This window comes from Galendromus occidentalis, unplaced genomic scaffold, assembly GCF_000255335.2.
Source record: "Galendromus occidentalis unplaced genomic scaffold, Mocc_1.1 scf7180000077440, whole genome shotgun sequence".
Lineage (NCBI taxonomy): Eukaryota > Metazoa > Arthropoda > Arachnida > Mesostigmata > Phytoseiidae > Galendromus > Galendromus occidentalis.
The window spans coordinates 757170-825802 of record NW_003805428.1 but is presented as its reverse complement, the minus strand read 5'-3'; the positions used below and the strand labels follow the sequence as shown (position 1 = coordinate 825802).

The following is a 68633-nucleotide window of genomic DNA, read 5'->3' as shown; positions in this document are numbered from 1 at the left end:
GCGCTTCAATATTCTTTCCTCGAAGTTGTATTGGCGAATGAAACATCGCCGAAAGCTCTCCGAGATCTTCGCAGTAGATGCTTGCAGCCTGGCCTATACGCTGTGCATCTGCAGCGCTGGCTGAGCTTCTTCCCGAACAATCAGGTACGTTCAATTATAGTCTCGTCGAACCGAGGCTCCCCGATTTTCAACTCGAACGAAGATTTTTCCCATATCCGCGCGGAAACTCGAGAATCACTCCTCATGGAACTGGAGATCGAATGCTGAGCGGAATGTTATATTCCAGCTTTTCATCATCGACGGCGACGAACTTCGACACAAACCAGTGGAAGTTATGAACAAGTTGGAGCACTTTCTGCAGGTAAGTTCCCGTTCCGATATTTCTCTAAAGAGTAAGCGGCGGCGCACTCAATCCATCGACCTCGTTCTCTCCCTTCTTTCCCCTATTCCTATGGTGGATAGACACACGATGGTGAAGGTTTCGGATCACATATTGGAGTTTCAACATGGAATGGCCGGCGCCGGCATTGTCTGCCATGTTCAGCGCGATTACTTCATTCACACACCCTTATACCGATACATTCGTTTCGCTAAAAACGCGATCCTTGTCTCAGGTCACACCATACATGGACTACCAATACCACCTGGAATTCGATCCCCGGAAAGGATTTTTCTGCTCGAAAATCGATGGCAAACGCAAGTGTCTCGGATCCAGTAAAGGTCGCAAGTATCCTGAAATGTGTCCGCAGTGTGCGACCGCACTAAAAGAATTCTATCTTCATTACAATGTGCAACTGTCAAAACTCTTAGGCCAGTTGAAGATAGTAGCTCCGAATTGGCTGAGAGAGGAGCTTACCAAAGGCTGAGGAGGTTCCCGGCTCTGACCTCAATGTTGTTGTCTGTTGATTAGACTGAAAATGAGCGTTGTATGTGCAAAACTTAATGCGAAACGACTTAATTTGTGTAAATATAATATACATTGTACGAGACTCTGTGAGAAAATCATGAGTGATTTAGCCTTTGTGTAAATACGCGATGCGTGATACCGCAGTCTTTCCTCGGAGACGATCATTGTAGAAGAGAACTGGGGCGAGCGAGCAAGGATGAGATTCTGAACGACTGTAGTTTCACGGTCCGACAGTAAGCGTGAGGCATTCCTTGCGAGCTGACACTAAATGAGTTTGTGTCGAAGATCTACTCCCCCCACATGGTGGAATAACTTTACCGCGGTCTTTCAACTTTTCAACGCCGAAGTTCTCTCCCACCGGTGAGCTCCCTGCCGACGTCGGCAGCCAGAACGATTCTGAAGCATCGGAGCTCCATCCGGAGCGCAGATTCTTCGGGTCCTCGACTAGCTGTCGCTCATGCTCCACGACTCTCGGGTGCCGTTGAGATTGATTCAGGGTCGAGCTCGCCACTAGGTGCGCTCGGGAGCGAGACGTCTAAATCTGGACAATTATTATTGATGAATACCGACTGCGACTCAACTGTCCAAGTCATATCCGGTGATATCTGGCTATTTCTCCCGAGTTTGCCGAGGCTGTTTACATTGTAGTTTTTCATCGATCAATCAATCAATCTATGAATCAATCAATCAGTCGATTGACGAACTTGTTTACCGGACGATGCTGTCATTTTCCTCGTTTGGTCAAAGATCATCCGAATGAATTTCTCGAGAGAGATCTAATAAAAGCGTGAAAGCCTCTCAGCATAAATTGTGTGATTCCTCTTCGGCATGCTGAAAAGTGTCGTCTCGCTGTGGAATTTTCTCATCTCCGAACAGGAATCTGTGACCCGTTCATTACAGGCTTGGAATATTCTTGACGTGAGGACGTCCAGCGAACAAGAAATCCCGCTTTCACTTATAAATGGCGGGGAATAAGGGATGGCGTGTTGCCGTGGGCAATGTGTGACCCAAAGCTTCAGACCAGAACCTGTAGCCGGCGACGGAACGGAGGGAGAAGCGACCGAAGATCGAACACGTGGATGGAGCGATCCACCGACCGGGGGACGAGTGCCATCTACAGATTTATTCGACCAACTGCAGCGGGTCCAGAGGTGGCTCCAGCGCCGATGACTCTAGTGGCAATCCAGTGGTATGCGCCGCGGCTCGTGTCCCCAATTGGAAGTATGTCGTGCCAAGCAGCGCGCAACAAGCAGTGTATCGTCGCAGACCGTTATCTTCCCAGAAACGCTTCGCAGAAGACGACAACGGCGCAGACGGCGAAGAAGAAGCTGTAAGAAAGCGCCACGAATTATGCCATACAAACAGCTGCGAGCGGAATTACGTCACTAAAGTTCATTCAAACGACGAATGCTGCCGCGATATTTTTCTGGCGACTTCCATCGAGAGGAACTGTCACACTCTGCTCCGATATTTGTCTCGAGCGTGTGATTTCTCGGGAGAGTACAGGAGAAGGCTGAAGAGCAACTTTTCAGCATCGCTGTTCGATCGCCTCTGGGTGATCGATTCCGCGATGTGAAAGATCGCTTGTTCCCTCATGTCACACAGAGTTTGTCCCTAGGGCCGGTCCCATCCCTTCGACGAGGTGACTTTTCAATGATCTGTAATGCTACTAGAATGCCCCATATATCGTGAGTCCGCGAGCAAACTGATGCGAACCCGCACTCCTCCCAGGAAATCAATCCTTCTGCCCGATGGACGACGGAATCGATCCTAGCCGGGAAAATGCTTGACTGGGTCCATGGGATTGGGAAAGTTCCCCGCAGGGAATGGGTCGATCCAAGGACACAATTAGCTCGCGAAGAATCCGTGTTTCCGGCTCCATCGGAGCAACTTCCAATTCTGGCGATAAATCCCGTGTCGTCTCATCGGTATACAGAGTGTGTTCCTATTGCATGGATGATTCCCTCCCTTCATATTCATCGCGTAGCTTTCGGGAGGAATGCAGCGGGGCAGCTGAAGATGAGAATCTTCGGAAGTCGACAACTTGGTGGCTCGGCGGTGGGCGTGATTGACTTCCGACCACTACGCTTCGGGACTAGCTTGGATCTAGGGCCTTATTCGGACTATGTTCTTGTATGCACTAGCCCGGGCCGAGAAAGCTCATGGGTTGGATGTTTGAGAGATTCCCTGGAAGCGTCAGTTCACCAAAAAGTAAGGCGCGATAGCGAGACGGAACGATCTGCTGTAAAATTGAACGAATTGATCCCGGCAGGAAATTGGAGACGGGTTCTATCTGTGTGATTCCTCTTTTTCTCCCAGAAATCTGTCGGGCAGTCGTCGATATGGGGTCTCTCGAGAGATTGGCAAGGAAAAATCCAACGTGATTCGTGAAAAAGTTCCCTTCACTGGTTTCGGCTATCGTCCTCAATGGATTCGGACTTAGGAGGTAAGATCCAGTGAAGCGCAACACAGTGAGAGGGAACTTGGCTATTCATCTTCATTTATCTCACATCAGAAATTCCGTGAGGCGCAGGAATCTCCGCAGAGTTTATGGATTTAATCAAGATTCAGATTCTCATTCCATCCAATTATGGGTAGCAGAAGATCCAACCTGATCCAACCCCATTCACTCCCGATGAGTGGCGTACACTCCAATCCACCTGATTTTGAGCATAGAGCAACCCAGATATTTTGCCGTTGACGTCTGGCGACAGCTCCGCTTCCCCTCCGGTAGATGCTATAGATGTGTACCACTGGGTCACCCAGACCGCTTTTGGTGCCTGTTGACTGTGTTGCATTTCTACAAGCGAACACGAGTGGACGTGTATGTCTCTGAAGACGTTTGTTTCGAGAAAGAGAAGATTCGCCTTCTAATTTGAAGCATTCTCCGCTCCGCGCTCGTGGAACAAATACCACTGGGTGTCACCTTCTGTAGCGATCCCACGGCTTCTTCAGTCCCATCTGCGTCGCGTTTCAAAGATGCTCTAAAGTGCTGTTCGGATCGAAGGACGTAATCGAGTATCGCTTAATAATTTTCTTGACAGAGCCGTCCGCCACCTTCGAACAATACATGGTCTCCGAGTTGGAGCGGAACAATTGCCGGGGGCGCCCCCTTCTCCGCAAATTCTCAGAGCTGTTCTCTTGTCGTTCGGTGTTTGCTCCGACTCGCTCTTCATCCGAATCCAGAGACGGTTGATTAATCGAAACCAGAGGCGGACCGTAACATTAAATTTTGTAAGCATTACGTTGAAAGTCGGTCAATTCCCGCAGGCGATTCGCCTTCCTAGAAGCGCCGTCTCGGATTTCGCTCTCGGAATATCCATTATGTGCGGGAGCGCAGGACGTCACATCGCCAAACGGGATAGGACCGAATCGCGGCAGGTCTCGACATGGTGAGGGGACTCGATCGAAAATGCTTTGCCTCGAAACTCGAGCTTCCATCTGGCTGTGGATTCCAATCAGTGGCCGAACCCACCATGGTCTCTGTCGGGGAACTCGTTGAATTAATTGCTATGCTCGCTTCTCTGTGCGTTTTCTCAGCCGGACTTCGCTCAACCGAAGCTCGTAGATATTCTTTACATAAGGATCTTTACATAAGAATGAAATGTCTATGGAATGACTGTTTGAAGAGCAGGAATACCTTAGAGCCAATAAAATTCCGTCTAGAGCTCTTGGCGCGGAGTGCTGGATCGGGCTGTGTGGAGCGAACAATGGATTACGCAATTCTTCTGTGAAGCTCTTCTGAATTTTAACTCGCGCCCTTTCTACTTGTGGAATTTTTGTAGGAAAAGGGAGCCGTCTGGACTCCGGACCGGTCAGCCGGTCATCGAATCAGAGGGTGAAGGGTCCGAATCAACGCTGCCATCAACTCGATCTCATGCTTGAATGCGGCACCGTCTTCGGGTGGACTTTGGCGCACACGAATATTTCTGACCGCGGTGTGAACCGGGCCTCGTAGACTCCCACAAATACTCGCCTAGTCTGAACGCCGATATTTGCGAACGAAAGAAGGGACTGAGCTATCTCCCTCATTCCCGGAGTGAGATCAGACTTTAACTCGTCAGCTGGTCCCAGTTTCGGTCCGTTATCGTCGAATTAACTATACGAAAGATGACCGTTCCCATGCACGATATCGCCGCTCGATGCGACCTATGAAGACGCGCGAATTCCTTGGAAAATTCCGTCATCGATTATCCTGGAAGATTCTACCGTAGATATGGAATCGGGTGCCTCGCCCCGCCCCGAGTGGTGAGCCAGAGCCGCTGCTCGATCAGAGATCAGCCTTTCAGACCGCACATTTCTTGCCATTACTCTCCCTTCTGCGAAATTTCTCCTTCCTTTCTTTTTTCGTCCTTTCCAAACATGCATCTATACATTCGTCCATCAGTCAGTCAGTCAGCCAGCCAGCCAGTCATTCGCTTCGACTGTCTGTCGGTCCGTCCTCTTGTTCGTTTGTCGGTCGTCATCGTTTTCCCCTTATAGGCTTCTCGAAACGACGGCGCGGCGTCGCATCCCCCTCTCCGAAAAAAGTATCTGGGCCGATCCTCTCGCGGCTCTGGGGCGTTCGCGCGTATTTAGCTGGGCTCCGATTACCTTGACACTCAGTCAGTCGCTGGCAAGCCGTGTCTGTGCGTGAAACTTGGAGTTTTGAACCTTTGGACTACTTCGCCATGAGATCGTTTGTACTTCTCGGTGTCCTCCTGGTCGCCTCTGTGGCCGTTGCCCAGAACCACCAGGTCGTTTACGATCCTAACCTCTACCAAGCGGCTACCGTTAATCGTCAGGGTTTAGGTGTGTACGATGTAGTTTTCCTTGGGTCTCTTTCATTCGACTATAGTAGCGTTTATGCAGAGGATGTCATATATCCAGAGCCATTAGTCCCAGGGGAGATACTTGGGTGGGCTCCACGTCTTCCCGGCACCCGCAGAGACGATTTTTCCTGTATCTTGTCCCATCGGATAATCGCGTCTCATGGAATCGCTGAGGACAGCGGCAAATCTTGAGCATCTTTCCGCGAAATCACTCCTCGTAAGCTCCTGAAACCATCAGGAAAATCTCAACCCGCGTAAGGATGGCATTGTCCGAACGGAAGGCGGGAAAGTTTTCTGTGGACGACAAAGCGCGAGGAAAGCGAGAGCTTCGATGATTTCTCCGATTCCCCTGACCCATATCTTCAGATTAGATCCGTGCGCGGTCTCGCATTCTCGGTCATCTGCGGCACTTTTGGAACAAGGAGCTAATCCGTCGAATGCGTGAATCCGAACCCGAAAGTCCGTCACTCGGTGGTCTGTCTGTCTGTCCTCCATAGCACCATCTGCGGTCGCCGGATGCCCCACAGTCGGGCCCACTCGAGAATATCTGGGTTGAGCGGGATCGCCTCCTCGAGGAACTGGGTCAAGTTGGGTTCAATGACCCGCGTTTTGACGTTTAGTTTTCTGCGACTTGGCGGGGTGGCCACGAGCATCGCGTCTAAAACGCCTTTCGCTCACCGTCGTCGTCGCATTGATTCGTAGATCAACGACTCGTCTGTACCGCTAGACATTCCTTATGGGTCAAATACCTCTTTTTTCGCCGTGCTCCTCCGTCGGCCGCATCCCGAGCTATTTTTTCATGTCCATGGAGATAATGATCATCATCATCTAGTTTCGACGGCTCTGATCGAGGAGGACGCTGGTCACCCAAGATTACCAAAACATTACTTCTGTCGGTTCAGAATTTCATTCCACCGTTTGCGGATATTCGAAATATATTATCGGAAACCGGTCGGAGGAAAAAAGGAAACATCCCCAATTTTGTACAAACACCACCTATTGGGACGAGACGCGAGGCAATACGAGAACAGAGAGTATGCGCTCGCCGAACCAACTTCCAGAAGAAATTTCGGTGAATCATAATTCTCAAAATTCCTTTGTTTTCTCTTCCGCAGCTTCCGGTGGATTCCTGTCGATGTTCAGCAATGGCGCTTCGGGACTCATGAGCACGATAGCCGCTGGTCTACCCAACATGCTCACTAACGCTCTGCCCGCGCTCGCGGTTCTCGGCCTCGGAGGATTGTTGCTTCCTCTTCTCGGGGTGTCTCTGTTCCTCAGGGAAGGACAGAAGAGAACTTTCTCGCTCCCCACAGTCAACCCAGCTCTCTTGGAGGGGATCGCTGATGTTTTGGAACGTGTCTCGAAGGCCATTGAGCAGGGCGAGAAGAAATACGGAGCGAAGAACTGAACCACAAGCCCTAGCTTGAGCAGCTGATCGAGAGCCATTGCCATAGTAGATGCCATCAAGTACATTCAGCAAGTTCATCTTCACGAACTTCCACCATCATAAACGCTCCACCCATCAATTCACAATCAGCGTCCTTCTCCTCTGTGATACATCTTCCTGCCCTGAAAGTTTCTTATTGAACTCTCGCCCGCCACCTCTTCCCACCGAATTCCATCGCCCCTTCATGCCATCGCCTATTTCCTGAGCTTCGAGTTTCCGCCAGGTTCGGAGCTAAAATCTGTCTCTCGGCTGAGCGAGTCCTTCCCGCGTTCCTTTCCGCAACCTCGAAGTGATTCTCCACCACTATCACCTACACTCCATTCATTCCGATCGATCGAGAATCATCATCTATTTATTGACGACTTCTGCGCTCAATTCGTCATGTTTATTTAATAAATGTAGTTACCGAATGTAAAATAAAGAGATTGGAATGATTCTTTCAATGAGACCTTCCGTAGATTCGGGCGGTTTCCATCGTACAAAAATGCGCTCCGGCTCGAGGGAGAGGAGCCGATGTGACTGTCGGCGATCCATTATCCTTGTGTACCTATGGGGTAGCTCGGCTCGACTTTTTTCCCAGGACTCCGCGCCCGAATGAGGTATTTCTCAAATTATCGACGTCTTAAGATCATGCAGAACTTTTCGTTACTTACGCTAGATTTTGGGAATGATGTGACTTTTACACATTGCGTTCAACGTCGTTTCGACGTCCGAATAATAACAAGTTGACATCCATCCCTGTCAAAACTCAACAACCAACAACATTTGGGACGACAAGTCGCTTTAGAATCGACGAATCTCTTCCCTTCACGGAGAATATCGATGCCCCGTCCTTAGAGGTTCGGTCCTCCGAACGTCGTCGAATGCGATGGTGAAAACGCTTTTCTTCTTGAAGTGAGGATTCCTCAGAGTCATGATGGGTCCTCCTCCGATCCCGGAGTCGGAATCGTCTTCGGAGATTTCGGTTCGCTGACGACCGACATCGAAGTTCCTGCTGAAACGGAAGCCTCGAGTGGACTCGGAGGCCGCATCTGAGGTGACGGTCATCTTATCCAGGTCTTCAATGTGATTTTGACGGTCATCGTTGTTCCTCTCGATGTTTCCGGTCGCTCTTGTCGAATTCACCTTCCGCTGCCCCGCGGGTTTCAGCGGGGTCGAAGTCATCGGAGCGCTATTAGCTACCCGGAGCTTGGCATTCACACCTGGAGGGTTCGACGGAATCAAACGCCATTGCAGATGCGATATGTCGCGAAGTCTCGAACCAGCTCTGATTCGCGATTCCACGAGCAGGTATCTTCTCGGAATTCACACAGACCATCGTCGTATACTCACTGTTCAATTGTGTGGTCTGCTGCTCTTGGCTGTCTTCGAAACTAACGGATTTGGGGTCGTTTTCACTGGTACCACTTTGTGCTGATTTTTGATTCCTCACGACGGTCGTGGCTCTCGAACTCTCTTTCCTCCGATCCGCTTCAGTCGCAGCATTTTTTTGATTGATGCGCTGATTCAGCTCCTCGTCGAAATCATCGTTGGCTGAGCAAGGAGATTCGATCCGAGTTAGCCTCTCGCAGTAACACCCGTTCGAAGGGGATGGGTGGTCGAGAGAAGACGCTCACGATAGTAATTCACCGACTTCCCGAAGGTTCGAGTTCGAGCTTATGCACATTAAAATAATTTGCTCTCTCGAGATAGCGGGGCTTCCGTCACACGATACATACCTGGAATGGAGGCATCGAACGAGTCAAGAGACCCAGTCTCTCGCTTGGGAATCGGAGGAGGCGTTTTGATATACAGAATTTCGGTTTTCTTCGGTGCCATGCGGCGCTCCTGGTAGGAGTCGTCGTCCGCGCTATTCCGTCTCTCGTCGGCAGGTTTCACCCTGCGCTGCCTGGCAGGATCCCGTCGAACATTTAGGAATCGAACGTAGAAATGATCGTTGTGCAGAACTTGAGGCTCTAGAATTCGATATCGCATCCTTGGCGACACCTACCTCCTTCTAGGGACGAAATTGCTGCTGAAAGTGGAGGCCAGATCACTGAGAGAGTCCTCACGATCCCTGTATCGTCCGTCGGGCAAAAGTTTCTTGATGAGCACATACGATCCGAGTTTACGAACGTCCTGTTCGGCCCGGGATTTCTTCTGACCTCGTTGTCGTCTCAGCTCTCTGCTCGATGGGAACATGATTTATTTTATGATACATCGATCTCTGGATCAAATCGTGCAAATTGTTTTCCCATATCTCGGGATCGAAGCGACGAGTTTTCCTAATAGCGACTCAGCGTCATATCATGGTCTCTCCGCGGAAAAGCAGGGTGGACAGCGCCGGAATCTTGGCCGTGTCATCAAACGACGTTACGCCTCCTTATTGGGTCTCAGAGCCCAACTTCAGCCCGAATGGCATCATGAGGAATGGCATCTCTCCGGGTTACTGCTCAAGAATGAACTTATTACGAAGTCTTGCTGTGTATATTGGATTCGACCGAGACACGAAAAACGAGTTGAATTCCCGTCGGAGGACTTTGCAAAAAAATTCCTGCCGGGACGACGCAGAGCCGTAAACCTTAGAGCTCCATATTCTGCGTTCTACATGATATGCAGATTCAGAGGCTGAGGGAGGTAGGTGGTTCGAACTTGACAGGAGGCTATTCCTCACAAAATTGAGAGCGGTCTCCATGGTTCCCGCTCTCTTCGATCGCTCGTCGAAGTAGGTAGGTACTCGTCTGAAGGTCATGACCGACCTCGTATTCAATGGCGACCCCGGCCTCATCAACATATGTCCTTCATTAGCCTTTGCACATATTGGGGCAGATGATGGCTCACTTGAGAATGTAGCGATGCCTATTCATGGCATCAGCATCTTCGTCTCCTTCGTCGTCTCCCGATTCTTCGTACAGCGGTATCTCACGGACCTCATTCCGTGTTTGACGGTTCAAGGTGGACCTTCGGAACGTTTAAACCATGAATATTTTGAAGCGAAGCGAGAGACATTTATGCGCCCGACGAATAACGGCCGATCTATTATTATACGGATTCAGCGTTCTGCATCATTTCGGCGACGCGCTTTCTCTTTCGATAAAGATTGAAGAGACCCACCGATACGATCTGTCCATTGTATTGTTGAGATTACTTCTCCTATCGGGATCCGGATCTATGAGGATCGAAGTGTCTTTCGCCTGATCCCTGACATGGGGAAAACGGGATGCGTAATAGTTTTTCTCCTCGGGAGACGGACGAGTAAAACTTCCATGTACGTTCGTCGGTTGGTTGGAAAAGTGGTTTACCTTTGGAGAGAGTTCGTGTTGTAAGCTAGTACGTCCCCGTACGGGTGCTGGGGCGGTCCGACGAGCTCCTGGCGCTCCTTCACCACGGAACTTCTGAAAAAGTTTCTCCAACAACAACACAGGAGACACGCCAGTAGAACAAGGAACGTCATCAGAAAACACACAAGGAGGATCCAAACAATCCGCTCGTCGACGCCGACTCTCATGATGACAGGCTGCAAGGGACGACGTTACCTTCGAACGCTACACTATCTGTTCCTCTCGATGATCTTCCCTCGAGCCGAGAATGAAAGCTCGATTTGATGATTCCAAATTGTTCGGAGCTCGAAGAAAAATTAGAGAATACATTATGGACCCGAGTTTGGCTCATACCTCCTCTTTTTTCTCTCTCCCGTCGAAACTGTCCTGTTGGCTAATGGCCCCGTTGTTTTCTCGAGCTGGATCCTTCGGGGGTTTTGTGGACGTGCTCTCGGGAATCGCTTCCGTCTCTCTCTTAGTGGTTGTCGTGGTGGTGGTGGTCGTCGTCGACGTCGATGATGTCACCTGTCTCTCCGGCTCTTTGGAAGATTCTCTGTCTTCTGCTTGTGTAGCTGGGTCGGGTCTTCTAGGCGGCAGGGTCCCAGTCGGATCTCGTCCGGCAGCCCCGTGGCCACCGCTCCCGGTCGAGCCTTCGGTTTTCCCGCTGAGGGTGTCCTCGCTGAGAATTTTGAAAAACCACAGAGCCTCATTCAAATCAATCCGGCGATGATCGTAGGTTGCTTGCGCGTCGACAACAGATCTGTAATAATTAAGACACCCGTCGATCGAATTGAACTTGGAGAGCGGCCGAGCCTGTGGGGATGGAATCGCTTTTCCTTCAACTCACGAGTTCGGAGTGCTGTCGTTGTATATTCCGACGTTCTGTATAGTCACTTGAGCACCGAACAGATCCGAAAGACCTCTCTCATACTTGCTCTTCTGAGATTGGACTTCAAACGAAGACCGAGGCACTACCACCGAGACCCCTCTGCTCAAATAGTCCTGGGGAAAACAGATTTCTAAGAAAAATGCTACACGAACTATTGGAAAGCACTCCTCCAAGCGCTCTTGTCGCAAACATGTCCGACGCAACTCTGCCGCGCGGCGCACCGGCAACGGTGGCCACGACGGTTGATTTCATCCTGAGGGATGGCCTTTTGCAGAACGGCCAGGTCTACTTATGAAGCAGTAGACTGCACTGTGATCACAGGGATTTATGACCATTAATAATTATGCACATAGACACTAGCGAATTAAGGACGCTGCCGAGCATGCCGAGACGACACAGGCGTTCCTTCGGCTGTGGGCGCGCGGGCGGACAGGCGACCCGTCGGGTTGGTTAGCGGACCCGCAAGGTTGCCCTAGATTGAACGATGCCCCGCAGCACACCTAGACGTACGATGCCAACTAAACGTCTATAACGCAGACTTTGTAGCCTCGATTTCCGGGAGCGTCGCGTGACCCAGGCCACTCGGTCGACTCAGAAGATGGCATCGGCTGTCTCCCCCTTGAATTTCGGGGCTATCTCTATATGAGTTCTTTTATTCCGCCGGCCGGATTTCCACAGCGCTGGAGTACCGGAGTTTCGCGACTCGGTCCCTCCGAGATGGCGCGCGTGTAGAATCGCGATGGTCCGGAGAACAAATTTTTGAAAGAAATCGTGGAAAAAGATTCCGCGAGAGCCCCTGGTTCAACGAGACGCAGGGGGACTGAGCTGGGAAGCGGGGCCACGTCGGCTATAAACTCGGGATGGGAGTGAAACTAAAAATTCGCAGGTTTGCTCTTAGGATTAGCATTCCTGGCCTGGAGCGCGGCAGCTGAACGGCAGCTATCTTTGCTCCTAAGTCTTCGTAGCAAAAATTAAGGCCTGCCTTTGCCGTTTCTCTCGTTTGAACACCGGACTTGGGCGCCGCAGCCGCCGCGGCAGCTGTGAGCGCGTCTTATCACTGAATATATCCAGGCGGCGCGGCGTACCGGAGAGCACCGCACATGCTCATTTTTCCTTCTTTCATTCCGTCCTTTCTCCTGTACCGAGACTTGCTGCTCCGCGTGCCCCTCTATTTGACTTTTTTTGTCTGACTGAGCGAGGTAGCGCTGGCTCTGAGCAACACTGTCGCGGACGGCTACGTAGGACCAACGGCTGCCTTCGTTCCGAATATGATACCAAAACAGCGAGTCTTCTCAAGAAGAGCTCGTGGTATACCTATGTATATCTCGGAGCGCACTACTGCCCAACTACCTCTCGAGGGAACAGAACACTTTCCCGCCAGACACCGATTGGATTTGCGTACCTGGCTATGGATGTAGACAGGAACCGTCGAACTCTGTATGGGTATTCCGGAATCATGAGCGCGGATCGTCATCTTCAGAGTTTTGGAAATCGGCGAGAGAGCGTCCTGCGAAAGAATAATCGATAGTCGAAGTAGCAACAAGAAAGCTCATGGTGCTCGGAGAATATCCTCGATGAATTGAGGAGCTCAAAAATCCAATGATCCAATGATGGTAATTCAAGCATCAATCTCCCCCCTCCCCTCCTCTCCACCCAACTCCTCGGCGGGAGACTTCGTGTCTGCGTCGGAGAATGATGTGTAGACATTGATGATCTTCCACCGTCCTCACCTTCAAGATCAGGAATCCTTGATGACTATCGAGCGAAAACTTGTCTTCGAAATTCCCCGCGATGATTTCGTAGGTGACGTTGCTATTAGGCCCCGGTGCGTCCGCGTCAATCGCCTACGGAACGAGTAAACGTCGACCCGGACGGCATCTTAGCATTTTCCCAGCGTAGGTTTGTATCGAAGCCTTGGGTTTCGAATTCAGGAGGTCGAGGCGATTATTCGCGACTCACCTTGACTATCAAGGGCTGTGTGAAATTCGATCGATCGGAATTGAGCACTGCGTCGTAGCGAGGTTGGAGAAATACTGGCGCATTGTCGTTGGCATCTTCTATGATAATTCTCAGTTGTGCGAGGGCCTGGGAAGCGACAGCTTGTAAGCATCCTAGGATTTTGTAGATTTGTCGTCTCTTCACGAAGAGACCGACTCCTCTCATGCGAAAGAAATTTCTGCGTCGAAGTGAGCGTAGCGAACCTTATGACCGTTGCCGTCTTCGTCACGCGCGTCCACTGCCAACAGATACTCAGGAACTTTTTCCCTATCGATTCCTCGAGTGCTCACAAGAGTAATTCTGCCTGAGTAGGGATCCAAGGAGAAGCTGGAGAACGCCGAGACTCCTTAATATGTTACAAACTTCAATTAGGCTGTCCGCCGCGTTCTCAATGTGTCATTCCAACTTACCTGCTGGCCATCGGTCCCAGCAGCGCCATGTAGCGGACTTTCCCGTATAGGCCGCTGTCCTCGTCAGTCGCCTGGAAAAATCAGCGGAATTTCATCCTCCTTCTTCTAGTTCTTTCATTTTCTACGGGCCTGGGCTCATCGTCGACTGCTCGCCGCGACAAAGGAGTCGAAACGCCGAATTAAATCGCCCCTATCTGTGGTGTCAGGAACTTCTCGACCGCACCACGAGAGTTCGGATCTGACGTACAAACTCCTCGTTGTGTGAGCGCCGATCCGCTAAGCAACCCGCCGATACTCTGCTTTGGAGGGACTCAGACACGTTGAGTTTGCCATTCGCTTGAGCGCGGACTTCGGCGCAGAAACTTCGACTGTGCCTGCGAATGACAGTCGCGCGGTGCGTCGTCGGTTCAAATTGATGAACTATTACTATCTATGCTAATCGGAGCCGCCAGCAGCCTCGCGAGCTCCGGACGCATTTCGTCGACGACGCCGTCCGATTCGCATTCAATGGGAGGAATATAATATACAAAAAAACAAGGCGCGAATTCCAGTCTGAACGCAATACCGTTATGAGGGGAGGGGAACAACATCTCCTCTGTCTCGGAGCGAGTCGCGTACTCGGATCGAGATCAAGTGTCCGATGACGACACTATTGCGCGAAAAGGTCGGAAAAATCATTGGTCGCGAGCTGCCGAAAGAAGCAGCAGCACTTGAATGCTTGCCGACTTGGATCCGCTGTCCGTCAAACTCCGAGGAGAACCTTGAGTGGCCTCGGCGTATCGAACGCATTTTATCGCTCCGGCAGCCGCGGCCGCGAGTGATCGACCCTCTGACTTGGTGGTTCATGAGTCACGATAGAATCTCGGGACTTTTGAATTGAGGCTTCAGCGCTCGAGATTTCGGATAAGTTCTCGGAACGTTCCCAGATCGCCAGTCGCTATAACGTTAAAATTTCATTCATATCCACTTATTATTGTGGCTTACATTGACAGTGATGACGTGCGAGCCTGGCAGGGCGTCCTCTCTCACATAGGCGATGTACGTCTCTTGGGTGAATTGAGGAAAGTGATCGTTAACGTCGAGCAGCTCGACGATCACCTCGATCCACGCGCTCAGTGGTGTAGCCGCCTCGGTTTCTGTGGCGAGTATCTGTAACGCAATCGAATGAATAACACGGAACTCCGCCGCGATATTCCCAACCGGCTGGCGAGCGAAGGTGTTCCTTCGAGCATTGCATTGTTCGTACTGGGGGAGCCGGGGAGCGCTGTGATGGAATAGTCGGCGCCTCAACGGGTGAATTATGGACGAGAAAGGAACAAAACGAACAAATAACTTCGCGCTTCGGCCAGATCCCTATAACTCGGTCCCTATTCGATTCCGCTTGCACGAGCGGTCTCGCTTTCTCGTAGGTTGTGGAGGGCATGCTCGTCTCGCGTCCGAATCGATTCCATGCAACTTGCTTACGTTTTCACGAGCAAGAAAGAATCATTCGACGTTTATTGTCGCCGAGCCATTCTCTCCTTCCGTCTGTTTGCCCGAACTGTTTTTCTCTGAGGGCTCGAGTCTGTTCCCAAAGCTCCGCCATCATGGCGGATCGACATTCGACGCCGCCCCTTTACGGAAACGCTCAATGAGTGGCCCGGAGGGGTCGTCGGTGCATCTGGACTGTGGAATTGATTGAGCAGAGTAGGTACCTTCATCGTGAGATGGGGATCCTTATGCGGATCGAAACGCAGTTTTGAGGCATCCTTGACGACTAGAGCAAACTCCGTCTCCCGAATGACATGCCGAGGAACCACTTCAAAGGCCTCCAGCGCATCGTCCTCCAAATCTAATTTGAATGTTGAATTGATTCCCTAGACGGGACGGTTGTTGTTTTTAGACGGCAAACGACGATCGGGTCGATGTCGGCGACGACGGAAAAAACTCGACAGAGTTCTGAATACAGTGACGAATGATGCTCGTTGAATACTCACGCTGTCTCGGTCGGAGACTTTGTTCGAGTAGCCTGGATTCCATTTTACGGCACTGTTCGTAGGACTCAGTTCCGCGATCTAGACGAAGCCGGACAACAATGGGGGAAGTTATCGACTCTGCGACTTATTGACGAAGTCCGCGATGGACAGATATCGATTTTCTCGTAGAAGCACTCACTTGGCCTAAAATTCTTGGACCCGCCATGAATTCGGGTGGTCGGTCCTCTTCGGACACGATGGCTATGCCGAATTCCGCGCTCGATTCCAGCGCCGGGTACTCGGATGTGCTTTCGATTTCCCTGACCTGCACGAATGGTTCGCATCGGTATCGGGTTCCCCTCGACTAGGGGAGACTAATTTTCTCCTGTGCCAGGGGATTCTCGGGAATATTTCTCCGCCAATATCTAGCTGCGGGATCCCGGTGGCTAGAACAGCCGAATCGAATCGAGACAACGAGAATATTCATATTCCGTGCCGTCGGCGATGGACTCACGGTGACATTGAGGATCGCCACAGGGGTTCCGCAGGATCTCTCGACAAGTTCCCTGGCGTCGCGTAGCGTAACGACTTCGCCGGTATGAGGATCGATGCGGAAAAAGGTCATCCAGTCGTTGTGCGGGTCCGCGATGAACGAAAGATTCCGAGGAGCACCGAAATCTCCATCGACAGCGAGCAGACGATGAATGACGGTGTTCTGCAGCCAGCGATGCCCTCGATCGATCAATTCATTCGTTTGCAAACAGATACATCGCATGCTAATGAAATCGAGCGTCAGACTGACCGCGAGCGTGTTAGCGTTCACCGGGATGAGAGGGGGGATCCCAATGAAATACGGGCTGGTATCAGGCACGTCTTCGACGACAATACACAGCGCGAGGATCACAATATTCCTAGTGTCGACTTCTTGATCCGTGAACGTGTTCTGAAATGATCGAAATTTCGATGAGCGCTTTCTGATGCGAAACATTCCGTCCGAGTGGCGGCTTGACTTTCGTGGCTCTTGTCGAAAAATTATTCGCTTGAATTTTCCCACTCTAGACCGTTCGAAGGAGTCATCGAGTGCGTGCGCTCGAAACACTCGACTGAAACAATTGTCGGACGACCGCGTACGGAGGAGAGTGAGAAAGCGAGTGAGAACTGAAGTTTGATGCCTCTGCGCCGACCTTGCCGGAGCGAAGAGGCGGATGCACAGGCGCTTAGCTCGGGCCGCGCAAGCACAGATGCAAAGTAATTCCCATACACTCACTAGAGCTGCCACATGAATGTAGTACACGTTCTTCCGCTCGTAGTCCAGTGCTTCCTTGAGCTGAAGAGCACCGGCACTCACTCCCCGCGGGCCGAATATGTATTTCATCCAGAACTTTGAAGAGCCCTGGAAGAGTCCACCACCGTCAGCTGGAGATATCTCGCACCAACTCTCTCTCCGTTCTCTCATCTTGGAATCTGAATCTTCAGGGAGTAGTGGCCTGTCTTATGTGGTTGAGAATTGAGAACTCTAAGTGAAAATATAATCGACGAATGGCGGAATACCGGAAAACGGTACTCACTCGAACTTCGAAAACGACCGGCAAATAACTGCTTGGATTATCGCGTGCTCGGATGTATCCGACCGTTGTGTTTAAAGAAGTATTCTGTAAAAAGAATCAGGACGATTATTCCTCTCCCGGCCGCGAACCCTGACCCCGACCTCGGAGCTTCCCCTAATCATCCTCCCTCAGTCGGCTTTGGTCCCATGCAACACGACCTGGTTGGTTCGCAGCGCAACTTGCCGCGTAACGAACGTACTCCTTTCGCGAGCCGGAGTCGCGTGGAGCCCTCGGGAGTGGGAAACTTTTAGTCCATTGGGAAAGCCGACGGTGAGCGTTTGTTTGCTGCTATTTTTGGGGCCTCGAGGTACTCTAGAAAAATTTCCAGCCATAGGAGAATTTTTATCTTCCATACGCACTCGTTCGCCTCTTCCCCACCGTCCAGGCGAGCGAGCGAACGTCTCTCGGTCGTTCCGTCAGTCCTGCCGCTCGTTCGAAGTGTTGCTCGATATCCAAGATTAATGTCCTAGAGGAACATCTTCAGTCATGGCCCATTTGCCGCTCGGAGAGTGCGGAGCCCTCTTGAAGCCAGCCAGTCCGGCAACCCTCTGCCACGCAGCCAGTCAGTCAAGCTCGCGAGGGAGAGCGCGAATCTGGCGGTCGGGCCGGCGGGCAGGCAGGCTGTAGCACAAGGCACCCAACTTTTGATGTACATACGCCTCCTCTAGACCCATTAGCTCCGTCCTTCTCTCCTCCAGTCTTAACTCTTTACTTCTTTTCTCTTTTGACACAACAAGCGACCCAAGGATGAAGCCTAAAGACGAAGTCAGCTACGAAAATCAAGCGCCCATCAACAAGCAGAGTATTAAAACGATGCCTGAACCCCGAGCTGTCTGGCGTCTCGCACCAGGCCGCGGAGCTTCTCTGTTTTATGTCCTCTTGCGACTGAGGACGTCGTGGAGGGACATCTACAGAAACAGAGTTAATACTCGAGTGTCGGTGAGCCGGTGGATTGGAAGTGAGCGAGAACACTGGAAATTGAAGATATGCAGTGCATTCCTTCTCCGTTTTCGCTCACGATCAACGAAACCTGTCGAGCGAGCTCATCCGCCTTGGCAGGAAAGTCGCCTGTCCGCCTCCACGACAGCTTCACAGACGAAGCGGCAGGGCAGGCTGTAAGAGGAGCGCCCGAACCCAAAATCAAATCAAAGTTCCGTCGCCGTGGAAGATAAGGCGGACCTGGAGTTTGTCTGCGTACTTCCCCCCTCTTCTGACTCTCACGGACTCACGCCTCGCGAGGGAAAAGACAGTCCGAGCAGTCCGAGGCTCGGAAGTGACTGAGGGTGGCGTTTTTCCGGCATGAGTTACTCTTCGGTCTGATTTCACCCGGCACGTGTGTCTGCATTTCGCATCGAGTCCACGGCACCTCGCTGCCCCCTGTGCCGCTCCTTTTTTTTTGCAGTTTGCGAATTTTCCCCGCGCACTGTCCGCAGCGGCAGTTGGCGACGGCGCGATGTTTGGAGAATTTTTGTCCCGATCAAAAACAATTTCTCGACAATCGCTCGAAACGATCAGCGCTCGTTCTTCAGGGCCGGGAGCGGGAGTTCAGGGGCGCTAATGTTTCGAGAAGGTCGTCTTCAAACAAATGACGTCGCGATGCGTCCCGTTTCTTTGTCCAAGATTTTTCCCTTGTTACCTTGTTCTCGTCAACAGGATTCTATGTGCTTGAAACAGAAGACACTTTTCTCGAGCCGATCTTCCCATTCTTTTCTCGTGGTCTCGAGTTCGACAAGGCTCGTCGTTCGTCGTGCCGAGGTGACGCTCTTCACCAGGAGGGATATTCGCATGTCTCGAACCCGAAAGGCAACCCGCAAGCACAAGAGCACGCGCATACAATCATTCCGAGTAAGGAGTTACATCACGGGACGCAAATCCTTTCGGTGCATCTGGATTCACCCACGACCGACGCGATTGCGGAAAGACTGATCAATATTCCGCGGCGAAAGCCATCCCCGCCTCGACGATCCAGGCAGCAACCCGTCCGCAGAAAAAGTTCGCTCCTTCCGAATGACAGATCGGCAAGCTTCGGAAAAACAGAATGTTCGCTTTATCAGACCTGACCCGGAGGGCGATGCCGTCGAGTACGATTGGAGCTCAACCCTGTAGCGATCCGAGCGAGATTACGCCCCTGAGCGGGCCAGAGGTCGAGGTCGTTCCCTCAGAGAGGCGCATTTGAGCTGAATCGAATATTATACGCATCTCCTGCGCGACAGATTGTCGGAGAAGGCACAGTCGATTGCACCCGAGGAGCGACTTTGGAGCGTTCCTCAACTCCGCGGTGCAAATCTCCCCCCGAAAGATCGCGACTCCAGAGCGTGCTCTATAGATTCGGGAATCGAGTGGTCTCGAAGGTCGAATCAGCTCGTTATCGGTATACTGATCAAAGGTTGTTCGAATGCACGAATGTTTCCAATTACGAGTTTGTCAGACTTCATGACGGCGCTCCAGACGACCGGCCCTGACCCAATTGATGCCCAGCCCTCAATGTCAGTCGTGTGGACGAGCTCGCGATTTATTGATGCAGCGGAGGATGACATAGTGAGATCTGCTCCACTGAAATCTATTTATAAGAGAATACGGCGATGGGGGAATATGTTATTCATTACAGAGAGTCAAGTGTATTTCCGGGTATACCGCGGACCTACTTCCACGGTGTCACACGCAAACCACATCGAAAACCAACGCTCGCGGTGGAGGTCGGATGGACGCGAGGTCGAATACTGTCCGGCCCGATTGATGAGTTTGCATTCGATTGACGCAGAAGCTTGTAAAGTCACCCGAGCGCGAAAAACGAATCATTTACGAAACTCTATGCCTCGGTCGCGACCTCGGTTTCTGTCGAACGAACAGATATGAAACACGGAATACACATCATGTTTAGCGATGGGGTCACGCCAGAGATCTGGCGATGCATCGGAGAGCTGTCTCCGAAACGAATTCAATATGAACAGACAAGGCAACAGAAGGGTCCCAGATATCGGAAAGCTCAATCGTGCCAGAGGTCGGTGAGAACCAGTCGCTTTCCTAGAATACTTCCGGTGTGTACGACGCCAGAGACCGGCAGACGGAGCACGGGATGCCCCTTCCCCATCTCCGGCCTCGAAGCCTTCATCTCCAGAGGGAGACGACAATTAAACGAGCCTCCATATTAGCCTCAGGAATACCGTCGATCCCGACCCAGACCCTCGCCTCGAATTATTGACGAAGAGGGCCTTCACTAGTCAGATTGCTGAAGAACGCTGAGCGTCTCCATGAGGCCTTATCTTCCGACTTGAAGCGCTATCGGCGAGCCTATTAGGCGAGAAGACATGCTCTCTCTCGGACGATCGGACTCGTGTATAGAGCCCGCGCTCACCATTCGCGTCAGTCCGATTCCCGACAGAGCACGCGGACAAAGAGCTTCTACGAAGAACGTCCATCAATGCTATTGAACCTTTTGACACGAGCCGCGCAAGAGGTTGCTTCTATTCGCAATTAGATTCATTGTCAGAAAGAAACATCGTTGGGAAATTCAGCCCCGAGACTCACTTTCCTTTCTGACTGCTCCAACTCCGATAAATCGATCGATTGTTGACATCCTGAACTCGCCATGGACGAGCGTTATCGACAAGTCAACGACATTAGCGCTGAACGTCGACGACGGCGATGAACGAGAGCGAATGATGGTCGGATGAATGGCCGAGCTCGCGATGTGTGGCAAGTTTTGCACCCCGTCTGGCGATCGATTCCGCTGTCAGTTTCATTGCTCTGACTGTGAATTTTATTTTTTTCATTTCTACTGCACAAATTCGGTGCCTCAATGAATCGCCAGAACTGTCCACTGACACCGTGGATCGAATATTCCGCATTCTGGCCGGAGAGATTCCGAGGGGCGGCCGAGGACGAAAAATCAGGACAGACGTCTCTCGGCGATTTCGTTAACAGGAAGGCGACCAGAGGGACCGTGACCCACAAAGATGCACAACGATGGTTGTCGCATCTCGTGAATCTTCTGAGTGAGAATTCCCCCACTCACCACGACTGCTTCACCGAAAGCTGACTGCGCTCGTCGAATGAGAACCATTCCCTTCCGAATCAGACGTCTTTCATTGTGGCCTCCAAGGTCGCCGGCGTCTCGTCGCCTGTGTGTGATTAGCATGACTGTGTTCGAATGTACATACTCCGCCATTCATGGACTCTTGCACTCGTATCCCGGTCTCCCCCGGGTGCAGGCTCAGGTTAGCCAATCTTAGATGGGCTTTTCGCTCGGAATCATCATGCCACAGTCAGTGCGACAGGGCCCTGGTTCCCGCGATGGAGCCGAGATGTCCATCGTGTTCAAAATGCGGTATATAGTCACGCTGGACTCGGTGCGTCAGATCCCGGCAGAGGCTCTTATGGAACGAGTCGCTGGCTAGATTTCGGAACAAATGCGGCCAATCCGATTCAGCCGCGAATCGGGACTGCGAGCTCTCTTCAATTGGACCGTGCTCCGCTGTGCACATCTCGCTCGAGCCTCGTTCCCGTTCCATAAACGCATTGAATGTGGCTCTGATTATGATTCTTATTCTCATTACGGTCCTCAGGTTGAGATCTGCTCTCCTCGAACATCGATGACAAAGGGGAACTATCGAGCGTACTGTCATGCGCACGATAAGTCGCGGAACAGGAGTTCCCTTGCGCTCTCTTTTTCTCTCGTCCAACACAAAGCCGAATTCGAGACTGAACGCGGATTGCGCGGGCCGCTCAGATCTTCGTCGAATTGGGGAAATCGAATGATGTTTCTCCCCTTCCCCCCGGTTCACTCGGTAACCGCAGCATTGTTGGAATTATCTTGAAGCGTCTCAATGATGTTCCCCATAATTCTCCAGTTTAGAGCTCTAAAGATGAGCCCGTGACATGGGCACATGATACAAACCTATTTGCATCTGTTTTCGATGGACTCCTCTAAAAAATTCGCCACAGTGAAATTTTTTGTTCCTCCCGGCCATCGACCATCAGACTGCCAGAGGGACAAGTGAGCGATTATCCAGCATTCTGGGTCTTCGTGTCGCCAGTGGACAAGAGCCATATTGTAGCTGTAGCGATTGGAATGCTCCTCAAGTCAGTGTCCTCCACCACATCCCTCATCGAGGAAGTATTGACCGAAACTACTACAACATTCGTTGGAGGTCGAAGATCCAAGAACTTACGGATCGTTTGCTTTCAAGTATCGAGGGGAACGAGGAGAGGTCCTACCGGGGAGCATGTGACCCGGAGGGACGGACATCGATTCATTTTTCCGTCCCGACATGAAATCGGATGCCCGCCGCTCGATTCTTCCAACGAAAGCCCCCCACAGGCAACTGGAACCAATAGCCCTGACGAGTGGTTACTTATTGTTTATACGTTTCGCATGATTTATCGGGTAATACGGTAGGATTTACCCAACTCAGACGACAGCTCGTCGTCGCCCAACAAAGAGGAACCGTGCACAGATGCCTCGTTGACGAAGCGCGGATATCCAAGGCCTGCTTTGCCACCGCCGATGCGAAAATTCGGGTCAGGGCCGGTCGGTGAAGTTCACCGCAGCGCTAGTTGACTAGAGTGTGTGAATCGGTCGGTCGGTCCGCATGTGGTGCATTATACACACGCTCTCACGATGTATCTTCGAACAAAGTTCACGGCGATGCACGTACTCGGCTCTGTAGCTTCGCTCGATCGTGAGTCAACTTTACGCCGAAAGCTGCCCGCCAACTTCCCTCGGAACACCTCCATTGATCGCTTGTACAGAGTAAATTCCGGTCCGCGGTGAGTATCCGGGAAAGGCGGCTTCCCTGACCAGAGCCGACCAGAATACTAAGCGTTTCATGTTGTGTTCCTCTCATTTGTAATCACGGGAGCTCCGGCCGACGCATGGAAGGCGTCTGATCCGTTGGCCGGAGTATGCGCGAGCTCGGATAAATTTAGAGAAGGTCACGGTCGGGCGCGTCTCAAGTCGCTGTTTTTAGTCACAACGCGATCTGATCGTTGATGCGGAATAGGCGGTGTTATGCGCGGAATTACGACTACCGTTTTCTTGTGGAGAAACGCTCTAATAAGCGATGAGCTCCGCTTGTTATCAGCAGACGTCCGTAGGGGTTTTGAATAGCCTCGTCCCTGATCGATCGGCTTTTCGATAGATCCGTCGCTGTCTGAATCTCAATGTGGGTGAAGGTTTCCTGTATTTTGAACGCAACGATGATGTACGGAATACAGAAGATCTGTCTCCGGCCCATCGAGCTGGCGATGGAGGGCGGTCTCAGGCCTCGTACTGATTCTGTTGGATGTCTGTTGGAAAATGCAACAAGGCAGACGGGCAACATTCAAACTCCGAGCCGAGGCAGGAGCGTTTCAGTCACGAAATATTTCTGCAATATTCATCCCCGAGATCCGGTGTCAGCGACCTTCCGAAGCTCTTTCGTGAACCTTCTCAGCGAGTCCGGCCGTCCCATTCCCCCGGACCCAATTAGGTCGAGGATTGCCCCTTTCAGCGAGTCCCCGACTCGCGATTTTGCCCCCTACACGGGACGGCGTGAATATCTCCGAGGCTGCTCAAGGGCTCAATATCCCAGCGAGACATTAACTATCAATGAGCGCTAGCACGCTCGATTGATACGGAGGCGGATCAATAATCCAAGCGGTACGGTCCCGAACCAAATCGATAGTCTTCTGTCCCGCTCCAGAGCGGATAGAGAGAAAACTGTACTCACCTCTGGCACTTTCATCACAGATGGCGTATCTACAAACGGATTGGACAATGTCCCATTCGTCACGACTATGCTTGCATCAATTGAGGTTGTCTGGAAGGCAGGACGAGGGTTTATCATAAATGTATCATGTATTCGATCATGAGAGCATCGAGTCAGCGTCGGGTGTAGGGAACTCACCTCCTTCCCGTCGGTAACAAATAAAGTAATGGTATAGTTCTCTCGCTGAAATGAGCGTGTTCATCAGGTCATGGAGCGGATCCGGAGCTTCCCAGATATCGTACGACAACATAAGTTGAATTCTCTTATATGTCCCGGACAGTCGCGAACTAACCTTCAGTGGTTGTTTGAGAATAACGTCTGCTTCATTGAGATTCACGGACTGAAAGTCCAACAATTCTCTACCTTCCTGATTCCTCGCTCCGAATTTCAGAGTCGTTGTGTGAGAGTCTGATCCTGTGGAGGAGCTTTCCCTCGTCTCAGTTGTCCGATAGCGACATTTGCGAATTCGATCGGCGATCGGCTGACTCTGAATTGAGGTATTTCCTAACCTTTCAATCGATAGACGATTGTGCCTATCGGTGTGGACTTCGGTAGGCGCAGGATCCGCATATTATGCGAGTAATCAATATTAGGAGCCAATCCTGCAAATATCACGGGATGCCTTGAGCGGGAGGAAGTCAAATTATCCTCTCAGAGAAGAATTTTTTTTCTCCTCTTGATTTACCATCCTTCGGCCTGGACTGAGCTTTGAGTCGAGGAAGGAAGTCCTGGGGTAGAGACTCACCATGTGAGAGAATGATCTGAGCCGTGATCAGGGCCAGCGTCCCGAGTGCTGCAGACATCTCGTAAAGATCTCATATGACGACTTCATTCAGAAAATGCTGGGTTCTGCAAATCACCACACTCATCGAAGCAATCCTGAGTATGCGAATCTGAGCGAACCCCGAGGAGGCCTCAGGGGCTGCGGGTTCCTCGTCCAGAGCTCGATCAACTACAATCTTAACGAGCGGGAAGTTCGTTGAACCAGTGCCGATTCCACGAGCACCGCGGAATGCGACCTTATCATGAAAAACAGAAGGCGTTTCCGACGCACGCGAGCTGCTATGAGGAACTTCGGGTGAAGGTCACCAACCCTGTTTTCCTATCCGAGGCGCTGTCAAAGAGCCAAGACAGCCTCAACTTCGCGCGGTCCGGCAAGAAGCCTGGAGAGCACCCGACGAAGTCGAAAAACAAAACATGGAGATTCCGAAGCGCACGGAATCGTTGGAAGCCGTGCTGAGTTCGTGTCATCCACAAGGGGAAAGTATGCATTCGATGAGACGTCGGTATGCCCAATCGCTACCCAATCCAACCCAAGACATATTCTCCTCGGCCAGAGTTGAAGACTCTCGCGCTGCCGCAGGGACATGGAGGGAGATACCAGCGAGGAACAGTCCCCGACTTCCACTCGATTCGAAATCGCGCTGACAGTCTGGTCAGCGCGCGTGCTTCATTTTCCCTCAAGAAAGATCCGATGCCTCTCGGGTGTTGACCAGCCGTCGTACTGCCGAGACTTCATGATGTTTTTCTCGGTCTACTCCCGGGAAGGAGCGATCGACTGAAATTTTCGATACTTGTCTAATGAGATGCGTTGCTTACTTGGAGTGGAACCGAGTTGTTCTGCTCGTAAATGCGCTGGGCAGTGCTTCCATGTCAGAGAGACCCTCGAGATCACACCTGAATTCACATGATTTCCGAGAACCTATCACAATACTCCTTCGCGAAATCCCAAGGCATAAGACACAACTTCTCGTAATTCGGGGGAAAACACGAACTGCTTGCTTAAATTGGCCGAGAGCACGCGGTGTTCTAACGGCGTCGACCTCACGTGGAGCTCTCACTCCGTGAGCGACCATCGCGCCCTCACCAGAGAGGGTCTCTCCAAGGTCCCGAAGCCCGCGGCTCACGCTGAATGGCGAATCGATCCCTCCGTGTTTTCGGACCCACGGTGAGTCTCTCTGCGGCGGAAAACGTTTGGAAAGGCGTGTTCCGCAGTCTCAGAGTTGAGTCAATCGAAGGAGACGGATAAGGGGAGAAGAAACATGGAATTCGGGAGATATGGAAGAGGAAAACTGTAGGTCTTGCGCCATGCACCGTTAGCTGTGTCCGGGAACTCGCCACACGCGAACCCGGGGCGGGTGACCGCCCGCGGACACCTTGCTCGCGTGGAATCAGGCAGCTGGACGGGCTCCACGAACATGATTCACACAACATCATCGTGTAGTTTGAACACGATCGATTTGACCGCTCCCGGAGATGGCCCTGGACTTCCCACTCCGAACTTTTAGGGATTCCTGAGCCGCTCGATGCGCTCCTCCCCAATTCGAAGGAAGTGGATGTTTACGAGCAGGACCGAACCCATTCGGGCGCCGACGAAAGTGTACGTGAAACCAACAGCTCGTCGTCGAGTGTCAAGGTTCGTGACCCAGTTCACGCGCAACCTTTAAACTATCTATCCGCCGCCTTGTCCGATCTTTGACTGACTCACTCGATGGCAAATTATCGAATTGAAATAATCTGATTGAGAGCCGAATTCTCGGAAGATGGACGCTGAATGCACATGTGGGGATGAAGCTCGGCTATGGGCCTGTATGGGATCAGTGGTGCCCAATTCCATCCAACAAAACTGGATATTTAGCCTGCCGTCGCCCCGCCAATCTTCCCAAGAGCATGGACAGTTATCCCACACATCCCTCTGTAAGGGACCACTGTGATCGAGCACCCAGAAGAAGGGTCGTCACGCATCGACCAGGAAAAGTCCAAGAATTCCATCGCTGCCGTCTCCGTGTCTAAAGCGAACGACTGCTTCCCGGTATCCGCGACGCCGACGAGGAGCGTCATCTTCACTCTCTTTTCCTGCTGGTTCGGTGTCTCAGAGGCATATTTTCCCGAAAGTTCAATAGCAACGTGTTTCGGTTTGTAAAAGTGATGTGCGATCTCAGCCTCTGAAGATGCATTCGAGGATCGGGAACCTGGAGCGGTGAGTTCCGATTGAGAGTCTCCATTGTTTTCGCTGGAACTTCTGTTGCGAAGATCAGATCGCGGTCTTGGACGAGATGAAGTTCTAGTGAGGGATTCTCGAAGATCACATCCCAGCGCGGCGAATATCTATGAGCGGGATACTCGTTCGGGAATTCACTCAAGTCAAATTCAATATTCGCTGAAGATGCAACGCTGGTCATCGACGATTTCGCTTGTCGCTAGACGGGCCTTCCGATGCATTTGCAATCCTTCCATCGTGAAGCTATGACCTAATCATCGATCGTCCTTCACTTCGAGAAACTTGTTGCTTCCAGAGAAAAGAGAAAGAGAATTATCGGTCCGAAAACCCTCCAGATTTCTGGCGGAGCTTCCCCAAGTCTATTGACTAATGTGAGAGGTGAGTGAGCGAGAGATCCGATGGCTTTCCGGGGTGGACAGAGGTCCTCGACGCTCATCTGGGAGCGGGTTCCGAACGAGTTCTGAGATTGGACTCCCATCCAAATTAACTATAATGAGCGTCTTCCTCCGTTCCATGAGGGCCGTTCAGCGAGGATCGGGCGATTTTTCGGACTCTGCTTGCTAAGGCTCGTCGTCGTGTTGGTAGAACAGGTGTCGCGAGTGATGTCGGCTGCGAACTCGATGAAGCATAAGTTGCTTTTCATGCCGCTCAATTCGGCTGCGCCTACCCAGCAGGTGAGGAAATCAAAATCGACGATCCGCTTAATAATTCCAGCATGTCAGAATTGTAGTCTGCAGCATTCGCAATAGTATCGCCAAGCTCATGATTGGCCTCATCTCTCTCACAGTGGCACCTGATGCGCAATGGTAGCGAAGACCTGAGAAAGGTATTCTTGCTTTTACTATCGGGAGGTAGACCCAGGCTGATTGAAAAATAAGATTGAATCATGACTCATCGAATTCCCAATTTCTAGGTTATGCCAAGACACGTTTGTCTCGCCGTGGTGGAGCGTGGACGCATTAGCTTCGCGGACATTTCAAGAGTTGCAATATGGTGTCACGCTCTCGGTGTGAGACTCATTTCATTCTTCGATACACACGGTGAGGGAATGTCCCGAGTATTCCAGAGTTTTCACAACGACCCAAACACTCTCTCATAACCATCCTTATATGAGAGCAGTCATGAGAATCGATCTTCGAAATCATTCATAGTATGATGTTGAATTCTCAATTGGGTAATCCCGATTTCGCCCATTATACGTAGGGCTGATGATTTTTCGCGGAGAGAAATGGCATAATTCTTTTTTTGGTGTAGCAGCTCGCAAAGGGGTGACCCTATAATTCTCAAAAGGAACTGCGAGTGCGAAAAGGGGGAGGGGGACTGAGTGGAAGGTAGGAGGAAAAGGTGAAAGAGCCATAGGAAAAAATGCATTGACGCACTACCGAGAAGGGTGGAAAATTCAACTGGAGTGTGGGGCTCATGTACATAATACCCACTAAAAAAACTTATGGCTCTTGACTTGGAGGTAGAGAGCGGATAGTGTTGGATCTGAAGACTTTCGGATCGTACGTTGGAGGGAAGACATGAGGAGGAAGGGCATTCCATAGACGGGATGTGCGGGGGAAAAAAGTGGAGGCGAATTGAGCAGTACGATTGGAGGAAAGTTGGACAGAGTAGGGACGCTGCTTGGTACTTTTTCTGCTTACACGGGCGGGGACCAAAATAGGGGGAACGAGGGAAGAGATTTCATCTGAGCATTCTCCATGGAAGTATCGATAAAATGATCCCGAAGATGACAAATACCCTTGGAGTTCCGCCTTCGCGAGATTGTCGTCCTCAAACCACGGTATACTGGAGAAGACGAACTCGGGATCAATTGCGGTGACTCGTGAATAGACGGGATCAAAAACTCGGCAGGCCTTGAAGAATGCAGCTGCTGGCTGACGGAATCGAGCGCTAGACCCTTCCGAGATGTAGCTTCGTAGTCTCTCGTGCGATCTTCGTAACGCCTTCTCCCGCCCAAGTTGGTTTCCGAGGATTCAGATACTCTGAGCCATTGCGCCAGCAAATCGAGGTCTTTCATCACAACGTGCGCCTTGACCTCACTGCTCTCGGATTTCTTGAAAACTCCCGTAAGGTGGGGGCAGCACAGGCGGCAGAGCCACGGAACCCCCCTTTGCTTTCAGATAGTGAGCGAAACGAGCCTTTCGAGACAGGCAGGCCGTGAATCCTATCTTCACTGGAAGTCCCAGCTTGTTCACAGATTTGAAGACTTCTTGCCATAACTCACAAATTAGGTTCAGCAAATGTGCCGTGCACGTTACGTAGACGGCATTCAGGAGAACTGCCCTCAAGCTGTGGCTCCACGCTTTATGCATGTAGGCGGTGTTATCTGTCACGAGCGCGCTGACCTTAGAGAACGAGACGTCATCTTCGTTGAGCTCATTAATCACAGCTTCACTAATCGTCTTGTAATTAGTTGAGACGAGGACGTCAGAATTCAGGAGCGGAGCTCGCAATCTGGTCTTGAATCGGTAGTTCCTGCAGGCGATCTACAGCGAAGATGTTGGAAACATACCGGTCCTCAGCATCTATCGTCTCGTCGCAGACGATCGCCAGCGAGCTCGAATTTTTCAGAATTCCTTTAGGCTCCTTCACATGAGTCTCGAAAACGCTCGGGAGGTATTTCTGTCGCAGGTGACGGGAGCACGGAATCGCCCCGATGTTCTTGAGGTTGCGTTCCAGATAGAGTTTCAAAGATGCTTGCTCGAGTTTATAGAGTGGGATATTCGCGCTGCGAAATTCTTTGACAAGGCTCAAAAGCTCCACCTTGCGCTGCTGTTTCTGGGATGACTGCTTGTCGAACATCTCAGGAACTACCACTTGGAGCTTTCGTTCTTTCACGAGCGAGGCCTCCTTTCCGGTAACCTTCCGCCGATGTGACTTCGAGACAATATGTTTGCTGCAAGAGTCTTTGCGAACATGGTCTACTGGAATGTTACAGCTGCTGCAGAAAAGGAGACTACCGCTCGAGTGCTTGGCGCGCATAGCCGCTGTGATGTTCTTTGCCAAGTTCGTGATTGGTTCAATTTCATGAGGGTCAAACCGCCGGGATTCTTCTCTCGATTTGACTAATCCGACATCAACGCTGAGTGATGCCAGGCTCATCGTTCCTTACCGGAAGCCATTTTGCTGTCCGAGAACACCTGACACGTGGTATGCCGCCGAACCTCGAACATCGACGATGGTGGAGATCGAACATTTGACGTCCGACCGCATCTCGGACGCGCAAACCCGATCTGTTTGGAGCTCACTCTATTACCAGGGATACTGCCTTTCGTAGGTTTCCTGTGAAGCAGATTTCGCCCCGCCGAATCCTGTCGGGATAGAATCACTCCCATCGAAGTGGAAATCCGAAGGAAGGAGAATTTCGGCGTCGAAATATCGCAATACCTGGTTTGTCGCTTGAGATCGTCAGGAATCGCGGATTTCGCGGAAAAATTCCAGAATTCGCGGACAACCTCGGAATTCGCCGATTCCGCGATCGCCGCGAAAAATCTACAACCCTATTTATAAGTCATCGTTCATCTCAATATCGCCTATGAAGGTTGAGAGTCACATCGGTCTCTGCTCGGGACTGCATGTAAGGGTCCCAACGCCCCCATTCGGTATCCCGACGGAAAAATGGGAGAGGGGCATCCTTCGGTGAACCGGAGAACTATACGACGTTTGGAGGCCCGATCAGACTAGCATGTGCTCGATTCCAGGCGTGTTGCTCAACTCTCAGGACGTGCTACGGAAAGAAATCCAGGCAAGGCTATTCGAATGTCGTCAGCCGAAGGACAGCATCGTATTCGTCGGACCGGATGACGACGGTGAGCATTTCTAGTTTTTCAGGAAGCCTGAATAAGACATCCATACAGCTCACGGGACGACCGGGGGGGGGCGCGAGAGTACCTAATCTCGGAAAACACCGAAATATGCAGTATTCTAATTACTTCAATAACACAGCCCGACAGCCAAAATCTGACAGAGAAAAGGATACTCATTTTAGGGTAAATCGGGGTCGCTGATCACGAATCCGGCGTCAGAAAATTCGAAAAGGCTCTAGTTTTCGAGTTTCAACGGATGAACCGAAGAAAAAATTGTAAAAAAATGTAACTCGCGAAAACCAGAGCCTTTCCGAACATTCTGACGCCGGATTTGGAATCAGCGACCTCGATTTACCCTAAAACGGGTATCCAATTTTCTGTTAGATTTTGGCTGTCGGGCTGTGTAATAATTGAAAATACTCTTACAGTTCGGAGCGTGATCATGTCCGGAACGAAGGGAATCGCGCGTGTATTAGATGTGATCGATGGACAGGACAAGGTGTTATTCTAAAAGAGACCCATGAAGAGGCACATGACCGGGGACATAATTTATTCCTTGAATTGTTATGATTCGCTTCGCCACGATTCAATCACGCTTGCGATCGATGGCTCTGTTCTCCGGAGCAGCAGTAAACTTCCGAAGTGACCGATCTTGATCACTTTGCAGGTTGGAGTTGTTGTTGGCAAAATATTGAATGAGGCCGTCAAGGCGAAGGAGAACTCGCTCCAGATCGCAGATATCAATTACAACGTCAAAGCAATCGAAGCTCAACTCAGTGGTAAATTGAGGGACGGGGAAGGGAAATGAGTCGACGTCGACGTGAAACATTGATTCAGCATGCATTGATATGCTAAGCGGTCTCGTCTGTCGGAGCGTCTACCCATCGCTTTTTCCAGTGGCTCATCCGGGTGTCCCAGACCCCGAGTGTGTTCTATGCTTCGGACCCGCATGCATAAGCGTGGGACTCATCCCATGGCAACTAAATCACTCCGAGATCATGTGAGTTTCTCCAAGAGCAGGCGAAAGAATTCGTCCCACTCGATCACCGATTCGCTCTCTCGAGCATGAGCATTCGTCGATCACTCTGCTCGACTTTCTTCCTTCAAATCACTCATTGGCGCTGTTTCAGCGAACTCGACTCTCACCACAACATACTCCCGTCACAATTCCTCCAAGCTTTGGAAAGATACGCGAAGATAGAGAAACGATTTGGGAAATAGCTTTTCTGTCTATCTTGTTCCCCCGCTCATTCGATTGCTTTCCGTGGAGACGTCGGAGAAGCTGACAGAAATCGTATTAGCTGAAAATTTGGAACAATCTCGATATGCTCCGCGGGTCTCTGCCGTAAACCCCCAGCGCTGAAACAGATGAAGCGGTCGAAACTTCCAAAGACCGAGCGCTCATTGGCTTGGACGTCGTTTAGCTCAGGTAGAAATCCCTCGGCGGGCTTGTTTAAGGGACCGTCGATCTCGAAGAGTGTCCCCGCCGAGATGCACAATTCGGACTCGATTGATATCTCACATGAACGATTATAGGTATCTCTGCCATTCATGGGCGGCGTTCTACGCCACAAACCACGATGCGTGTTCACATATTTATAAATGTTTTGATGAGAATACGTGAACGAGGATGCTCTGTCCTTGGCCCTGTTTCGAGCGGCGCCTCAGGAGAGGATCGAGCCGCCCCCTCTGGGTAATTGAAACTGTGGTACCGCTCCTGGCGGCCTCCGGGGAAAATACTTCAATAGAAATGAAAGATGTAAAGTGCCGGCATGTGGAGAAGAATCGACTATCTATCTTTATCGGCTGAGAGACTCTTTCTCTGGAATGGCCTGAGGGGGGGGACGTCTGAAAATCGCCACCGACGAGCTTGGAGGAATCTCCGAATACACATCCTCGATACTGCCGTATTTTGGCGGAGCTGGAGCACGAGATCCATGATGCTTATTCAATGGAATTTTTCGCGCGAGTCGGCGACGCAAGTCGAACGGAACCGGTCATTTCAGAATACTCAGGGCGAATGTCGAGAAATTCAAGTTCGGGTTGGAGGGATGGCTGTCTGCCAGGCACAGAGCCTGTCGCTCTAAGGACTCGGGCGGAGCGCCGACGCATCGACTTTCGCAGTTCTAAGTCACTGTTGCACCTACGCGGAATCTTCATCAGCTCACAGGACAGGGTCCACGGGACGACTTGGATCAGTTTCTACCAGTATTCGGGGTTGCTGGCAAAATTTTGCGCATCTCGGAAGACTGGGGAAAGGCATGCTGACACGGCAAAAAGGTGCCCCACGATGAGGGGAATTCGAGCCATTTGAACTTTCCTTCTTCATCTCGGAGAGCAGCGGCAGGAACGAAGAGGTAATCAAAAAGTCATCCGAAAGATTCTTCGCAGGGAAAACGAGCCCGCTGACGACCCTCTAATGACTGAGCAGGATGAGTGAAACCGCATTCACAAAAGTCGCATCACGTGTTGGTGAGCCGTGACCTCCAAGGGCAGATGTATTACCGTTGCCTGTAGGTAATATGTTCCTGAGAGGAGGACTTCCGAATAGCCATCTGACCTTGCGACCGCGTGATCTTTGCATTCCGCGATCGAACAAAATCGATGAATCACAACGGCCCATTCACGCGAACGCCTCTTCGATACAGGCAGCGATCGATTTGTAGCCGACGCATGTTCCTCGATTGCTGCTCTGAGGTTTTCTTCTTGCCCTATATGGACTTTTCCGAAGTGAAGGGCTCTCCATATGTACGTGTATGCTGAAATCCATGTCGGCCTGCGGACCGGCTGCCAAGGAACATACTTGAGCTCGCCGACCCGCGGAACCTACTGGGGAACCGAAGCTCGGAATGAAACCTGGGGATCGAGAAGAGGAATACGGAGCTTCTCGCTGATCCGGTGATCGAGATTCCTGAACGACGGCCCGTATTGAAAACATCCGTCTTCGGGCTGTGCAGATTCTCCCGAAACGAGAAAATTTCGAGACTTCATATCAAGGTTCTATTCTCGACGCCGAGTGGAGCCTCGTGCATGGAATGCATAGCTGACGCCGTTCATGCTGGACGGAATCCTCAGAGATTCTAGCCCCTTACGGTCCGCTTCGTTCCCGGAATTCCCATGCACTTTAGATCTGATTTGCAGAGCTGAGGAGCTTCTCCGATGATTATGATGGACGAATTTTATCTGCTCCAGGAGAAAGACGGATGTATTCATGGGGTTTCCGGGGGATCAGGTGAATTCAACCGCTCCATCTCTCGGCTGCTCGTGGAGAGCTCAACGAAATCGGGCTTGGCTCGTTAGCAAAGCGTGATGAGATTATCGAATAATCATCCCTTCTCGGCCAGGCCACGAGAGGACGAGCGACGTCGGCAATCAGCGGGTATTCGTATTCGAGGAGCGCATGATCTTATGGCTTCAATGCTTCCCATCGGTGAGACGGAAAACATAGGATGGAAGCGGCGCGCCGTCTTCCTCGAGAGGAGCCCAGGCTCAGCCAGGTTTCGAGAGTTCGGTCTCACGAATCGGGGCGGACGAGGAGATTACGGGAGCGTTGAGGGGACGATGAGAGGAGATCCAACAAGGGGAATTCCACTGTCGGGGTCGGAGCTATGGATGGAGCCCGGAGGCGGGTCTGGCGAGCGAGCTACGAGAGCGATCAATGGAAACAAGCACGCCAGACGGAAAATCGACCGACCGCCTGATTCCCAGGTAAAAGTAAGTAATTGCGCTGAGAATCTCTGATTGCTACAAGACGGCTCGAATGAATCTCGACGATGAAGCTCATCATCATACGCATCCTCGCTGAGTTTTTCCCTGTGGATCCATGGGAAACTCATCAAGCTCGTCTGCTCAATCGGATACCCGAATGAGCTGACAGCGCCGCTACGACTTCACCTCTCAGTCAGGATTTCTGGAACGATGAGCGTAATCTTCTAACATCGGTGTACAACGCTGCTTCGGGATACGTTGCTTTTCCATCGAATGCTGCGTCCGGATATCTGGTAGCCAATCGTGCCGCTGCGGTATGCTACGCATGTCGTTTGTACTTCCGCGTCGGCCTTTGTCTACTGCGAAATTTTCTCACTTTTATTCCGAAACCCCGAGAGTCTGAATCATTCAATCATGAGCTATTGCTGTTGTGATTCTAATCGATTTTCACTTCGGTGCGCATTTCCAACCTACGGCACTTTTTTGACGTTCGAGAATACCCCGCTCGAACGCTTCCTTCTCTTGGAATTTTTTCTGCGACGTGATCGTTCAATCTATGACACCTACCCTTTCCGGGCGAATCTTCAGCCAAGGCAACAACAGCCTCGACAAGGTATCGATGATTCTCCATCGGATTTTTATAACGGCATGGTGGCCCCAGTCGGAGAACAGTTAGTCGATTGCGTCAGACGTATCTTCGAGGCTCACGGTCTCTTCAGGTCTGGTTTCCGCATCGCTCAACGCGTCGTCTGCCGCACACCCTCGCGGACAAACGTTCAGATAGATGAGATCCTCGAGGAATTCCAAGCAGAATGCTTAATCAACGGCATGAACCTCTCGAATCACTTTCTACAGGTCATCGTTCGCCAGATCCGCTTCATAATTATTCATCGTTCAACATCCAGATGGAATTACGTAGTGAAATAGTTGAATAGTCTCTGAATCGGTCGCGCGCTGGATTCAAGACGACCTACAATTAAGTCTGCCGTCTCTCTGCATTCGCATTCGTTGTACGAACCTACCGGTTTAGGGACGGGGGCACCCTATGTATTTTAGTTTCAATTGCTCGGGATCCCGGAGAGTTAGAAGTTGGACTGTTCAGCTCCAGTTCTGAATCGTAGAGCACCGCGGGATTTCTCGGCAGTAGGTAGTAGTGAAGTAGTGCCTGGAATGAGTCTTCCATATTCCAGACGACAACGATGGGAAATTTCGCAGCTAAAGAAGAATCCAGTGAACCAAAAGTTTTGAGCTCCAGAAAGACGGACGGGAATTCACAAATATCGAAATGGAAGAACTTCATCAGAGAGGCTAAAGATGGCAAGGCTCAAGGGAGCGAGAAAAAAGCATCCCCATGCCCCGCTAACTCCAAATGTCTGCAATATGACGCCGGCGCGAGGAAGAAACAAGGGAACGGCTGGGTGTATGAAGGTGCTCTCAAAGTCCTAAAATCAGATCAGTGCAATCTCAAGAAGTAAGAAGCCCCCATCCCGACATGCTTCGTAAAATCCGAGCTCGAGTCCACGAGCCCCGTCCGTAGAGGAGAGGGAAAAAACGTGAGCGCATGAAAATTGTGCATTGAGTTTTCTTTCTTGCTTTTACATTTGTGATAGAGATTCCACTTGGAAGTCGTCAACATTAGGACTAGCTCCGTCGTGCCGACTCCTGACTGCGCCTCGGTAAGCGAGCCCACAGGAACTCCTGTCAGGCGAGACACGAGACTGGTCGTCGAGAGGTCTGCGTCTTGTTTGAGCAGGCGATTTCATGCATCCGTGCGGTAGCGGAGGGCTCCGAGTGCTGTCCTCGATTCTTGTGAGATCTCGTGCTCGTTATAGGTACTAGGAGCTCAATAGAGCAAAAGCTCCCGGCACTTCCAGCTTGTCAGGGAAACGGTTGAATCTGAGGGGGAATTCATCGGTGCGCTCGTTTTTCGCCGCTTGAGACTGAGATGACGCAGCTTGAGACTTGAGACACCGGCTCGAGGGGAACTCGAAGACCAACACACCACTCACTCTTGTTGCACGCTCATTCTAATGATATCATATTAATCATACGATCCCCCCCCCCCGGAGAGGGCGATTCCTATCCAGTGGAGTGCAATCGTACCGCACCTCTGCATCGGAGTCCGAGCGTTACCCAATGGAATCGAGATGTTGACGATTTATTTACATCGAATCGATGCAGGTCTTTATTTTCACACAACAATCGAGGCTGATGCTACTCGCGGATCAATCAGCCAGGGACGTAAATTCATTCACTGTACAATTAGGGGAGACACGACGCGAGTTCACCGAGGCGTCATGATTAGACTAGCTCTTCTCTTCTAATGATGAAGTCCGAGGTTCCCCGTGCGGCGCATGTGTCCAATATCAAACTCGTATTCCCACGTTCGCGATCGCGCCTTTGATCCCACCATTCGGCTCAACACGGTGCCTCTGTGTAAATTCGTCGATCCGTATGTACGTGTGTGTGTATGGATGTCTATGATGTTTGCTGTATGTCCTATGTCTGTACGTATGTACACGACAGGGCGAACGAACAATCCGACTAAGGGTTCCAGTTCGTGCTTCTGTTTGGCTCTGTCGAACAATTGGCACTTGCACGTCGACTCTTCGCTCTTCGAAGCCTTCGTCAACCGGAGTCCATGGCGCAATGGTCTGTCAACAAATCGATTTGAATGACAAAGAGCGGGAAAAAAACCGATCCGAACTTGGCAAGAGCTGGCAGTAGACGAACGTTGACGACTTCGCGAACTGTTCGCCAGCGGGAAACTCCTCCTGTATAAATTGGGATATTTCGGGAAAAAATACATTTTTGATGAAAAAAATTATCGGCGTTGAGAGTTCGAGCCCCTCCCGCCTCGGAACGAGTGGGATCCTTATTGTTCTCCAAGACCGGAGAGTTGGTCAGATGTTGTCGATGGATTTCAGAACACAGGGGGTTTGAGTGAGATCCTGGTGAGACCCGTTGATATATTATTAGTGCTGGACTCCAGGGAGTATGATAATGAGAAGCCTTTCGCGTTCATGTTATCATCTGTCTTGAAGCGCAGTAGTAACGCTGGTCCCGTTGAGACGACATCTGATGGAACCTATGGGAAACGAGAAGATCAGTGCTCGAAATCATCATCGGTTGCGTCCGGCCTTCGGACATGGAATAATTCTTACCTTGTTCCCACAATAAACCTGAACAGGAGGATTCGAATCGTCATATCCATCAAACACCGTCAACGAATCGTATCCGCAATCGATGGGGCTGTCACCTGCAAGACCTATTATTTGAGACGACTCCCTCATTCCAAAGATAGCTGAGCTCGGCCGCAGGTCGGAGCTCGTGGCATATAACCTTCGACTTGCGCAGGACGAGGTGAAATCATCGATACCCGCGTAATGGCCGTGAGTTGAGGGCGGGAAAGTCCCGGTTCGATTCCCGAGGCCCTCGCACATTCTATATACTGTGATAAAATATTCTGTATGTACACTTCGGTGGTAGCGAGAAGAAAAATTATTGATCGATGAAATGCTCAAAGACTTCCGTTCTTTGGTGGAGTCGAAGTCTCGACTTCTGAAGCACGGAAAGTACGCTCAGAGAGCAGCGGAACCGAGGGCTCTTACTTCTCATTCACTCTTTTCGGAGCAGCCGAGACGCGTGCTTCTCGCCGAGGGAAGGCGGACAGCACGCGAAACCCGATGCTGAACACAGCCATGACGGCCGCGCTAGCCGATAGGACTTGGGTAAGAGGGTTTCACGCGAGAAGAGAGAAACGCAATTTGGAATGAAAAGAGCTTTTCTATCGAAACGCCGCGGGCGTCTCTAGTTATTGTTGTTGCTGTCGCTATTGTCAGGGGAGGCGCGACAAAAGCAAGTGTCGAATTCCTCTCTTGTTCTACAAATATCGAGATGGCGAAGACGGCGGCATACTGGCACCATTCCCTTCCCGAGAGCGGGAAGACTCCACCGCAATCTGATTGTGGAACGTCTCTATTTGTCGGAGATACACGGAAACTCAAAACACTCCTGCAGAGCTCCTTTCGCACCTTCAGGGATGTGCCTCCACTGTCCCAACCTCTGAGATGATCGGGAATCACAACGGATTTCGGACCTCCCGTTCGGATATGATTCTGAATTGAACATCTTCATAGTTTTTCTTACCTTCGAGCTCGAACGCGACGAATTGCAGGTGCACGAGTCCTTGACTCCCCTCCGCCTCTATAAGCCAGTCGCATTCGGCTCCATTGCCGTAATTCGCGTCGCCGTATTTTGTGTGAGAATAGATATGTTGGATGACTGATTTCGCTGACAAGCGCCCTCCGCACACTGCGAACAAATAGAAACGATTTCCGATTATTGTGAGATATTTGCATGGATCTGATGTACGACGGTCTCTCGTATGTCGCACTTCGATGCGGGCCGCGTGAAATCGGAGCGATGTCGACTGAAACACTGAGTTCCGCCCTGGAACTCATAGGTACGCGCTCCGGAGGAGCGAAGATATCTCCTCCCTGGCGGGTACCATGTGAATTTGTTCAGCTGGACACCTATGGAGCGCAGATGTTCGAAGCGCCCGCGCATCGACTCCATCCGACGGACTCCAATCGGTGTCCACGATCGGGAACATTAGAGACGCCCGCTCGGAGTCTCCGATGAGATACTTGGCCGTGGAAACCTGCCTTCTGCTGCACCGCAAACCTCGCTGAATTCCGAGACGCCCGTTCCATGGAATAGGTTACCTACTTGTTTGCTCCCTCGTTGTCTCCGCCGCCTACTATCATCCACGACGCCTCTCCTCGAGTTTCCCTCCCAGCTCCTCTTTTCCTCAGGAGTGTGCGATCACCCCGGCCGTCGTCTTTCAGACGGGCGCTCATCCGAGGAGCACAGAAAGGAACTTCGAAACGCTTTCTCGCTTGCTGCAAGCTAACCTCGGTTCGTTGAACGCCTCCGGTTCTTCTGTCTGCGGAGAAGAGTTTTCCAGCGCGATACTCGACCTCTAGAATTCGGGAGTCCCGACAGTGGTGAAGATAGAGACAAATCTGTGAGCGCTGGTCGAGTTCGGTGGAGCACCTCCTCTTACTACAAAATGTCGCGAATCTCATAACTTGGATCCGAGGTAAACAGCTCCGAACGTCTAGTCAGTCAGTAGCCCCTCGCAACAACGGGAACGCCGCGACAAGCATCAGAACGGCAACCACAACAACAACTGGAGGATAGCCGGTGGGGGAGCAAACGAATGGATAAGCGTGCTCCCCGTGACGTTGCCAGAGAGCAAAGGAAAAACAGATGTTGGAACTCTGAGGGGTTTCGAAATACTTTTTTGACTGGTCCCGCCATTCCTCCCCTGTCGCTTATTTTTCCTCTCGACCCACTCCCATTCCCTCCCGCTCAGCCCATTCATCCCTTTTCCCCAACCCGCTGTAGTCGTGACTGGCTCGGTGGACCCCGGGATGTGGTTGAAGTGAAAAGAGGAAAATCCACAGAGGGGACGCAGAACCATTGGAGCAAGGAGTATTTCCTGGCGTTTCGCGCGAGACCAAGCGAGCAAATCTACCAGCGCGGTCCCGCGTACCATACCGCGCGAGGGCTGTTTCCCCGGCACCGTGTGTTCCCGTCGATGCTTGTTGCGAGTCCTCTAGCGACTCTCCGTAGTAGATGCCTCGTCATTCGAGACAGCAACGAAGGTAGATACACTTTCACGATCAGTACCACCGACCCCTGGGTTCGAGGCGATTTCCGGGAACGGGATCGCGAAATCGATCAAATCGAATTGTCGTGACGAGCAGTGCCGCTCGAATATCCGCCGGATTCTGCCGTCCAATCGATATTTTCGAAGCTTTTCCCCTCGTCGTTAGGAGAATCCTGTGAGTAGCTCCCATTGATGTTCAGGCTTCTGCTCATGTTCCGGCGTGAGCCATTAGAATCTCCCAAAGTCAATTGGGACGCTTCGTTGGGGAAGCCAAAGTGTTCCGCTAACAAGGGACGGAACTCCGGTCCGAAGACGACAGGTCGTCGTTCGGTGCGTTAACAACGTTAGTTTTCGTCAGGCGAGAGTGTGCTCATAAAAATTGTATGGGGTCGAATAGAATTTGGCGCGTCGTAGCGAAGAAAATCCTCTGCCGAGATTTTTCGTCGTCAACTCGGGAAATCAGTATGTATATTAGTCTCACGCCCAGCTGATCATTTCCCACGCAATGCCTGTGGATCGACGAGGGTGCCGAAAGTCTTGGAAACTGTGTGTAGTTGTACAGCCCTACCGAATCTCTCTCACAGTCCGATATGTGCACTGATGACGGTGAACGCTGATTGATACACAAGTAGACCTACTTATCTGGTCTCGTTCGCTCCCTCACTATCGACTGAATTCGGGATGAGGCACCGAGGTCGAACCTCGTTGGAAGGTTCGCTGTTCCGTGCTCGGGGCTCCGTCGGAAGACTGACAAAAGCAGGTTAAGCTCGGAGCCCCTCTCATCCATCCTATCCATTGGTATTTCTAAAATCCATGAATCCATGCATCAATCCACTATCAATCTCAATTTGTCGGTAGCTGCCCGGCTTGCTTCGGTAGCTTGCTTAAGCCCCTTAGGAGGCGAACGATTTATTCAGCTCATCGAGCGGTCTAAGCGAGAAAAAATGAGCCCGGAATTATTAAGCTCGGGACCGTAATACGAATCCGCTGCGGCGACTGCCGACGTAAAACCTCCGGCTGTTCGCCGATGCCGTATTATTGCTCAATATCCGAGTGGGGCAACGTCTCCGCTCGTGTTCCTTCCCGACGTGCTCTGTCCGCGCCTTCCTCGAGCGACGGATTCGAGATGCAAGTTTTCTTCATCGCGCGATTCACTTTGTCCTGACTCGCTCCTCAGGTCCGTCGAAGCTCCTCCTCGACCCTTTCGGGACCGCCAACAAGACAACGGTGTGCAGCATACATTGGCCGAAATCCCAAGGAAATATTCCCAAACAGGAAAAGAACGTCTCCGGGGAGCACGCTTGATTATGAGCTTAAAATTCACAAGATAGGGATTCCGCCGACGGCTCCGGTCCAAGAGAGTCGATCGGATCGTAGGAATTCTCCTGCCCACGAAGGACGCGGGTGCTGAGAACGCATTCGGTCGCTGTCTCCTCCAGTTCTTGCGCGGGACTAGGAAGTTCTGACTCAGGGACCTGCTCGCTGGCTAGATGTCTCGCATCCGCGGTCTCCTTTTCGGGGCGGCGTTCTCGAAGCGGGGTGGGCTCGTCGGTTCGCTTCGACTCTTACAAAAAACTGTGCAACCAGCCCCGTCGCTCAAAAGAGAACGGCGCAGTGTTCGCCAACGATCGCTAGTCAGCCTGCTGCTCGTTCGACCTCCTGGCTGGCGGCTGGTCGGACGAACATACATAGGTACCATTGAGCGCAGCGGTGCACGTGGGGCACTCGGATTACTTCGGAGGGAATGAGCCCATGGTCAAGTTAGGCTTCCGATCGATTTGCCAAATACCCCCATGCGCTGTTCCGGAGGACTCGGGAACCCGGGGAGCGGGAAGTCTTCGACGATAGGCGAGTTCGCGAGAAGCGTTTGTCAAATACGGAATCTGGAGAGCTGAGAGTGAGTGGGATAACTCAACAGCCGAGCATACAAATGCATATTTCGTTTCATTTGCCCTCTTTCGCTCGTACGCTTGGACAAGCTGCTGACGCGTGTCGAAACAAAGGAACAACGATGGAGCACCGCGCGGAGCAAGGAACCGACCGACAACATGAACACACTCCTCTCTGATAAGCATTCCATGTTTTCTTGTAGGAAACCAGCTCTTCTGCTCTAATCACAAACTGTTGTTATCATATGTTGCAGAGGTTCGCAAGTCGTCGAGAGCCCGGTCGCCGCGTGAAGAGCCCCGGGACCGTCTTTTCTTCCTGCTCTCGGTTCCCCACTTCCTTGTCTGGCTGGCTTATTTGCTCCTGCTTGCGCTTTCGGTACAACGTCTAATTGAATTAGAGTAATCGCTCGCCTTTTTGCAACCACCCAAAGGCTACCAGGCAACTCACTTCGGAGCCGTCCTTGTCTCCGAGAAGAGCAGACCCTTGAGGACAAAAGGACGAAGTAAGTCGATGGGGAAAGATTCGGAGCTTTCGAGCGAAATTCGCCTCCACTCTCCGCCGTCCCCGTAGGACTGCGTGCTCTGACATGGAGTCACATCGAGTTTCGCCTCTCCCCATCAGCTAGAAGAAGAATGCGTTTCGGCAAGGTATAAGAAAACTTTCGCTCCGTGTCGAAGCTCTCCGAAGTTGGATATGCACCCGGTCTCGAGCCCGCTCTCGAGACTCGCTTTGTTGCGTTGTGGATTGGAAGTGTTTTCTCATCCTCGAAACTAGCTCTTTGTTTGTTCGCTCGCATGTGTTACTTCGCTGGGTGTTCCCGAGCTCGAGTCTCCCCGGAGCGTGTCTCCTTCGCCGTTCGCTCTCATCCGCAATGACGTGAATATTCAGATTTCCGTCGACCGAGGCATGGTGATTGCGGCTCACTTGAGGCAAAGCTCTCATTAAGCTGATCCGTACAGACCTATTCCCCTCTTTGAAATCCCTTCTCTCTCCCTTTTCCCCTCGTTCCACTCCCCCATCTCTCCTCGGCTGTGTTCATGATCCAAGACGGAACATTCTCAAATATGGGTATGCAAATGTCCCCGCGAGCGGAGAACACAAAAACCTGCGTGAGGGAACTCAACGTCGGAAGTATCCTCCCGACGGAAAACTATGAGGAAATTCAGCGGAGCTTTTATTTTCGGTAGTGAGGAGCCGTGGGAGCACACGACCGACCGACCGAGTGAGTGAGTGATAGAGTGAGTGGAAGAGAGGGCGTGCTAACAGACTCCATTCAAGTTGCGTCGCCTCGAGGCCAACGGACTATTAAACCGGAGCTGCTGCCACCGCCGCCACCGCTTGTGCGGCAGCACTGTGGACAGAGGAGAAAGTGGTATTGAGCTAAAAGCCAAGCGGCCAGTCCACCGAACACTTCGCTTGGAAGAAAAGGGTGACGTAGCAGATGTGGTCAATTGGTACCGCCGTCTTGGCGGATTGAGAGGAGCGGATGAGCTGTTAACAGGTACACGGCGAATGGCAGCAAAAACGAACAGACTGGCACACCTGGCCTCTGGATTCCGAGCTGTCGATCGCTTGATCGTCAGACCGCGGGCCGATTGTGGTCCCTGGGTTGTGGTCCCTGAGATTGTACCCCAAGAAAGCCCGGAAGCCTCGCGAACTATTTGATCATCATCAGGCCGGAGAGCTCCGAAGTCGTCGACAAGGCGTAAGCCCATCGATCAGATGATGTCGCTTCTTCCCTCTCGGAGATTTTCAGTGATGAATCGAGTAGGTTTCTCTTTCTCGCGGGAATGCTGTTTGTGGAACACTGGTACGCCGCCTGCGCGACGTGGGATCTGAGTTCGTGCATACCTGTTGAGTGACGCGCTCTGAAGCCTTTTCTGCTGACGGTTCCATCTGACTTGAATACGAGGTACATTTTGTTGCTTGACGACAGCAGTGGATGCGGAGCTCTAGCTCCGCAAAATATTCCCAAGGAAGAGGAATCTGTGTTTTCTCCATCGAACACCGACAAGCTGTCATACGAGCATTCTTGATGCGCCTCCAATTCGAAGTCGTCGAACTCCTACGACAAGAAAATGGGAGATTCTGTGTAAGGGAGTCCAGGGTGTCTTGTTGGCGGCAGGAAACTTTTTTCGAAGGTACAAACCAATTTCAATCGATGTCCTGGCGTAGTAGAGAAGAGCCACGCACACTCTTTCTTTGTTGGGTATTCCTGGAACAATTTCCGAAAGTCAGAACCGGTTATGCTAATTCGTTTTTCTCGAATCGTAGGAGTGCCGATCGGAAGGAGTTCTTAAAAGTCACCGCCGAGTGAGCTCGACGGGATCTTTCGACGATCGCGACTCACCAACGGGTAATTCGGGGAGATGACTTCACCGCCTTGTTGAGACAGGACGTGATGCATGCAGGTGCCTTCCTTGCAGTCGTGACCGTTGGCGTGGAGAACGAAGCCGTTGAAACACGCACACTGATACGAACCAATTGTGTTCCGACAGATGTGTTGACAACCACCGTTGTTGGTCGAGCACTCGTCTTTGTCTTCAGGGGGGGGGGAAAGAATAGGAAAATGTCAATCAAAAAATATCAGGAAGCCGGGGCGACCATCTCCTGCCTCAGATGGCCGGAGTCCATTACTCGTCAGGCTCATGAACAACTCTGGATGGGACGAACGGCGGCAGCGTCGTCGTCATGAACAGCGTCATAAACTGCGAGACTCCATCGAAGCCTGGCGGAGTGAAGGACGCGGACAGCACATCTATAATAACGAGACATTATAATGAAGCCGAAGGCCAGAGTGACGCGAACGACGACGGCCTAAAAAACGGCGTTCGCCGTCGATTCTGTACGGGCGGCATTCGCACGAGACCGATGACTCACGGATGCGGGAGGATGCCCGTAGCCTTCCGCAATATTCTGCAGTCGAAGGAGAAGCCCTCAGCGATGCGATTCGATCGTCGTTATTTCCAATGCGCTTCTGATCACCGGCGGTGAATTCACCAGGGTCTGTGATCGTGCCTTTTCCGCTTCTCCTCTGGTCGGAGGGAACTTCCCATCCGTTTCGTTCTTGCTCGAGAACGACGGAACCCACATTTTTGATGCACGCTCTCCCTGCCTTAACGTTTTCCAAATCCCTCACCGCGATCTCGATTTTTTCTTGTTCCCAGAGCCCCAGTCGTTCCTCCAGTTGCCCCCATCCTCAAACCCCCTGCCCCTCCTGCTCCGCTCCTCGTTTTCTTGCCATGTTATCTGACGTCGTCGCTGTGGTGATTACGAGCATCCGATGATGCCACGGCCCTTCTGCGGTGGATCGAACAACCTGGTAATGGGACATCTCCATCTGAATGAGTGTTCTTGCCGCCATCCAGTCAGCAAACCACCCTGGTTGCCTCCATTCGCTCGGTGACTAGAGTGCAGATGGCTCCCCAGTCCAACTGGGTCGCTCGATCTTCTCGTCGACGCTCTTCCGCTGCCTCGCCCTTCTAACCACCCCGACATTATCTACCGCTTCTGATTCCTTACGATCCCCTTCCTTGTCGCCGACAGACTTTCGGGGGAAGCTGATCAGTTTTCGGCAGCATCCGCCAGACATTCCGAAGGGGAAATCGGTCGGTATGAAGCCGCGCCCGCCCCACGCACCGCGAGACCTAGCGAAAGCCCGGCTGGGGTAGGAGCGGGGGGGGGGGGAATGGAGAATCGGGAAAATGTATACGCGATCCGCCGCGGAATTCCGCCCCGACCCAGTGAGAGCGAGATGATCTCAGGAGACGCGATCCGCCGGTGGGTTTCCGCTCAGGTTTTTACGAGTCTCACCTCGGCAGGCTTTTTCCCTCTCTGAATAGCACGCTCCTCTCTACAACAGAACATACGACACAAGTGTGAGCGGCTAAGGAAACTTGCGGAGACATCATACATAACGGCCGTCGACGAGGAGTGCGTGTATATGGAGAGCCGCTCGTTGCCTGTTCGAGCCGCTAGGGTTGCTGGCTGGCTTGCGGGGGGACGGTTGGGCACGCCGACGTAAGACATGAGATATATATGCTTAGGAAGCACGCCATACGTCACACGGCGATGGCGCTCGTAGTACTGGCAAGGCGGCGGCGGCCTGACGATCTCTTTGCGGCTTCGAGAGAGCCCCGCAAAGACAGGGCGAACGTACGTCCCAATGACGATGGTCGTATCCAAGCCCGCTGGTCGTCAGAAGACCAGGGTCGCGGTCCTGCTTTAGGGTCCTGATTCGGAGCCGCCGAGCAACAGCCTCCAAGCCCCCCGCATGTCCGGTGGCGGTATGGCCGTTTCTTTAATAAAGGCTGCGCAGGCGTGCATAGATGTATTTATGCCGAATGTGTAGGCCTTGCCTCTAAATCTGTGTGTCAACTCATGACTCTACATATCTGAGGTCGGGTGGGTCGATCGAATAGAAGGGTGACGTCCTGCATATATGTATGTGACTGCGTATATATTCCGGCGGCGGAACCCTCGGGACGATTCGGCCCGTGGAACGCGTGGGAAGAACGACGTCGGTGAAAGCAGCAGCTACAGGGCAAGGTTTCACCAATGTCGCTCTGCCCCGAACAAAACGCCGCGTCAGCTCGACGGAGACCCGCCGCCTGTGAGTGAGTGAGGGTCCCTACCGTCGGCGACGTCACGCGCGAGCTTAAACAGCGGGGCCCGAATTTCGCAGCAAATCCAATCACTAGTACTCGAGTCCTCGGTCGCTCGTCCTGTCTCGGTCGCTCGGTCCGCCGGTCGGTAGATCAGTTGGCTGGTCGCTCGGTCGCTCGCTGGCTGGCTTGCTTGGAATATCCAGGACGTGAAGTGGAGGAGCCGACGCGACAACGACGACGGTGGAAGTCATCCGAGTGGAAGGTTTTGGGTCGTCGGCGGGACAAGCAGATTCAGACGTACATCCACGCAAGGCACAGGCGTTTTTTTCTTCTCCGCCGCGGTGGTGTTGAACTCACTCGAGAAATGAGGGATCGTCTCTCGGCAAGCAGAAACACCACAAGTGGGACGAAGCGTGGACTTCGGCGGTGAGGGGCTCCCCGGGCTGGGATAAGGAGACGGATGGAACAGTGACTGATTGACTGATGACTCGTGGTTCGGGAAGGCCGTGGGAATCTGCCTCATCGACTTGGACGCAAGCCAGTCCGGCCAAAAGATTGCTCACCGAGGACTCGGCGGCTTCGAGCAACTTCTCAGAGTCCCGGGAAACATGGGTTTCTCCTGCACTGTGGTTTAGTCTCGAAGTCTCAAAGAAGCGCTCTGGGGTCTAGCAAGTCGGATGATTGCAATCAATTATAAATTAGGGTCGGAGAATTCGCTAATCTTCGTTGATCTGTAACGACTTGCGGAGCAAAGGACTGGCGATGGATTCGAAACTCTAATGACTTGGCTGGGAGTGTCGCTCAAAACGGCAAGGGTTCGGGCCGATTTGTTCCTTCGGGAGGGCAAAAATAATCCCGTTCCACGTCCCTCTTCTTCTCATGAACTCCAGTGTAATAAATGTTGTGCGAGCGCGGATCTTGGATTCTCTGTTCCGCTTTCAAGCCCTTCATTAGGGCTTGTTGCTTCCCTCCCTCTTCCCCAACCCAGGCGTGTTGCTGCTGCTGCTGCTGCCGCCGCTCTGATCGTTGTGACCCCGGACCCCGCCTCTCGTTCTGTGCCGTTCGTCTGCGTGGGTCCGAGAGGTCAGGAAAGCAAAAACTTCCTGAATCAAAAGGTAACGAGATCTGAATGACGCCGTTGATTCCGTCCGACCCGTCTCGTCACGCCAGGCTCTGCTGAGCTTTCGAGACTCGTGTCCCATGTGAGGGAGCTTCATCCGAAAGCATGTACCGGAAAAAGGTTGGAGATCCTCCTTGTCTCGTCAGGCCTTCCGGAGCCGGGAGAAATCCAGAACATGATTTTCTCGGAGCAGAAATTCTGAGTATCCCGATCCCTGCGCAGGAACGAAATCTCTAAAGAGAAACTCCCAAAACGACTCGCAGCTGCCCAGGCACGACGCGACCCAACGCTTTCAAATATTGTGAACGAAAGCATCATCATCAGCAGAGAAAACGAGTCACAAGGACGGATTTCGTCACTTTTGATGCTTCAAGTCGCAAGAGCATTCAAGATAAACACAAACGCTAAATGACAGTAGAGCGAATCCCCTCTGCCGTCCTTTCTGTCACGGAAGCCGCAGAAAGACCGGAAGACCCTCCGGAAATGCGTCGACGCTAACTTCGTACCGCGTTGGGGAGGAGTTTCGGCTCGCTACCCTTTTGGCCGCTCCGTCTCTGCCGCCCCTTTCGATAGAGCTCGCGGTCGAGCCGATGACGCTTTCGCTTCTGATTCCGCCTTCGTCGTTAGCGACATCCTCTCACGTCGAATGGCTCTACTCACCAGTGAAGAAAACCGCTGCGAAACCGCTCTTCTGCACCGAGTTGTCCGAATTGAACTCGACCTGTCAGAGAGGGAAGCAGACGTTTATCCGGAATTCCGGGTGTCTGAGGAATTACGTTCGTTGAGGCAGCGCTCGACAACCGTTTTACCGTGAGCTCTGTGGCCGAATAACGCTAATGCTCTAGTTATGGAGACTACTGGGAACATATAATGGTCCAAGCGTCCGGTTTAGAGGATTTCGGTGTCGAGCGGCCGACCAGCTAAACGAACGAACGACTGAGCTCTTCACGAGTGCCGAGCATCAGGAAGATGGAATGTCAAACTCACCCGAAGCACGTTGCCTTCCGAGGTTATTGAAGGAGGTTTCTGAGGTCCACAGAACATCCCGTGTTTCTTAACCGTGACATCTCGCGACCTCGAACTCACGTCGACGCTATCATATTCACATTCTTGCTGCAATCAGACACGGAAGAAGATGCGTTCGAATCAGCAACACTCGACATCACGAGGATTTTTCGAGTCCGACAGCTTTTGTCCTGGACGGTAGCGACGATGTGAAAGACTTACGTTGGTTCCTTCGAGTTCGAAATGTGTGAAGTTCAGGGTGATTCGGTGCTGCGGAGGCGCCACGATTTCCCAGATGCAGTTTTTGTTCGGCGGGTACAGGTCGGGGAAGGATGGCGATGTCACGGTACCGTTGATCCCTTCGAGAACTCCACCACAGGCATCTGTCGAGCGAGGCGAGAGCGAATGAATGACTCTCCGAAGAGTTTTCCGTTCGTGCTCCGCAGAGTTCAGAGTCCGACGCGAGGAACGCTAGCCGTCTGGAAGGATCGGGAGGTTTGGTTCGAACTTACCTTCGCATTTTTTCCCATCGGAATTTAGTTCATAACCGATTTTGCATTCGCAACGGAAGCCGCCCAATGTGTTGATGCAAATGTGGTCGCATCCGTGATCGGTATTCACACACTCATCAAATTCCTGGGGGACGGATACCATGTGTTAGAAATCGAACGTCCTCGAGGTGAGCTGTTCGAGCAAGTTTTATTCCGGAATCTCGTCTATCTACTCATTGTTTTCGAACTCATCAGAAATTAACGCGCGAGAGAGCTCCATAGCACGCCAGGAGCCTCGGAGAACTCCTGCGACCCATTGAGATTAGGCTTCGATGGAACTTCAGAGGCGGAGCTCAAGCCAGCTTTAACCAACCGTTGAAGCAGCTTCAACGTTTGATGGGCGACTCACTTTGAACAACGTGGCGGAAAAACCTCCCTTCTGTACCGTAGAGTCCGAGACAAATTTGAGCATGAGTTTGTTGTCTGAAGAGCGGATATCCTCGGGAAGCTTGAAGCCGCAATACTTGCCTGCAATCATGACCGGAATATTCTCAATCTTACACCGCGGGGATGAGCCTTTTTTCCCATCCCGAGGGGACTCGATATCGATGCTCCGAATTCGCTCAACGACATCACTCGTTGTCTCCGCGGACTGCACGAAGTGGAGTGCTGAGATACTCATTCCACGAAAAAAAAACTCAGTCCTCGAACACCCCGAGGAATCCGACTCGAGTCAGGGTAATCGAGTCAAGGGAGCATCGACTCGCATCTTGGGAACCATCAGAGCTGCGTATTCAGAGACGCTTATCAAACGACGTTTTTTGTTCGCCTGCGTCGTGGTCTCACCGATAACGGGGCTATCGTTATCGTGTCCGTCGACAACTTCGACATAGTCGTACACACAGTTATCGTGATTCTCCACCTGGAAGGAGTGAAACAAATCAGACGCTATCTCAGGACGGCTGTTGATCAAGTGCCGAAGATAGGGCACGTCTAAGCGCCGACTCCTCAAGATCGGCCGTGTATCCATCTGCCAGTTGCCTGTCGGTCGCTCCGTCGGATGTTTTCCCGCCCTCCCCCGGTCTATCTATCTGCCTTATCTCCCGGGCTTCGAGCTCCAGGGAGTTGATAGCGTGCCGAAATGACATTTCGGCTAGCGTCCTGTTCGTTCGTTCGCTTGCCTGCCTTTCGGTGGCTCTCTGTGGAAGGAAAAGGCTTCCAACAGAGACCACAGAAACTGCTTCTTTCCCTTCCTCGGGGGACCAGAGAGCAATTGATTCGCACGACGTGGCTGGCCTGCTTGAAATGCCCGCTCCGAGCTGCTTGAATCAACGCTGAGAGAAGGCATGCTCCTTGCCTTCATCGAGCCCCTGTCTCGCTCTCTACCGGCCCCCGGGTCGACACCGCATCGTTCGCCATCCCGCGTGGATGTTTTCGAAGGCTTCGATTGGAATTCATCAGAATCCTAGCGGATTTCTCGGTCAATAATGGACTGGATGCGTTCATTCCTCCGTCCGGTCGGTCGGTCGGTCAAGTTTGCAACCCTGCCTGCTCTGACCCCCGCGCTCTCTCTTTCTCTTTCAGGCTTCGGACATTCTCACTTCTTCGTGGAAACTGTCAGAGGCCGCAAAGTTTCCTAGACCTCGACGCTGAGCTACAACAGCGAGTCCTACATCCGCTGACATTCCCAGCATATTTCATTTCGTGCTGCCAATTCTCGGCGAAACTCTCACTACTCCCTTTACGAGTTTTCCAACTCTCTTGAATCTCTCCGGACCGACTCTTGCTCTCGGAGGCATTCCCCAGGCCGACCGACCTCCTGAGTGCTTGAATAACACAAAAACGTGTTCCAGACTGCGAGAGTGCTGTGTCGTGGAGGACGAGGGGGGCTTGTCAAAAAAATGCTCCTAACGCTGCAGCCAAGGTGTGCGCACCTTTTCCTCCGAGGTCTGACGGGAGCCGCGGCACTCGCTCGGCCGAGGGTAACAAAAGGTAGGTATAAAAATTCGGCGAGACCACGTCAACGGAGGTGCCCCATACGCTCGGCGAACCGAGTGTTTCTCGATAGGGCTTGCCGCGGGACTGTCTAATTGCGAACGTAGGCTCGCCTAAGCGCTGTGCCGCAGGGAATCCTGAACGTCGAAACAATCGCTTGTTCGTGAGGTCTTTACCGACGGCGAACCGAAGGGACTCAGCTGAGCGTTGCTTCACCTATCGTCGAGCTCACGTTCCGCTCGAAGCATTAAAAGTTTGTCAACGAACTTAATTTCACTTCAAGTGAATACCCGTTTGTGCGTAAGGCAGTGTGCGGCAACCAAAAAGAGACTCCCCAAGCCGCTTTCCTGTGAGAGCGACGGGTTCTAGCAACGGTGACTACGGAAAAACATGTCTGTAAGACAGCTCAAAAATTGAGACGACTTGAAGCCTTTCGAACGAAGTCCGGGTTTTATTTCCCCGAGGGTGGGGGCGTGCCGAGGGATACGGAATCCTCTCCTGGTTATTCGATTGCACGTGGAGCTAATCAGAGTGTAGACACCTCACAACTTACCTCGAAAGCCTGAAACTTGAGAGCTACTTGATATTTCTCTTCAGTGGATATTTTCCACACGCACTCTTTCGCGGGACGGTATTCGTCGGGGTAGTTTGGGCTCTGCAGTACCAAGGTGTCCTCCAAGCTCAGTTCACCTCCACAAATGGCTGCGGAAATATTTCGTTATTTCGTTTTGCTGTCGTTCTCCCGAAAATGCATCAGTCCGGATCTCAAATGTCGAACCGCATACGACCAGACGGCTTTCTAGATTGTAATTTTAATTCATTTCTGAGTGGTTCCACTCGAAGAAATCACGGTAGAGACAGGAAACGATATCGCGGAGACGAAAGGGGAGACTGAGTTTGAAGCGATACGCAACCGCATACTTGAGGTCTCGACGTTTCATTCAACCCCTCCTCTGTCCTTCTCTTTCAGCAGGACTGAGAGGATTGATAGTCTCCATTATTGAAGTTCTGAGAGTCCGCACGCAAACATCTCATCGAGTAGCGGGAAAGACTCCAATCCTGCACGCTGTCCCACGATCGTTCTGTGAGGGGTGCTAATTCTTCAAACCAGACGGAGTTCCGCATCTATCTCGTCCGCGCTCCGTTTCTCCCGCAACTCGAAGATTGTTATCGGGTCCGTAGATCTCGATCGACGCAACTGCTAAGCAACGAGTTCTTGGAAACCCTCTCCTCCTCGATACATCGATAGAACAGCTTCGTCGGGCCCACTCGCGGGATCGCTTCCCATGTGTTGAGTCTCACCTTCGTAAGTTGCATCGAATCCTGAGTGCTTTTTGGCGTTGCTGGATGTGCGGTAGATCACCGTCATCCGGTATCCACTGCTCAGGAGCGTGTCAGGTAGCGTCCCGGTGCCACAGTATCGACCTGAGACGCATGGGGAATCTTATTCAGAGCGCATGAGGCAAAAAAAAAGACTACCATAAGGGACGTAGATTTCTCGCATATCGCGAGAACTTCAGTGAGCGTCAAAAGAACCCAATCGCCTGCTCTCTTTTTTCGGACTAGCGAAGTGATTCCATGGCGGGAGAAGAGTGAGACTCACCAATTAGATCGCTCTGATGCCAATAACCGTCGCGCACCTCAACGTAGTCGGTTTCGCAGTTCTCGGTCTCGAAGATGTCCATCTGCGTGATGTTTAGCTGTATTCGCTCGCCATGAGTAGCTGTGATTCGCCACTCGCACAGCCCGTCGATTTCGAACTCTGCCGCTGAAAGACGACCTATGGGACCTTGGAGCGTACGGCCGCATCCTGGAATAAATCAGGTGGACCCGTAAGAGATGCACTAGCTCAAAGCGCAGCGACAGAATTTCGATCGAGGATCCCCACTCGATCCTCTCGAAGAAGATTTTCCCGAGGTAAACGAATATTACTAAGCGAATCAACCCAATCACTCTGATTCGCGCCATGGCGATGAAAACCTAGTTTCTAATTTTGCTACCGTCCCTCCAATTCCAGAGGTTCGTTTTAGCGAGGTGCTAAGCTCATCCGCATTTCTAGATATCACTCCGTGACGGACGAGCTCTTCCCCTAATTCGTTTGGACGAGTATTTACCGGCTCGCGTGCTGGCATCGGGAGAGTGCACGAAACGACTGGGCCGTCAAGTGAGTGGATGACCCAAAGTTGCGAAGAATGTCATTTTGTAGACGACGCGAGCCCTTCCCCGTTCGGGTCATATATTGGCGCGAACTTACAAGCATCCAAAGCACCACGAAGGAATTCGAGCAAAGAGACACCAGCAACGGCAGTGGAAAGATCTCGAAGAAAAAGAGATTCACTCGAAGAATACGTAAGTAAGCAAGAGACTGATTGACGGCCAGACCAAGTGTTAGCGTAGTCGTCCGTTCATCCGATGGCTTTGCGCCTTGACGACAAAGACGACATCATCAGGACGAGCTGAGCAACGCAAGCAAAAAAACTCCCTCCAAGGTAGGGCAACGGCAGTCAAGCGAACGACCGAACGAACGAACCAACCAACTTGTGAGACCACCGAAAGTAGAACGCAACCAACGGATCAGGGATTCTGCCCGCCCAAGATAAGACTGAAGGAAGATTGGAGAAAAATCACAACGAGAGGCGTTCCCTCCATCGACACATTGCAGTTTTTACAAAAAGCTGCCGAAAGCCCCAGGGACGGCATCGGTACCCGTCGAAAGATCTAGAAGAATACGGCGGCGGCGCTGCGTCGCAACGATGCGTCATTTCTTAAGCCGGTGAGGCAGCTTGCCAAAACGAAAAAACCTCGGACCGGCAGGAAATATATACATCGCGGATAACATCGAACAAGTGGCCTTGTCTAAAAATGTCAGTCGGCTGTCCCCATTTGGTTCGACAATAAGTTTAGCGAGCTTGAGGACTTCATTCGACCACATCCAGAGAACAACAATGCATGGAGCATTCCGATACCGCCTCGCAATTCGGAAGAATGTCGTCGCCACTGCGCTGATGTCGTCGACTGAAACGCTCTGTCTCGAGGGACGCGAGAACCACGCGAGACCCGGAGTCGAGCGAGCTGGGGTCTGGTGGTCGCTCTGAGGGTCGGGCTTTCCCCCGTAGCGGGAAACCTTTACAAGTCGTAAAGCTTTTAATGGGCGTCTAGGGACAGAATACTTCTGATAGCCGCACGAGCTCTCGTGTTTCCCTCGACACTCCGGAGTTTAACTCTCGAACACCTCCGAACGACCTCTGAATGATGAGAAGACGCGGAAATACGGATTTCGACTGGATTAAATCGATCCCGCGATAATATAATGAAGCGGTTTAGGTTCACATCCGCTGGGAAGAGTCCGTGGAAATTCATCCCGAACTCTAGTCTATCGTTACTCCGGAGTCTGACCGAGGTTTTCTCACTCTCAGTGACGATTCGTTCCCCCAATTACGATATGACTGACGCGGTGGTGGCATGGAGGAACATGGCGACTCGCCCCTGATTTCTAGGGGCTCCCGAAGCTCGGACCGGATCGACAATACGATTGCGCGTCATTGACTGAGAGTGCGCAGGGAAACTCCGGAGCTGTATCCGTTCATGTGCCATGGATGGCGAAAAATATAGGAAAAGTCTCCCCACTCTTCCAGCTGCAGGTCGAGGTGTACCGTCTGAGAGGCATAGTATGTACTATGTACTTCGGTCACTATTGAGCCTTGAGCTGAGAGCAAATTCGGGTGCCAAGACCGGATTCCATGATCGTCACCCGGGTAATGGAAAGGTGGAATTCCGAGGAGATAAATGTCTTACGGTATCGCAATGACCCGAAGACCGGGACGGTTGGTCCAGAGAGTCCACGGTGGACAACGGTTGCGTCGCTGTGCAAATTGGATTGAGTGTTCCGTTGTGCTTCCACGTCCAGCGGGAATTGAACACGACCGAAAGCGGGAGCAAAGGTTCGGGAGAGACTTCATGTAGGAGAAGATGTTCCATCCGCTTAGGCTGGCCACTAGCACTCCCGACTGTTCCTGGCCTTCAATGCGCGCGTGAGTTATCTAAATTGGAGAAACGATGGACCGCCCCAGGCTACAATCGACCCCGCTCCGCGCCAATGTTCGCCGCGCGCCACTTTATTCTACGGAACGGAGAGACTGGACGAGAGCTCGCGAGAGAGAGACTGTTTGACAACTGACACACAAGCAGGCTCGTCGGGCTGACTTGACCGTAGAAGAAATGGTCCGCCAGGTGACCAAGAATGCATTGTCGATCGGAGCTCCCTTGTGTGCGACACTCATCAATATTTCGAGTCCTTCGAAGCTTTCGAGATGCCGGAACTCCGATGACTGATTCCTCCAAACTTCCTCCAAGAGGTCGGAGCGTCCTCCCAGCGCTCCCCGAGCTGTTCAGCAACAGTCGCCTTTCTCGGGTGGAGCGCGACCGAGTTCTCCCGATCGGATACTGTTCGGAGCGCAACAAACAGCTCGAAGTTGTCGGTCCCTGCATGTGTCAATGATTTCGAGTGGAGCGTTCGCGATAGGTCGGCCGACGGCGAGAGAGCTGGCAGAGCTCAACTGCCGAACGCAGACAGCCTTGAGATCGTCAACTGAGCTTCATTATTCCTGATTAGTGTTCCCATCCCTCCAGCACTATTCTGCCTCTCTGCAACGAGTCGAGTTCCCTGTTGCAGGTGTAAGCGCGGGGAAGCGAGCACGCAGTCGGGCGGGAGGCTGACTGGAGCGCTCTCTCTGTTTTGACCCTTATTTTCTCCTCTCCGGAGTAGCAACAGCAGGTGCGAATCAAACGTCGAGCTCCGTCAGTTAACACGGCAGCTACCTGGAACCGCTGGCTGGTGGGCATCGGGTGAGCCGACAAACTTTACGAGCGACTGAAACTTTGCGCCAAGATCGAGCGGGCTCGAATTACTTCAAGTCGCGAGGGCCCCTCGACGCCAGGAATGTCGTGCGCCGAGTGAACCATGACTCCAACTTTGATCTGATGTCGATATCCGACTAGCGGAGTGAAAGAGGTTAGGTATCGAGAAACCTATGATGACAAAGTCGGATATATACGCCAACGCTTCTCGAGCGAAATACTGGGGACGAGAATCGAGGATACTCAGAGGGATGGAGCGAGAGGAAAAATGAAGCCGACGTCACTCCAAAGACTGGAACACAGACTGCTGCAAGGACGATAAATGCGACCAATAAACGCTTAAAGCTCGGAAGGACTGAAAGACCATAAGCAGAGAGCAGTACACTCAAGAGTTGTCGAAACCCTCGGGAAGCGTTGCACGCTTTTCGAGCTCTGCCAATGCACGTCAGCTCCGACGCACCGACCGGAGATGGCAGCGTTGAGGAGCCGGGGGAAAATAGACGCAGACGTGCTTTTTCGGCCAAATGTCCAAGTTGGAAGGGCGGCTGGGCTGTCGGCGGTGCACTTCGTTCCAATGATGCAGTCGGTTAGACACGCACACGCTGCATTCAAACAGATGACGACTGGCAGAGCGTATTCTGACAACCTTCGGCGAGTCTTACACGTTCAGCGGAGCAAAATGCTCACGAGTACAGTATCGTAATATCAATAGTGTGTCCATGCCTCAATTCGAGGGTCCAGTTATTCCGATGAGCGGCCCTACTATCATCGTTATCAGCACGAAATTCCTCGATTCGTAGGGGACCTCCATTCCGCTATTATCATCACCGAGCCGGTCCGGAAAAATTCTCGACATCACATGTTCCAGGAACATGGCATTCCGGACCGAGACAGCGATCTCGAGAGTTTGTGTTTTTCGTGAGCCCGGTCTTTCCGCTTATGCTGTCTGAGCGGAAGATCGGGTGGAGCTTTGGAGCGTAGCTTAACGAGATCCAAGAAGTCGGACTGTTCACTTAAGGATGAGATCATGGAGTTGAAATGATTCATATTCAAATGCAGCTTTTGTCTCGCCTAATGACGCGGACTGTGCTTGATGGGAGCAAAATGAAACGGGAACCCCATATGCCACACACTAATACATATTGTTTCCGCTTTGAAGCTTCTTTTGACGCCATCCTGCTCAAAAAGGACGCGTGAAATCCCCACTATCATAGCGGGAAATCATCACAGAGACTTTCGCACCAATGATACAGAGCAAGAAAATTCAGTGAACCCGTTGTGCATGTGTTGCCCAAGGAGAATGAAACCGTGCAACGCAGCCTCGGCTTCCGCAAACCCCTAAATAGGGACGGAAAAAAAGAGCTTCATAGTCGCAGAAAAATAGGAACTCCTCCAGATTCTGACGTTTTAAAGCCGGACATCCAGCTCCAGATATGATGTCTCTGCTTGATGATTTTTGGGCCAAGACTTGACGGCCCGCGTCGATCGATGTCGAGCATCAGAGCCGGGGGTTTCCGCAGGTTCCATTCCATTGGAAGACGTTCCAACAAAACTTCCCGAAGTCATATGGCGTAGGGCAATCTAGGTGAACGCCGCCTCGTGTGAATGAAATGCCGGGCAGTCCGATCGAGAGCGCCTCAAGATCCGACCCGGGGCTCTCCGAACCAAAATCAGGCAGGAGGCACCAACTTCGCAAGGCATGCGGCGAGGAAGTTCGGGAGAAGATGTCATTGAATCATTTCGTCGAAGGAACTTCGCAGAATTTCCCTCGTTTTCCTGTTCGCCGATGCGACGTCGCTCGTTTCGCCTGTTGATTTGCAGAATCGAGAATGGCCGAGGCTCATTCAAGGGGCTGACGACCGTGTTCAGCCAGACCGATCTGATCGCGAACGGCGGTACCGATGGTGCTCCCTGTACACGAATGAGAGCACGGATACTTGGTACGAAGAACGACCGTCGGGCTCCACTGGCGTAACGCTACGCCAGTGGGGAAGGGACATTCCATACGGGGGGAAGAAATCGGGGCGCAGCGCTTTTAGCCCGAAACAAAAGCAGATCGTGTGAACGATTTCCCGGTCGGCCGACAAATCGAGAAGGCCGAATACCTCCCGTGCACCTCAAAGGAGAATGGCCGTGCTAATAGTTTCCATCAAACGTTTCACAACAAACACGAGCGGAACGGAGCGACCCGAAAGGCGTTGCGCACCTTTGCGCCCAAACGACCGGACTTTCGAGTTTCGTTCCTGCTCATTCTCGTCGCTTGTCCTGCTTGTTCTCTGATTGCCGCAAACGTCGCATTGTACGTCCTCGTCGACGGCAATGACGACAGGAGCAGCGTCACCACCGCTACCGGGACGACGATGACGGGGGCGTTTTCTCCGAAGAACATTAGAGCCCTTTGTTTCAAATCTTTGCAATCATCGCAATTGCGACAGAATACAATCAGGAGCAACAGCACCGTGAGCCGCCAGTGGAACGGAATGACGATGTCCGTAGGCGGTTGCTTGCGCTAGCATCGAGGAACTCATGCGAGAGAGCTTTTGTGAATGAACAGCGACTTGTAGACAAGAGCGGTGACCTCGACTGCTGCGAATTTTATCTCCGCATTTTCCGCGCCGTGTAATTAGGTATATCAGCCGAGGCCAAGCAGAACGACGGCAGCGGAAAGGAGCAAAACACGCGAATCGCTCGTGATTTGCTAATGAGCGAGGTCGGGACAACGGAAGTTCGTTACAAGCCTTCCGGAGTGCTGCGTTTCGGAATTCCTCCTCATTGAATCCAAATGTATGAGACATCCGCTCGAAAAGCTATTTGGTGTAGCATCGGAGCTGCACCGGCTCCAGATTGGCATCGAAATTCCAAAATGTTGGATGGAGGAAAAGTTTACGCTTGTTGTGGCTCGATTCCTCTCACGCTGTAATGCATATATCAGCCTTTATCTGAAGATCGAGAACTTCATTCGATATCACAATAAAAAGGAATCCGATCTCTGCGCTCACGCATTCATGCGATCAGGCGTGAGTCATAATTCATTGTCGTCGATCTGGCAGCGGTAATGAGGATACCTACCTATATGACTCAACCCGGTTCGGGATTGGCGTGACCGTCGACATCAGCCGTTAACTACGGAAGATAGCGCTGATTGTTATGACGCTTATCCCAGGACTAGTCCTTCGGGTGGTTGAGGTCGACCATTATCGTCTTGCCAGCCCCGTCCTCGGTGCGGCGGAAGCGGCCGCGTGTTGTCCGCGAGCTCGACACTTCGAATATTTCGATACGAGACGTTTGTTGTTGAGCCAGCTCCACCGAGAGCTCTGTGGACCGCATTCGGAAACGGATGGGAAGTGCTCCGACGATTCCTCGGGACAAGTGATTCTATCTCTCTGTAAGTTCCTTCCGGAACTGCCTCGATCGTCTGGAGACTCAGTGTTCGTATCATAGATATCTTCTCACCCGCTCTCATGAAACTATGGAAGCACTCTCGTGTAGAGAGAATCGCAGCGAGTCGCACCGAGGGTGCGAATCTGAGCCATCCGAGCTCGTTTCACGATGCTGAGAAGGCTGAGGAATCTTAACCGCTTTCTCTATTCTCAACTTTGGGTGCATTGGACACTTCATTGAGAATCGGCAGTTCAAGACTGGCTCGATATCGTGGAAGTTCATCGAATCCCGAGGTTTTATCTCGGCCTGACGGAACTATGGGGCTTCGACGTTTCTTTCTAGATCGTGTAATCCCCTGCACTCATCGCCGAATGGTGGACTTTACTTCCAGATTTCTCTTGATGAGGGTTTTCCCGCCCTTCACCGAGCTCCGGGAGTCCTTGAATCTGGGATTCCTAGACTTAGCCGCCTCCTGCGCGTCATGTCCGAGAGCTGATGAACAGCAGGATTCGGAGATGGTCATGACAACGAATCAATGGAGCCCTGGGAAATATAGGATCTTTGATCCACTGCACCTGATTTAGGAATTTTCCCTCTCGAGCGGCGCTCACGACTGGCGAATGCTGAGACTTACGGCATGGCCGCCTCGATCCGATCTAGTTCATCCCCATAAGGCGGGAACCACGGAACAAGCCCTCCGAATCATGTAGGAAAGATACGTTGCTGATGCTACTCACTTGGACAGTTGTAGAGCTTGTTGGTTTGGGCGATGTCACCGGCACTGAGCCGAACCCGTTGACCGATCTCCGGTCGTTTCCTCGGTGTGGGTCCCTAGAATGGATCCGTGCGTATGCGACCAGAGATCGATGGATTCGACTTGACGCGCGAATCTTACTCGATGCGAAGCGGGACCTGTCTACGGGAGTCCGAGCGCTCCACTTCCATACGTCTTCTCACCGAAATCACTTCGGCGGATGTGAAATACTCACCTGTAGTGCCAGGAGAGCTGGCGAGTCGTCCCGAGGCAGTATGGTGTCTAGCTGCGTGCTCCTTGGGAAGAGAAATCGTTTTGGAAACACTCGACGGCCATGCGTTCAAATGATACCACTCAATGCATCAGTTCGGTCCCGACTCACTTCGAAAAGGTGTTTCTTGCATAATGCATAATGGAATCGAAGTCGTACGGCATCCCAAGCGAGCCGACTTCTTCCTCGGTGAGCTTATTGAAGTTATACTCCTGACCTGAAACGCATCACGAAAAGCTTTTCAAACGGATCGGGAGCGCCCGTTCTCGTCTCACTGGATGAGACGCGCGGGAATTTCGATGAGAAAAATCGGCTCCCGATCGGATTTGAATTCGAGAAGGAATTCCCCCGCACAATCGGAGAACTTGCAAATAGCAGAGGTGCCGCGAAAGCACAAGATTTCTATGGAACTGATTTTTCTAAGAGGGGTTCGCTCGGCTTGCCGGAAGAGCATTTTTGTCCTCTGCTACTACTGTGAGATCTCCGGAGCGGCGGAGGCATTGAGCGTATTCGAAGGTCCCATCAGCTAAATTGGCTCCGAGCCTTTTGCTTCACTGGTTCATATAGTGGAATTGTGTGAGTGTTCTGCTTAGCCGCTGCTGCGGTAGCAGTGGCGGCAATAGGAGTCCCGCCAGGAGCGACGCCACCTTGGCAGCCGAAAGCACCTCGGTTTACTCCGACCTATCAAAGCCTAAAGGTAATGCCTTCCTCTCCCATAACTCATTGCATATTAAGACATTGCAAGATAAATGAACGCCTCTTTTATTCATCGTCGCCCAGTGGAGCGAGCTCGGGGAGGACTAGCCAAAACTCTCTTTCTGACACATTTCCTCAACCGCGAGCGTGAGTGGGGCCGGAGACCCTCGATGCTTGATGCCTCTCGTGCTCGCCGCCGGCTCCCTGCTTCCATGCATAGGGGACGAGCTGTCAACTGAACAACATTTTCAGCGGACCCAGCGCATATTTAATGTCATCGTCGGTTAGCCGTCCTGGCGACAGATCGCAAAAGATACGCGCAGCAGATACCGCACTGTCGCAGGGAGAGCGTTTGAACACAGTCGTGAACGTTTGAGCCTCTCTCCGGTATGCATGCATCATCTACCCTCACGCCCACTGGCCCGTCGTCTCTCTTGGTCGGATGGAACGTTTTTCATCTACTCGTCGCCCTGTTCTTGATCTGCTATGCGAGGACCTAAGAATGTGGATAAATATCGAGGTTGGGGCTGTCGACAAACTTCGGCCAATTTTGAATGAGATGCGATCCAGCAGGAGCTCTCTCACTGACTAGACCGTCGAAGCACCATACGAACTTTTCACTGAGTTCCGAGTTGATATTTCTAGTGATTGCCACACGGTAAGCCCCCTTGTTTCTGGGGACCCGAATAGCTGATTTGACAGCATCCGCTCCAAAGATCCCTCTGAATAATATATGAAGATCTTGTAGACGACGCCGACGCAAATTACGGGAGTTGCTGCGCTTATTTGGTCAAACGCTGAGGAAACAGGAGGAGTGATGCAGGACTCCCTCTTTTCATGAGAGAGTCCGCGAGTTTCCTTCGCTGAGCGTCAAGCCGTCGCTAGACGAACGGTCGTGCCCAAACAACCCTCGGCAGACCACCGAGCGAGCGAGCCAGCGAATCGACGGACAAAGGCCTTTTTGGGGGCGGGTAGAGTGAGCAGCAAACTTCCCGCTCCGATCCTGAGGAACAGCGCCACTTCCCTCGGAACTGCAAAGGGTGGAAGTGCTCGAGGTACGAAAGTTGACCGACTGCCATTTGTCATAGACGACTGCAGCTTCTTATGTTACAGACTCTCGTTCTTTCTCGCTACCTTCAACAAGCTTCACACCTCATCTCATCCGCCTGATTAAGAGGAGATGACTCCAAGAACAGGTTGCGTTCGTCGGCGGGAAAGTTTTTCGAGGCAGCCTCTGTATCGGATCACAACGCGATGTTTCCCGACGCTTTCCAAGTTTCTTCGGAAAGGAGATTTTTCTCCCCCTCCTGGGATCCCCCTCGCTGCCCTGGACGCGAACACCTCTCAAGCCCGACTCCTTCAACCTGGCTACTTCGAAATGGACCTCCTCTCACCTTGCATGATATTCCTATCGATGATATGCACATGATTGTCGCGGTCTGGTCGAGTGTGTTCGTGCCAGAACCCCACGACGTGTCCGAGCTCGTGGACAACGATGCCAAACTTATCGCAGTTTTTACCTGGAAATCAGACTCGTGTATATCCTCTTCCAGAGTCCAGAGGACCGCGGGACTCTCCCACGAGCAGAGCAGGGCATTCGCCGATTTGCATAGAAGATCTTGTTGCCGCTCACCGATAGAAATTGCTTGGCCCCCGTTTCCTCTCTTGCCAACGAAGGAACAGCATCCACAAGGCCTTTCCGTGAAGGTAATGTAGTGCTGATGACGAGGTTCGCGCTCCACGAACTTGACGCAGGTGTAATTTTCCCAGTGGAGCATCGCTTGGCGGAAGAGCGCCCGATGAACTCCTGCAACGGTAAATGTGTTTATTTCGTTTTCCGGGGAATCGCGACCCCAAATCTAGAAGTGAGGAAAATGAACGGGGCTTCATCCGGGACTCGCTCGTCACGTTGATCTCGATGTCCCTCGCCTTCTCGGTGCTGTTGCTGCTCCCCATGATTTTGTACATGACGCCGATGTATTTCCGAGTGATAATCATTAGAGCAAGTGATCCTGTGCCCAGCGGAGGGAAGGAAAGGACGACGGAATAAACTAACAGATTCGCGCACACACATTCGGGGATAGAGCCGGAGAGCCCACCTAACGGCTGCCGTTACGCTAATTGGATCCGAACAAGTGCTGTCGGCGCAGACCCCCAGATTGATGACTTTTCTCATGGCGCTGAGCCTAATTATCGAGACAGATTCGGACACTCGCTACTGCGACGACTATTGTGCACAGGATAGACATTAATTCAGCCAGTCAGTCGCTCTGTCGGTCGGTCGTTCGCTCGTTCGCTTGATCAGAGGCTCGATCGGTCCCTCGGACAGGCATTCCTCGGGCATCCCGTCGGTGGCTCAACAAATCGAGAACGTCATCTATCAGGTGAGCTTGAGCAGAGGACAGAAAACGGACCTTGATGGGGAAGAGATCCCACCGAGCGTGCGGGGAAAAGAAGTTCACTCACCCGAGAAGTTGGCATCAATCTCGTAAGGAATTATCGCAAAATCCCACAAGCGATCCGCACGCGCTGTGGCCGCCCTATGCGACCGCTTTCGCTCCAAACGTTTGTGGTGGAAATTCCGTGTTCTGAAACGGAGAGCAGTCTTTTCGGAATGCGCTATCGAGTGCATGCGAGAGGGTCGTTCAATTTGAACCAGTCGGAACCTCAAGGTGCTGGGCACCCTTTTCTCCAGTCCCTCATTTTTCTGAAAAGAAACATCGTGAATCTCGGGTTACCCCTCCGATTCTGAGAAGCTTGAGAGTTCTCAGAAACTTATTGAGCCAGGATATCACGTGGACGAGAGATCTACTGTCGCCACAAAAACAATGAGATCGACCTTGGAAACGACGGCAGGGCACGAAGATGAAGTTTTTTCGAAAGAAATCTCATGAGATCGTGTTCCCCGCATGGAAGTGGACGAAGGGCGGTCTCGACGAACAAACATCGTCCGCAGATCGGATATCGTGGAAAACAAGGGGCGGTGGACGAGATAAGTTCTTTTCTCTGACGACGACAGCAAGATCCGCACGTCTCGAATGGCTCCCCGAACAGCATCTTCTACAAAATATCGCTTCCTTCACCGATTGTCCAGTGATTCATGGTCGTTCTCACACCCCTCGATATTTCAAATGCCACGCACAGTAACCCTTCGGAAACGAATGCTGAATACCTGCCGGTTCCTAGAACAAATTCGCAAGAGACTTTCTCCCGAGCACTCGAGCTGCTTGCGAGGCGGTCCTCATCTCCATCTTCGAGGGTTGGTGCCCTGTATATTCTTCCCCGCTACCGACGCGCGCGGACGTGCGTGCGAGGGAGCAGACCAGCGTGTGTATATTTTTCCTCACGCCCGCACTCCCGTCCGAGCGAGTCAATCAGTCAGAAAGTGTCTGACTGAAAAAGAATTCTCCCCCCAAAGCAGAAGAATCCTCTTTCATTTTGCAGTCGCCGACCAGCGAAGCGCTCGTCTCGTCGCGTCGCCGCCCAGAGCCCGAACACGAGCGTCGCAAGCAAAACAGCGAGAACCAACAATGCCTGAAAAGTCTGTTCGGGTGGGCGCGAGGCTATGCTGGCTGTGGACTGGCTGTACGCTTCTCGCTGGGAGAAGCGCTGGCGAGCGACCGAGCCTTCTCTCTTATTTGAATTTTCCTTTCGGATTCTGCGTAAGACTTGCTTCGGCTGTCGTGGTCGTCGTCGGCCGGTAGGGTCTTTTCCGCGAGCTCTCCTTGCCGCCGAACACTTGTACGCCCTCGGTTTTAGCGAATCTCGACTCGTTCTCGTATAGCTCTTTTCCGAAGCAGTACCGCCAAAGCGAGTACGCGAGACGATGGGCTTAGGAATCCATCTGAGATTAGCATATAATCATAATAATAGAAGAAAACACGGGTACTAGAAGTGCGCTGTCCACCCGAATATCTATCCGTCGGCCCGGGAAACCGTTCGACCGCTGCTTCATTCGCTGAGATACCCCGAGCAAGGCTCAAGAACACCTGGGGCCGTCTCGGACAGTCAGTTACGCCCGGCCGGCTGCGGAAGAATTAGTTTCTTAGCATACATCAGGAGTCTGAGGAGAGACACGCGGCTCGTGAGGATGATCCGTCTCGAAAGGAATTTATTGAAGAGTTCCGCCTCCTCGGAAGCACATCGAGCGGTCGAAGCTCGTGGAATCGCGGCGCTAGTCGACTTCAGACTCGACAAATTGTCTTTCCGCTGTTATCTAACTATTTTGTTGGTCATGAGACGCTGCTGCGAATAGCCGGAGATTGTACGGGGCTTGAGTGGCCATCGAATTGTGACGTGGAATCACACATCCTCGTTACCACGTTGCTAGACCCTGCGTGGAGTCGCTCCCACCCACATCGTCAGTTCCGACGTTTCGGGTCAGAAGCATCGCATCATAGACAAACGCGATTCAAGCTAGAGCGTGCTGATGTGTACGCATCGATAGCTCTCTCGCGTGCAATCGATTGCAGCTTATGAGCGATTTCGCGTCGTGGCGAGCGTGTCAGGCGGAAGCAGTGCTTACGAACGACATTCATTTCTTTCACTTATCCCTTCACTTCCTCCCTCGCTCCGGGGTGCGGTAAGTCCGACGAGCAGCAACAAGGGAACGACCGACGTGCAGCGAGAGCGGCGCGGCTCATTGCCGGCCGGACGAACGTGCGGTCAGAATCCTCAGGGAAGTGCCGCGCAATAAAAGCCTTCGGAACGAATAGATAGTGAAGCAGATTTGAATAATCAGCATAGCAAGGAAAAGAAGCCATGCCGAAAATAGGGAGAGGCGGAAATATGAACACGCAATGAGAGTGCCGTCGCCTGCGCTGCAAGGGACTCGTGCAGACGGTGGGAAAAAGATCCGGAATGGGCGAAGATACCTCTGGAGAGTAAAATGTGTCAAGCGAATGCACTCTCCTTGTCGGGAAGTGCTCTGTCGAATGGACTGTTGTGGGGGAATGAATATGAATATCGCGTGGGAGACGCTGCGAAATGATTCAGAGAAATTTTTCAGATTTGGAACGGCTCACTTAAGGTCTTGGGACGACATCGCGGAGTGTAATCGATGCTCCAAAGAACTGTTCGATAATTCAAAGCCGCTGTCTTGTCAGGCCGAGAATTCCTGACTCCCATCTCGGATGAATCAATTGAGGTGGCAAGTGTCTAATATTTGCGAATCATAACTGCGGTTGCATGCTTGTTCGTACGGCCGTCGACTCGATGCAAAGCGTGAAGCGGAGAATAAAGCCAGGGGGCTTGTCGCACTCGCCACCCGAGTGCCCTCTTTTGACTGCATAATCTGTCAGTGACATAGAATAGCGGCAAGGACGGCAGTCCGCATAATTTCCAGTTGTCGGCCTTATCGATCCTTTTCCCATGCTCCTGATTTCCCCTTCCACTCATCTGTAATTGATTTGCTTCTGCGATTCGCGAGAGCGGAGGCGCGACGATGGCGGAATCAATGAGCGGTCTGTGTCCCCAGCACGCCGCATCAATTCTTCTCATAGCGTCAAGGAGGGGCGGGGGGGCGCGCTAAGTATGCAGAGTTCTCGGAGCAGCGAACCGCAGAGATTGCAGGAGCAGCGAACACCGGCTGGGCTGATGTCTTATAAATATTTTAATCAGAGCTGTCGTTAGGTTTTCTAATTAGGAGAGCATCGTTCATACAAAATTTGCCCCACCAAAAATCATCATAAACACTCCCTAAAAATCGCTGACACCGCCTTTGTCGGTGTCGCCATGAGCTAATTCCTCCGTGCCAGCCGTCATACTCGAGCGATGATCGCACGAGAATCGAGCTTTAACCAAGAGCACAATCCAACAGGATACCGATGACGGGGGCTAACTCTAGAAGAGAAGAATCTTGGGGTCCTAGTTCCGAGGATTCACAGCAGCGAAGCTCCCAGGTAGTCACAACGTGTTATTAAGAACAAATGGCTCACCTTCGATTTTTTCTATGTCCTCGACTCATTGTTGGGTCGTGATCTTCACTTCTCAGCGTCGTCTCTCCGTGTGGAGGTTTACCGAGAGGCCAATGCGGAGGCCATCCCACAATATCCGAGTCTGGCAAGCCTGAAATACGGAATGACCCACTCAACGTTAGAAGGTGGTTTACCCACGATTCATCGTTCTCCGCCCCTCAACCCATCGTTCGTTCCTAGACGGATCCTGGCTTAAGTTTCACGTCTCGGAGCATTCTCTCGCAACTGCGAGCGGAGCGAGTGGCGGCAGTAAGAGTGACAAGTGAATAAACTCCCTACAAAAAGCCGCAGCTGGCTCTCCGAGACATTAGTGAGGCACTTCGCGCAGAGAACGCTGAATTTCCCGCCGTCCTACATCCGAACGCGCTCTGGCTCTCCCGGCTCTGACGGAGAGTCCAGCAGTTCTGCAATGAGAAACGTCGTCATTGCTGCTGCTGCCGCCGCCGTCGTCGTCTTCTTGCCGACAAAGAATTGTGGCCTGTTGCCCTGTTTTCCTCGGCAAAAAGGAGTGGGAAACGGAAGGAGTTCTCATTCAAATGATTTCCACTTCCGTAGTCGTCTCTTTCCGCCGATAGCCGCCGCTCCTGCTGCTTCAGTGGTCGCGGAGCCATTCTCCTAAATCCTCGAGCTCACAGTCAAAAAGTAGGGAACCAATCTGGAGCTCTCCGTTCTTTTATTTGTTCCTCCCAGGAACTCGCTCAAAATCTCTGATTCGAATGCGCCGTCGAATTTTTCTGCCTCGGTTCTCCGCTCGGAAAATCCCGCGCGGAACCAGCGGAAAAACAAAATGAATAGATTTTGTGCAGAAGTCGATGCGACGAGGGACTACCTAGTCCAGGCTGATCGTGATCCTGCGATCTAGCGATTTTTATCCGGGAGCTGCTCAGAGCCGCAATTGTTTTTAACTCGGAACCGCGCCAGCTCAAAAGTCCCAGACGCCAAAGACATCGACTATTTCACCGATTGGCCAAATCCGATCTGGGGCCTTGCGCCAAGCCTCCAGACCTAATACAGTTAGTGTTATTTGATTTGAGGCACCCTTATTGTTTCCCGCTCCAGTCAAGCTCGCCCAATCGTCCAGCAAGCGACCCGCATTTGAAATGCATCTCATCAGCTCGAATCTCCGCGACCAGGCGCCGCCTAATCTTGAGAAAACGTGCGAGATGGCGTCGGAGGCGACCGTGCGACGACAACGAGCGTTTAAAAATGATTATTCACGCAGCTGCCGGTCGCTTCCTCGAGATTTCTATGAAGGCTTTTCGACGAATCCAATACCGTTGGATCCGACCGAGTGCGATGAAGCGTCAGCTGTGGAATTCCT

General features: G+C 52.0%; 6 protein-coding genes across 6 annotated transcripts in view; 3 read left to right on the top strand and 3 right to left on the bottom strand.

Annotated features, from left to right (window-relative positions):
* sfl (N-deacetylase and N-sulfotransferase sfl) overlaps positions 1-1702 on the top strand; it is a 5890-nt gene extending 4188 nt beyond the window's left edge. The window contains 3 exon segments of the mRNA XM_029111415.1: positions 1-144; positions 287-361; positions 615-1702. The exon segment at positions 1-144 is cut by the window's left edge and continues 27 nt beyond it. Of these exon segments, the coding sequence (XP_028967248.1) occupies positions 1-144; positions 287-361; positions 615-866 (471 nt within the window). The 3' untranslated portion in view covers positions 867-1702.
* Positions 1703-5516: 3814 nt separating this feature from the next.
* Positions 5517-7579, top strand: LOC100903460 (uncharacterized). The gene is made up of 2 exons (XM_003743128.2): positions 5517-5698; positions 6834-7579. Exons 1-2 carry the CDS (start codon positions 5578-5580, stop codon positions 7124-7126), a joined length of 414 nt encoding a protein of 137 aa, XP_003743176.1. The 5' UTR covers positions 5517-5577; the 3' UTR covers positions 7127-7579.
* Positions 7580-7972: 393 nt separating this feature from the next.
* Positions 7973-24875, bottom strand: Cad86C (Cadherin 86C). Its single transcript, XM_029111431.1, has 27 exons — positions 24818-24875; positions 24582-24674; positions 24365-24486; positions 24211-24255; positions 24034-24123; positions 17285-17368; positions 16984-17109; positions 16519-16659; positions 16231-16431; positions 15916-16041; positions 15738-15815; positions 15456-15617; positions 14746-14910; positions 13762-13832; positions 13555-13678; positions 13313-13438; positions 13084-13197; positions 12756-12860; positions 11312-11466; positions 10819-11224; positions 10447-10661; positions 10259-10345; positions 9986-10105; positions 9156-9329; positions 8884-9053; positions 8498-8698; positions 7973-8367 (listed from the first exon to the last, which is right to left on the bottom strand). The coding sequence occupies exons 1-27, from the start codon at positions 24873-24875 to the stop codon at positions 7973-7975; spliced, it is 3954 nt and encodes a 1317-aa protein (XP_028967264.1).
* A 4240-nt stretch (positions 24876-29115) lies between these two features.
* LOC100898413 (uncharacterized) lies at positions 29116-30292 on the bottom strand. The gene is made up of 3 exons (XM_003743173.1): positions 30192-30292; positions 29592-29975; positions 29116-29473 (listed from the first exon to the last, which is right to left on the bottom strand). The coding sequence occupies exons 1-3, from the start codon at positions 30290-30292 to the stop codon at positions 29116-29118; spliced, it is 843 nt and encodes a 280-aa protein (XP_003743221.1).
* A 472-nt stretch (positions 30293-30764) lies between these two features.
* Positions 30765-32106, top strand: LOC100898264 (dehydrodolichyl diphosphate synthase complex subunit nus1-like). Its single transcript, XM_003743172.1, has 5 exons — positions 30765-30888; positions 31314-31384; positions 31553-31664; positions 31783-31885; positions 32016-32106. The coding sequence occupies exons 1-5, from the start codon at positions 30765-30767 to the stop codon at positions 32104-32106; spliced, it is 501 nt and encodes a 166-aa protein (XP_003743220.1).
* Positions 32107-37516: 5410 nt separating this feature from the next.
* On the bottom strand, positions 37517-63885 carry LOC100898124 (tolloid-like protein 1). Its single transcript, XM_029111430.1, has 21 exons — positions 63804-63885; positions 62971-63144; positions 62732-62857; positions 60753-60858; positions 60624-60666; positions 60354-60447; positions 52982-53188; positions 52681-52803; positions 51932-52080; positions 50230-50305; positions 49793-49911; positions 49405-49528; positions 49115-49275; positions 48875-49000; positions 48548-48608; positions 44511-44701; positions 44310-44375; positions 44012-44225; positions 38743-38907; positions 37758-37852; positions 37517-37681 (listed from the first exon to the last, which is right to left on the bottom strand). The coding sequence occupies exons 2-21, from the start codon at positions 63113-63115 to the stop codon at positions 37517-37519; spliced, it is 2556 nt and encodes an 851-aa protein (XP_028967263.1). The 5' UTR covers positions 63116-63144; positions 63804-63885.
* Positions 63886-68633: the final 4748 nt, after the last annotated feature.

What these genes read in the sequence shown, in the direction of transcription:
- LOC100903460 (XM_003743128.2), top strand. Translation starts at nt 5,578, where the DNA reads ATGAGATCGTTTGTACTTCTCGGTGTCCTCCTGGTCGCCTCTGTGGCC. An exon ending in CGTTAATCGTCAGGGTTTAG is followed by an intron (nt 5,699 to 6,833) that starts GTGTGTACGATG and finishes TCTCTTCCGCAG; the next exon opens with CTTCCGGTGGATTCCTGTCG.
- Cad86C (XM_029111431.1), bottom strand. Translation starts at nt 24,875, where the DNA reads ATGTCTGCAGCACTCGGGACGCTGGCCCTGATCACGGCTCAGATCATT. An exon ending in TTCTCAAACAACCACTGAAG is followed by an intron (nt 24,256 to 24,364) that starts GTTAGTTCGCGA and finishes CGCTCATTTCAG; the next exon opens with CGAGAGAACTATACCATTAC. An exon ending in AAGTCTCCGACCGAGACAGC is followed by an intron (nt 15,618 to 15,737) that starts GTGAGTATTCAA and finishes CGTCCCGTCTAG; the next exon opens with GGAATCAATTCAACATTCAA.
- LOC100898413 (XM_003743173.1), bottom strand. Translation starts at nt 30,292, where the DNA reads ATGCGGTCGGACGTCAAATGTTCGATCTCCACCATCGTCGATGTTCGA. An exon ending in GGACAGCAAAATGGCTTCCG is followed by an intron (nt 29,976 to 30,191) that starts GTAAGGAACGAT and finishes AGACTCTTGCAG; the next exon opens with CAAACATATTGTCTCGAAGT. An exon ending in ACGATAGATGCTGAGGACCG is followed by an intron (nt 29,474 to 29,591) that starts GTATGTTTCCAA and finishes CAAGACGATTAG; the next exon opens with TGAAGCTGTGATTAATGAGC.
- LOC100898264 (XM_003743172.1), top strand. Translation starts at nt 30,765, where the DNA reads ATGTGCTCGATTCCAGGCGTGTTGCTCAACTCTCAGGACGTGCTACGG. An exon ending in TGATCGATGGACAGGACAAG is followed by an intron (nt 31,385 to 31,552) that starts GTGTTATTCTAA and finishes ATCACTTTGCAG; the next exon opens with GTTGGAGTTGTTGTTGGCAA. An exon ending in CTAAATCACTCCGAGATCAT is followed by an intron (nt 31,886 to 32,015) that starts GTGAGTTTCTCC and finishes GCGCTGTTTCAG; the next exon opens with CGAACTCGACTCTCACCACA.
- LOC100898124 (XM_029111430.1), bottom strand. Translation starts at nt 63,115, where the DNA reads ATGCTCCACTGGGAAAATTACACCTGCGTCAAGTTCGTGGAGCGCGAA. An exon ending in GGGCCAAGCAATTTCTATCG is followed by an intron (nt 62,858 to 62,970) that starts GTGAGCGGCAAC and finishes TCTGATTTCCAG; the next exon opens with GTAAAAACTGCGATAAGTTT. An exon ending in CGTCGCGTTCGAGCTCGAAG is followed by an intron (nt 37,853 to 38,742) that starts GTAAGAAAAACT and finishes TAGGTCTTGCAG; the next exon opens with GTGACAGCCCCATCGATTGC.